Source organism: Lytechinus variegatus, chromosome 2 (assembly GCF_018143015.1).
Source record: "Lytechinus variegatus isolate NC3 chromosome 2, Lvar_3.0, whole genome shotgun sequence".
NCBI lineage: Eukaryota > Metazoa > Echinodermata > Echinoidea > Temnopleuroida > Toxopneustidae > Lytechinus > Lytechinus variegatus.
This window is the reverse complement of record NC_054741.1, coordinates 38,834,094-38,906,182: the sequence shown is the minus strand read 5'-3', so window position 1 is coordinate 38,906,182 and position 72,089 is coordinate 38,834,094. Positions and strand designations below refer to the sequence as shown.

General features: G+C 34.3%; 2 protein-coding genes across 6 annotated transcripts; one reads left to right on the top strand and one right to left on the bottom strand.

Moving 5' to 3' along the window:
- Positions 1 to 13,752: 13,752 nt before the first annotated feature.
- On the top strand, positions 13,753 to 40,465 carry LOC121408061 (junctophilin-1-like). Of its 5 annotated transcripts, none has more exons than XR_005968982.1 (6): positions 13,753 to 14,561; positions 20,495 to 20,613; positions 23,004 to 23,027; positions 34,950 to 35,941; positions 37,091 to 37,608; positions 39,059 to 40,465. XR_005968982.1 is itself a non-coding variant. In XM_041599383.1 (6 exons), exons 1-5 carry the CDS (start codon positions 13,792 to 13,794, stop codon positions 37,211 to 37,213), a joined length of 2,031 nt encoding a protein of 676 aa, XP_041455317.1. In that variant the 5' UTR covers positions 13,753 to 13,791; the 3' UTR covers positions 37,214 to 37,243; positions 39,059 to 40,465. The 5 variants fall into 5 exon arrangements, 1 of the variants encoding a protein (XP_041455317.1); XR_005968981.1 differs by having other exon boundaries at positions 34,947 to 35,941; XM_041599383.1 differs by having other exon boundaries at positions 34,947 to 35,941; positions 37,091 to 37,243.
- A 14,440-nt stretch (positions 40,466 to 54,905) lies between these two features.
- LOC121409458 (low-density lipoprotein receptor-related protein 12-like) lies at positions 54,906 to 59,176 on the bottom strand. The gene is made up of 4 exons (XM_041601389.1): positions 58,939 to 59,176; positions 57,040 to 57,251; positions 55,935 to 56,060; positions 54,906 to 55,471 (listed from the first exon to the last, which is right to left on the bottom strand). The coding sequence occupies exons 1-4, from the start codon at positions 59,166 to 59,168 to the stop codon at positions 55,338 to 55,340; spliced, it is 702 nt and encodes a 233-aa protein (XP_041457323.1). The 5' UTR covers positions 59,169 to 59,176; the 3' UTR covers positions 54,906 to 55,337.
- Positions 59,177 to 72,089: the final 12,913 nt, after the last annotated feature.

Below are 72,089 nucleotides of genomic sequence, written 5' to 3'. Positions count from 1 at the left end.
AGAGCTAGCCAGCAGCTATGCCTATGTGATGTCTAATACAGATGTAGACATGTTGGCTACTGTAGCCAATGGATACATACTCATACTCATTCACACCATGGCTTTTGTATAAACCTCTGCCTGGGAAGTCTCCTTTCTCTCCAGCTTCCTCATACACTTCACTTAAACAGAGTAAAATACCGTAAATCAAATGATCATGGAAATCTTTAGGATGTAATACTCTTATTATTAAACAATAGTAGATTGTGTAGAAAGAGAATAATTGAAATGATCCATGATGCCTTGTATATCAAGTTTTTATTACTCCTGTGACAACATGGGATGATGGTAGTGATAGTGATGATTTTAATGAGATGGAGTAGGATGGTTAAAACAGGATAATAAAACAGTTATGTCTGTACATGTATATAGGACATGGGCAAGATGTCACCCTATTTTTAACTTCATAAGATAGGTGTTTACTAAAAGGGAATGTCAGAAGAGCCACAGATTAAAAAACACCCACCAATAAAATTATGGCATGTATCAACTGGTCAGATAATTTGAATAGTAAATAACTTGGGTATCTCTATCAATGGTTAATACTGTATATGAATCTATTAGTAATAAGCATATCTTTATTTTTATGCAGAAACAAAATTGTGGATGCAATCTATTAATCGTAGGCAAATGCATATCAGCAATAGCAAATGTCAGTGAAATTGAAATTGCAATGTAAATAATTCATAAAATAATCTACATTAATTCAGATTTATCAGTATATTGAGACAAGGATATATTTGTTTGTTTCTTACCAGAATATCAGCCGTAGCATAAAGATCTTAATGAATACAGAATCTGATATAATACAACCTTAATAGATACATATGGCGGTCATGTTGAATTGTCAATATTTGCATTATAGTACATTGTCTTGTACCAAGGCTATCTTGAGTTGATTTCTGAACCTGAAATGAACTTTTATCTGCAGTCGATTTGCATTGCTCAATCTTTATATCTATAGGGTCTGGTAAAGGTGACAAGCACAGAGTTATTTAGATAGGCAGTCATACATAACTAGTACAAGATTTACATCTTTTGTGAAGGATATTATTAGAACAAGCCTAACTTAGATGAAATGTTCATTCAAATGTCTTAACAGTACTTTAAAAAGTTATTCTTGAAATTGCTTTTTTTTAAATCATATGCTATCTTGCATCCTATCAGGTACTCGTTTAACACCTGGTGGGTGTTCCATAAAGCTGTTTGTATGTTAAGAACAACTTTAAGAACGACTGGTGATCCTTTCTTGTGGTAAATGGTATATTCATTGGAGATGGTTCAGCATGTAAGAAAGGTTCACCAGTTGTTCTTCAAGTCACTTTTAACTTATGAGCAGCTTTCTGAAAAGCCCCCCTGGGTGGAGATTGGCAAAGTGTGGAATGATGCCTTCCCAAAGGACGCTAGGCCACAACCCTCTGATTACAAGGCAAGAGTCAAAACTGCTAGACCTCGTTCTCATTACCACCCTAAAACTAGTTTACTGGAAACTAGTTTAGTGGAAACTAGTCTAACATGTAATGAGAACGGTTGAAGCGGTCTTGGAAGCGATCTTCCAAACCAGTTCGGAAAACCGCTTCATAGTTTTCAAGATTGCTTTGCCTCGTTAAACTGGTTTTAGCTTAAGTGAGGACAGCACCGTTCTTCGGGAAGCGATCATTGCACATTTTTAGTGCTCTACTCCACACACTGTGTAGAATGTCTACGCTGGGGTTTCAAATTTCGCGCAAAACATGTCACCCCCACTAAAAGCATTCCCATAGCAACAAAGCCACTTTACGTGGAGTGGTTTTGATATCCACTTTTGGCTGATAAAATGGGAATGCTAGCAAAGTGATCTTTGAAACTTGTTTCCTGAACCGATTTCCAGTAAACTAGTTTTAGAAAGTATAATGAGAACGGTTCCCTATACCAAAAGGATTCCAAATGATGATGGTGATGATCATTATTCTAACAAATTTATGATATTTACCATTTTCTTTGCCGTGCATACACAGGAGAGTTATATCATGATATGTTTGATTTGATACTAAGTACAGTGCAAGAGACACAAGATCATACCATTGAAAAAAAAACTCTGTCACATTTGATATGAAAATACATTGAAAGGACTGTGAAGGCATTACATTATCTACCCTACATTGTTCCTCTTCATGTCCATCAAAACAACACTGTCCGATTCATTCTCAGTCAACCGAAATTCACATTTTGATTTTGTTGGACGATTATTGGGTAGAGGGTAGAAAAATCAATGGCAACTACAAGGAAATGAAATGTCATCTGCACCTGTTGATGGTAGGTTTCCATGACAACGGCATTTTCCACTTAGTAACCATCTTCTGGTGGTTGATTTGGAGATGGGAAAGTGTTCATATGAGGAGGATTTACTCTCAGATGATGTGAAAAATGAATGGCAAACAAGGTCGGATGCTGGGATGCATGTGGTTGTGTAACTTGATCCTTGCTTTCTTCTTTATTTTTCCAACATCTTACAATGTAGCTATATTTTAGTCCTAATTCCTTTCGTTTATTTACATGTGTAATGGATTAATCAGTAGACATGATTATCATCAGTCTTGTTGAATGGGCGAGTTGGTACAGAGAGCATCCATGATTAATCACTGATTTTGTTTGACAAATGTTATTGCATTTCATTGGCTCTGAACTGATTTATTATCAAAATTCACTGACAATTAACATATGAAATGCTCCTATTAATTTTTGCTTGATATTTCCAAAATTTCTTGATATTTTGAATCAAATTTTGGTGTACATACATTGTATGTGTTCTAATGTGGCAAGTGCCTGTAGCTATAGGTTCAGAAGTTACCATTTGTAAAAGTCTTAAGGCCTGGTCACACCGCCCGAGCGTTGTTGGAGCTGTTGTCGAGCGGTATAGGGAAAGAGGGTCTAATTTTGATCTCAAAATTTGGGAAAATATCTAAAACAAAAAAGCAACAATCGAAATCGAAAATGGTAAACGGTAGCGAGCGGTGATGATTTTTTTCTCTCCGCTCCACGACTGCTCCAACAATGCTCGGGCGCCGTGACCATGCCTTTATGTATGTATGAAATAGGAGGGATTGAACCCACAACCTGCTATTCATGATGATAGTTGCTCTACCACAGAGCCATTAATAACATTTTTTTTTCAATTCAATTCATTTATTTCCATATTCAAATTCAAATTGTACAATATAAAATCATGATAAGATACAAACAAGAATACAAATAAGAATTAATTCGAAATGACAAAATACAAAAAATAACAGTACCAAAAGCTACAAAAATACAAAAAAAAACAATCAAAGAAGCAGAACATAATATGTAATCTGAATACAGAGGAATTGCTAAAAAGCCAAAGACGCTTACTGGCAAGCCCAGAATAAAAGTACCGGTAGAAAAAAAAATAGATTTATATCATGAGATACAGGGAGTAAGAGATAGACAGGCAGATATTTAAGAGAGGGGGATTGGAAAGAAAAGGGAGAGAGGTAGGAAAAAGGTTAGAATATAGAATTGATATGAAAAAAGTAGCTTACGAAGAAGAAAAAAAAGGTATATTAAAAACATGCTAAGTATATTTTTGGTTTTAGCATCATCATGATTATTATTTCCAGTCCTTATTAGGCTTACATACATACATACAAACATTCTGGTTGAAATATTTTATAATTTGAGGCATCCAACTGCTCAGTTCCATGAGTGACACCTTAAGCATTGAACCCCCTCCCCTCCCCTCTAGGGATACAATGTTTCAGAAATCATCATGATTTGGAAGACGAACCATTAAGAAATCAATACATGCATTCACAAGAGACATAGACAATGTTACCTCAACTTATAATGGTGGTTTCTGAAATGTGACGAGCAAGCTGCTTCAATAAGACTTCTGAAAGAGGGCATTGCCCCACCAGGGGCCTGTTGTGGACTAAGTTTCATTACACAGAGCTAAGAAAAAAGGAATTAAAAGAAATCAAACGCAGATCCCAAATGCATACTTCAAATTGGTTAAAAATAGGGCTGGGACTAAAACCCGGGTACCCGGGTCCCGCCCGGAGGCGTCGGGTACCCGGGTAGAAAAATCAATACCCGATACCCGAAAATTGCTCACCAGTATAACGTACATTTGATTTGTATTGCGTAGTGTAAGACATGATTGTAAACTCATCACAAAAGTACACAAGTCTCATTCTGAATCTCACCAATTACCCTCGAAATATCCTTAAATATACTAGTTTTTCAAGTGATGACGATGTGACTGAGATCGTTCAATCGCCGCCATGTTTCTTTTTCAGCGCAGTGACGTCATCGAGCCACTGCGACGCAAGCCAATTTATGAATGAAAATATAGTAAGCATGCGCATTGCAAGCCTCAGCCCCACGCAGTATTCCGTCAAAAAAAGTCTGCAATACTGTGTCACCTCGTACCAAAATCGACCTAGAATTCCACTTTCCTTTATTTCATATGAATTATGAAAGGCATTCTCAGAGGTTCTGTTTTCCCACCGATACCGCACTGGTAAGCAAATTTTATCACTTCTTGCTTTTCCGTCAAAATCTTACGAAGTAGCGTCGATGTTGCATCGTGTTTGTGAGTTTGTAGAATCTACCGCTACATGAACAAAGTCAATTGATTTCCAGGGGCCCGTTTCTCAACACCTGGACAAGTTAGTCATATCTTTATCCACAAACCACGGAGTTAGTTCCAATCTTACTAAACCTGTTTCACGAAAGGCTTCCTAACTAAAATACCTTGATATCGATACTATCGGTAAAAAGAGCAGACGAGACGTAGCCTTAGTCACAAAATAGCATAATTTTCAAAAAGAAAGATTATGACGAAATTGCAAATATTGTGATGAATTGGGAATTACATCTTTTAAAAATAATAGCACAGGTAAATTATGCATCATACATACTTATACCATGAAGACTGGGGCATTCAATTGCTGAAAAATGGAATTATGAATAATTTATTTCATGACTAAAAAATCACATGTTTACGTTGAGATGGGTACCCCCGGGATATCCAATTTTGATAGTTTACGAAAGTAAACCAAAACGGTTTTATTTGTAAAATTATGATAATTATACAATGTTTTACGATTCCAAACATCATCGAAATATAGTTTAACATTCTTTTTTTTATAAATCCTTGATACCGATCTTACGATTTGACAAATTCTATGCATAAATTAGAGATTAGAATTTATCCAAATGTCAATGGGTCTGAAAACGACAAATACAAGTCCAGTTATGGATGGCCTGACGTAGTAGAATTTTTATCGATTAGATTATTTTACTATTTCAAAATGAATGGTTTTGTGGCGTTTTACCAACAGTTTTCATAGTTACTTTGTATTACAATGATATCCCACTTATTTTGGGATGTAATTTCAACCTCTATGATTGATTACGTAAGATTATAATTTTCAAATTTCTCGGCACTTTTGCATGTCATAGTCTACCCACGTGATGCCACTACGTCATTAAGAAAGAAGTTATGACAGGTTCGGAGGTGTCATAAATATTTAGTGAGGTTGTTGTACCCGATCTTGGTAAAGAGGGCTTCGTGAAACGGTTAGCGGACAAGTAGCTCACTATCTCCGATTTAGTCAAGAAGTTAGACTTATGACGGTGTTGAGAAACGGGCCCCAGGTTTCGGAGCATACGAGGCGCCAGCCAATCACGTTCTTGATACCATTTTCAGTTTATCATAAACCAAAAATGGTAACACGATCGTGATTGGCTGGTGCATTCGACGCTCCGAAACCCGGAAATCAATTGACTTTGTTCACGTAGCGATAGATTCTAGAAATTCACGAACACGATGTAATATCGACGCTACTTCGTAAGATTTTGACGGAAAAGCAAGAAGTAATAAAAATTTGCTTACCAGTGCCGTATCGGTGGGAAAACAGATCCTCTGAGAATACCTTTCATAATTCATATGAAATAAAGGAAAGTGGAATTCTAGGTCGAGTTTGGTACGAGGTGACACAGTATTGCAGACTTTTTTTGACGGAATACTGCGTGGGGCTGAGGCTTGCAATGCGCATGCTTACTATATTTTCATTCATAAATTGGCTTGCGTCGCAGTGGCTGGATGACGTCACCTATGGGTTTTTTCCACCAGTCATATTTCGAGCGACATGATTTTCGGGTACCCGGGTACCCGCCCGAAAATTACCACGGGTACCCGAAAAGAAAAAAACCCGAAAGTCCCAGGCCTAGTTAAAAAGCAAGTTGCATTTGATTTCCGGAATTTCATTTTATTTAGTTACTTGTCTTTTTTACATATAAATGGGACCCAGAAACGGGTTCTATTTCTTCACAAAATTCTCCATGAAAGGAGTTTGTAGAATACTCTATAGTTGATCTTAGGATCAATGTTTTTCATTTTGTACAGAGAAAATAGATGTGAATTGCAATATTAAAAGTGCTCCTTGCTATAATTACACAAGGGGTAAAATAATAATAATAATAATGGTGGCTACTTATATAGCGCACAGGTCCACCTTTCGGTGCTCATGGCGCTTTAAAAAGGCACTGCTATTATTATCACTTATCACAAATAACACTCGATTATTATGAATGGTAGTATGGTTCAGTTTTAAATATGTTTTAGAAAACTAGTTTTGCTTTGAAAACTGTCTCTAAAATCTAAGTAGACTGAATTAATCTGATTTTTTTGTCACTAAAATGATTTTGGAGTAATTTTTAACACTAGGAAATTCAAAGTAAATAAGCTTTTAGACTGTATTTTTTTTCACGATAATACAGAGACCTTTATCCCAATAGTCCATAAGTTTATTAAGAGACCCAAGAGAAGGATGGATGCATGTCTAACCTGCTAGTCTATGATCCTCCATCTCGAGACAAGAAGTAAATGCCAAGCTCCAAGTCTTCTGAGAATTCGCCATTTCTTGACATTCAAAGAAAATGCTCCTGAAGATTACAGTATGACAAATAACCTTATCATTCTATTCCTTTGAATTAATTGTCCGTGATGAATTAGATTTGTTGTTGGATTACTGAATATAACAAGATAAAGTTCAGTTGAGTGTAATAGGACCATCATTCATTGCGTAATTGGCATGTCTGTTCTTGGAAAGTTGTCTATAAATTTCCTCTATAACAGAGAAGATCATTATGTAACCCAATTTGTAATACAGTAGAAAACATTTGCTACACACATACGAGCTACTATATTCCTTAAAATAAAGGAGACAATATTTATATGTAATTATTAACATGTACAATTCCCTTATATTTTCTGGCAAAGTTGGGATGAGTACTTTATTACATGATTTTTTTACCTTAGCAAAACTAACTCTGTATGTATACAGTGCCCCATGCTATGATAATTGTACATCATGGGTAGATGATCTCACAGCTAATGAAGGAATTAATTATCTGGTTTGTAGGAGGACATCCTTACTGTAATAATGAATGCCTAGGCACAAAAGATCTTCCTCTGAGAAACTGATTGAATCAAACAAACCATTATTATGATTTTCTACTTTAATTTGAATGATAATAATCAGTGATGACTGACATTCTGCTCTTCTGCAAATTGTCATATGACAGAGAGATTTTGATAAGAAATCTATAATATCTGGACAATTCCTCTTTTGATTGAAAATTTATTTGCTCCTATTGATCTGTATGTCTGGTCACCAAGGTGATCTCCTTCTGCAAGCTTGATGAAAAAAAATAATAGACCAGTAGAACATATAGAGTTATGAAGAAATGATGGTAAAGAGGAAGAGAGGTTGGAAGAGGGAAAGAGAAGATGGGAGAGGAGAGGAGAAGAGAGAAAGAGTGGAAGATATATATAACTCAGCAATTAAGTTTGGATTTTGTGTTTTAATTCAAATAACATTGTTTTAGCTTTATAATGTAAAGAATACTTCATATTTGGGTTCATGTTTGATTTTTCTTTCCACCTCTTTCTTTATCTTCTATTGATGAATTTCAGACTTGACAACTTTTACAAAATACTATTATCAATAACAAATATCAATGAGAATATAATATGAAAGTTTCTTTTAAAAATATGACTTGTGATTGTGTTGTTATCCATACAAATAACAACATGTGGAAAGCATCTCTACATTGTATCTGTAAGGGTTTAAACAAAAATAACTGCTCTAAACAACAGTCAAACCACCTAAGCTTATAGGGTAAAGTTATGTCTAAAAAGGAGTTGGAAGTGTGATTTCTGTAGCTTCATTTTGTAGTTGCACTATCAAGCATGTGCGCCAGGAGAAGACCTTCATGAATTCTGACCATGTTTGCCTTCCATACATGCGTAAAGCCTGGTCATATCCATAACATCTAAGCTGGGAGAATAAGAGTAAAAAAATTTGATGGAAAAATACTTAGTTTGGAGATACAGAATAGTAATTTGCTCATTTAAAGGTTGGCTGCTCTGGAATTTGCTTTGTAAAAGAAGTTGATGCAAATGAAGGTCCATTGGGATACCTGAGGTGTTTACACTACTATATATACATCTCCTAATGTGATGAGCTATTCATCATGCTGTGCTACATTAGTCCTGGCTATATACATATCCATCTATTAAAACAACAGTGCTAAAAAACCTGATCATTTCATCACCTCTTTGGGAGTAATTACAGACTTACAAGGAGGTGCTTAAATGGTATCACGTGTAATCATCAGATATTTTTCATTACAATATAATAATCTAATCCAATTCAGTATAATTGGATATTTAGAAAACTACATTGATACAGCACTAAGTATATACATGATTGTTCTAGGAATACTACTTCTTATATCTCCAGTGGTTCTTGAATTTGGTAGATGATGATTGTCAAGAAAAATTAAGAAATAACTTAGTTTAATGATATAGATTTAGTTTTCTTCCTGAAAATCTGAATTTAAAAAATGAACAATAAACATGAAAAAATATTGTCTTAAATTTGACAGAATTTTGTACAACCAACAGGGTTAGTGACATACAGAGGGGGGGGGGGGAACCTTCACAACCAAGAAAAAAAGGAAAAAGCAAAGAGACAAGGGTGAAACATATAATTTTCTGAATTCTATGTCAAATGTATTACAAAATTTGATTTTTGTAATATAAATGTCAAAATTTATGTTCGCTCACTTGCAACATTTCACAAATTTTGCCCAATATGCCATATCTAATCCCCACAACTGTTTTTGGCTCATTACGCCACTGAATAGGGTGACATTTAAAGATTCAAAAGTTAAAAAAGATGAAATGCATCTCCTTTGCCAGTTAAAGTGTTGTAATTAAACCCCTTGTTTCAACACACAGTATGATCTCAGTTTTTTTCTGTAGGTGTTGCTAAGGAAAACAATTCTTTGTATTCTTCAATCATTTCCTCACCACTTTTCTCCCATTTGGTTAATTCATTTTGTCTTTCTAAATCTCAATTGCAAATCTTCTGCTCTTGTCCTTTTCAGTATTTCCTGTGGTAAACATCTACAATGCTGATATCTACACCTTCTAAAGAAAATTTTCACAAAGTTATGAGATGAATAAATTATTGTTAGGGTGGTTAGCCAGTTTGCCAAGTTTCCAATATGAGATGGAATCCATTACCCTTGTGGAAGAAATTCATTTACAATATAATGCACAATTTTGTCCCTTATGGATTAAATTTGTACCTGATGTAGGATTTATTCGTGAATGCCAATATGGTGGCTAGTATAGAGTAGCAACGCCACATATTAATCATAGCATACAAATAATGCATGTGTGTGTTATTGTGATGCAGTGCACTCTAGGGTAATTGTAACATGCGAATATCCAACATGCCTTTATTAGCATTAGCAGTATGAATTTTAAAATGTGCATTATTTGTTTTATAAAATAGGTCAGCAGTATGCATTTGTAGTGGAAAAATTGTTTGAACCCTTCAAAATTTGCCAGGATTGCACAGATGAAGAGGTCAAACCTGCTTTCTATAATGACATCACAGGCATACCTAGTCTGCGCACCTAAGCATGGGCAGAGTGCCTTTCCTTTGAAAGAACACACATTTCAAATGGCGTCTCAGTTTTTTACGTATTATGGGGAAAACAGTGCATCCAAAATGCACAGCTCATGCGCAAAAATGCAGAGATAGGAGGTTGCGTAGAATCTAGGCATAAACATGCGACTTGCATACACGCTTACTCCTGGCTACATCCTTGAACTTGTTTTATAATAGAATGTGTATATAACTGAGCCCTAGAAATGAATCTTAAAACGTATCTACATGTATTTATGTTGTCTGATGAAAAGTAGAAATTCAACATTAGTTTTTACAGATTTATGATATTTTTGATAATTAAGATGCAGGATGAATATTTTTTTCATTAATAGAGTTTATTTTGGAATTAATAAAGCAGATGATTAATATGATTATTTACATAAAATAATGATAGCCTATGCAATTATTCTATAACTAGAACTGCTGCATTAATCCTTTAAGACTCTTAATGGTTATTAGAGAATGAATAAACAATCTCTCGCATATGCATCGATCTTTTAATACAATTTTAATTTCAACACAATATTAGATATTAAGAGAAGTCGTATCTCTCTCCACAATGCAATTCTAGAATTTTCAGCATCAAACACCCACATGGTAATTTTTTATATCGTTTGATTCTTATCATGACTGGTAAAACAAGAACCTTAATATGTTAACGCCTGACTCATAATCATATATTTTGCATTAATTCTAGATGGTTGCATTAATGAGGAGGGCTCTGCATGTGCCGACACCACTGTAATGGACGTGGGAGATAAGAATAATGTCCAGGACAATTCCTAGATGCGATCATAAAAAACTACCCTCCAAGACTGATAATGGGTCATAGTTGACTAATTAATTTGATGAATTACGTTGATTAGGGAAACACGCTTTATACAGAATGAGTTGATATACAGTGCACAGACGTAGATTGCAAACTATCCATTGCTCTGTGTGTAATATAGATATGTGATATTAGAGGCATGCACATGGTGCTGCTTATTGTGTGTTATAACAGGTGCTCAGGTGGCATCAACCAACCACAGACCCTTAGAATTGGATTAAATGAGGTGGGTAATGACAAGAATTACCTTAGGGTGTAAGAAGGCAAGGAGTTATAGGACGTCAGACGGCCTCAGGGGGCTTCTCTAAAGAGTGGGAACTCTTGTTTGAAAGTGTCTCCCAAATCGGTTGCGCTCATCCAACCTTCTTCTATTCTTCTGAATATAATTTGTTGGGATTTCTTTTTTTAATTTGTACAGCTTCCCTTTGGTTCCTTTAGGGTGTGACATGTTTTGCAAGTAGAATGTTGTGGTTTTGCCTGTTACTCCGATTTAAACCTAATCCTTGGATCCTGTATTTCCGTCATTATTTAGTAAAAAGATGTTTCAGTTTTGGTATTCTGTTCTAAATCATTTGTATTTAGGACATTTACCCTCCCCCAATAAGATAGCATTTGTGTAGACTTATCAAAATCTATTCATAGGAAATTTGTCATAAAACGAGATAGTAGCCTAAAAATATATTTTGGTCACACCTCCAACCAAAATGTTTTTTTTCAGGAGAAGGTGCAGTGTTCATTTAAAATTTCAGGTAATTATAACCATTGAACCTGACTTATGATCGTTAACAAATGATTATCTTATTTTATGAAATGATAGCTACAAAAATATTCTCCTAATAAAGGCACATTACTCTACTTTTGGGAGATAATTTCATATTCATGAATCAGGACCTTCATATTTTTTAACCCCCCTCTTTCTTTTAATAGTATGGAAATGACCCTACTAACAAAAAACGCATATTATAAAACAAAATCCTCCCATGAAGAGTAATATCGGAAACTTGTTTTGTCCTGTCATGAAATTTGTATGTCACGTTTTATTTCCATTGGATGACGATGATAATGTAGATGTTGTCATGTTTGTAATGATAGTGGATCCTGCGTAAAGACTGTTCAGGGACTAATAAAACTTCCAATATGAGACGTGACTTACTAATCATTGATGAAATCTAGCATGTGTTGTATAGGTTATCTTATCACATGGAGTTCCCTCTCAGTGCATGATGAAACTTGATACGATACTTATATAGTGTTATGTATTTTCAAGCACATTCAAGGAAAAGAAAAAGGATATATGACTCAGAAATTGTAGGTGTTGTGTGTTTTTCCAAGAGGAAGCTCTTTCCTGTTCTAATTATTATACGTCTATATAATTATGCACAGTGCAAAATATTAAATTGATAGATAAGTAAAATCTGTGTCACAAAATAAACATATCTGCAGTGGAAAATGGCGAGCCAAATTATGAACCTGTCAGCATGAATTTGGCTAGTAGTTGAAGGGGATTCAAACAGATTAAGATTTTTATACCACTCAGAAGGCCAGCCTCATTGGCTGAAGGTACCCTATTAAGCCCATGTCTGTAGAATTGTAAATAGATAATATTGAAATGAATATTATTTCATTAGAATGAGATATGGTTTCCAATCAACTTATTTTTTGAATGCAAACAAAGCTGAAGATGAATAATAGGTATAGAAATTTTTGTTTCTAAAGTGGATGTTGAGTAGTAGTATTCGTATTTGATATTTATTGAGGTCAAGAAATAAACAGAAAAACAGTCTGAAAAAAATCCAGTGTACATGAATAACTAGAATACAATTATCATGAAAAATAATTACAAACAACATATGACATTGAATCAAATAACTTATAAAAATTTAAAAAATGTACCAAGAAAAATTAATTTTAAAAAGTATTATGTTGATCAATGGAACATGTGCAAAGGTCTGTAAAAGTATTACTAAAATTTTAGTGAAAGATAAAGTGGGCACCAGATATGCAAGTATTGTCTCTAATGTAAGATTGGTCTGCAAAATGAAGCTTTCATAAGTTGGCCATATACTGTAGATTATAAACTAAATAATATTTGATAATGACGGAATTGTTGTATGGATCAAATTGGTCACCATTACATACAATACAATTGTAGGGCTGAGACCTATTGTTTGTGCATAGTTGGCCATCAAACCTATAACCCGGCAGGATTTATACCTGGTCACAGCCCATGAGCAAGAGTAGGTCCATGACCTAGACATAGGTCACCCAATTAAACTTTTTTTTTACTTGTCTTGCTTATCAACATTCCATGTAGTCTTGATGGGTTGTCAATTGGTAAGTATATGGTCATTAGTTGAGTAGCATTTTGTCTTGTTGACTAATTGATAACGAGCTCATTGGTTTACCCAATCTAGTTGATTAAAACTGGACAGATAGGTACAAGTAGTATTTTAATCAGGATTACGTTTTAAAAATTCAGGTCAATTGTGATTGTGAAATACAAGATTTCCCATTCTGATAATTTTTCTCTTACTATTTTATCAAACGAAAAGCCAGTAGCAGGGGGGGGGGAGGGGGTGGGGGGTTGGGGGCTTCAGCCCAACACTTAAAAAAAAACATGTGCCATATGATTGTAATTTTTTGCATGGTCAGCCCCCACCCCCACTTTGAAAACCATTCCGGGGCCCCTGAGTAGAGAAGTATTTTTAGTGGATGGACCTGATTGAATGGATTGAATTCATTCTTTTTGATATACAGAAACACACACTTGACTGGTTAAAAAAAATTGTAAATTTATTCTATGCAAGATTCTTTAACATTGAACATTTTTATGAAGACTTTTACAAATTTTGCATTGCAGGTATATATCAAGGACAATGGACAGGAGGCATGCGACATGGCTACGGGATCAGAAACAGTGTTCCATATGGCATGGCTTCTATCGTTAGACCATCACTACGGACATCCCTCACATCGTTACGCAGCGAACATGAAAATGGTTCCATCGCGAGCTCGCCAGAAAACTTTGGACAGCGGGGAGGGTTTGCAATGGACGTTTCCGACGACTGTACCTCCGACTTGGAAAGCACCAAGAGTGCCACACTTAAGCGGAATGAGACCTCGCGGAGGAGTAGGACACTCATGGGTGGGTTTAGGAGCAAACGTAGGAAAGACAGGAACAGAGATTCTTTGGTAGAAAGCGGGGGCAGTGTCGCTTCTCTGAGACACAACCTTAAACATCAAGACTCACTAAAGAGTAACGAAAGTACTATGAGCACAAGTTCAGTGCAATCATCATGTTTTGAGAGTGATATGGGACACATGCACGAAGAAGAGGCTTCTCACGATGTGACTGAGGTCTACATGGGTGAATGGAAGCAGGACAAAAGGGCGGGGTATGGTACAAGCCAAAGATCAGATGGCTACCATTATGCCGGGGAGTGGCATAACAATAAGAGACATGGCTACGGGTCATTGACATACCCTAATGGCCAGAAGGAGGAAGGCAAATGGAAACAGAATATGTTAGTTGCATCAGGAAAAAAGAAACTCTTTGTTATTGGATCAAAAAAGATAAGTGACCGGGTAGAGCATGCTGTGGATTTGGCAGGACAGGCTGCTAATCTTGCACGAGCTAAGGCTGACCTGGCAATATCTAGGTAAGATATGAACTCCTTACTCAGTTTCATTATCAACTCCTTTTTTTCTAAGTAAAGTCACAATTTACTTTTTTTGTCTCCTCTAAGAAAATCATATCTCTTTCTGATATGTATACACTTCTCCCTATCAACCTAAGAAGGAAACTTAACCTGAGGGTTTTGTAGGCTGGTACGTTCAAATTTAGAATGAAATCAACCAATTTAACAACAAATTCATTTCTGCATATGGTGTATGTGTTTGGTTTCTTTAGTTATTACAGACATGTATAAATTGAAAATGAATGTTTATGACAGTGAACAACTATTGTCACCATCCAAAAGACATGGACGAGCAATAAAGGTGAAGTGCCATGTCAAGGTTTTGAACCCCAGACTTTCTGTGTCTAATTAGGCAAAGCACTCAACCATGCATTTCCAGTGTGGTTAAAGAATCAAGTTTACATTCACACAACAATTTGTCCTGTTCATTCAATGCCCTTAGCAACAATAGGCAAGGTCAAGGTGGTTCTTAACAAAGTAGAAAATTGAGAGAAATGTTAAATCAAGGTTTGATAAAATCACCAGAGAATAACACAATTATGGATATTTTCAATTTTTGGTGGTGTGACACTCAAGCTGCTCCCCAATTATATGTTGTGTAATATGAATTTCATTAAAATTTCTCATTTGCAGGAATTTGATTTAACATGTGCATTACGTATATCATATTTTCATTCAGGCTTCTTAGAGAAAAAGGTGTTCTGAACCATTAGAAATCAGAATTTACATGAATATTGGCGGTAATTGCTTACACTATAACTCTGATTCTTGGATTGATTTGATTTTTTGGAAACCTTTGCATTTCTCTCATTTTTCTTTTATTTTCTTATATTTCACTTGTTGATGCAAGAATGCCTCTTTTTTTTGTTCACAGACATCAGTGCTATGCATATTTTTTAATGATCATGACAATGAAAATGAAGTGTCAACTTTACGTTTACAATCACTTAAAAAACTATGGGAAATTACACTTCATTTCTCTTGCAGTTTATTGGAAGAAATCAGATACAATATTCTAAATTCAGATTGTAAGTGTATCATCAGCGCAATATTCCAGGTTGTATTTGGATTTTGGACAGTGTTGGAATTGGGAGTATTTTTCTTTGAGGCAGGTTGGAAAGATTTTCCTAATATCATGCATGCATTGTAAAGATGTTATTCCGGGGGAAGAGGAAATTGAGAAAGCTAGAGACCTTGGAAGATAGCTAGGAAACTAGAGAGTGAAAATGGATTTGTTCTGGATAACAGACAAACCCTGGGAACAATACTCCTGGGACAATGCTTTATGAAGATTACTCTATTCTTGAATAGCTTTCAAACATGAAGCTATTAAAGGTATTGTATGACTTCCTTTCATACTGAAAATCATATGTGATATAAGAGGTATGTGAGTTTTCAAATCTGAAATGTGGTAAGTGAGGGAAAAGTTGAATGTCCTTTGTGCTGTATAATCAGCCAGTGAACTAATATGTAGGCCAAGTAGCGTACGCAGGATTTTTGAAAGGGGGGGGTTCAAACTGAACGAAAAGTTGAACCCCCTCCAAAAAAAGGGTCTTCACCACAAATTTTAGGTCGTTTCCTACCCCCTTCCCCCCCAAAAAAAATGGTCTTCACCGTAAATTTGACATTGTACCTCATAAAAATTTGATAAGCACAAAACAATGGGTCTTCAAAAAATAAAACTACGGGGGGGGGGGGGGGGGTGAATTCCTGTAACCACCTCTTGCGTATGCTACTGTGTAGGCCAGCATGATGTTTTCAGATGGGCACTGCTTAGCTTTTATAATACCCCCAAAATATATGTGATCTAAATTACCATATATTTTATGGTTCTATGAAATATAAATCAGGAGGTCCTATTGTGAGTAATGGGTAAATTTGACATTATCATAATAAACTTCAATTCATTTTGTGGCTGCATCTGTTTCACTCAACATTTTCATCAAACTTAATTATTGGATGAATGGTTAAATCAACAAAATATTTATTTCTGGAATATCACATTTGGCCTTTAAGGTCAGTATGAATCTAGTGCATACTCTGGCTGTAGTGTTGTTTACATATTAGCATCAAAGTAAAGTATTGTATATTGACTTATCGAGAATGCTTTGTAAGAACCAACATTGGCTTGAGAAAAAGCTTGGTCTTATGAATAACTGCTATATTTATACCCTGTAATTTAATTTTGTAATTTAAATTCTTTTGATGATACAAAAAGAGTTTTGAACAAATTATTAGCAGCTTGCCCTTTTGACATTTTGGCCTCCGTGATGAGGGTATTTGATGAAACTGAATTTTCTGTCTGGTCACATAAATATGTCAAGATTTGGTCAGCAGTTGAAACTATTGAATTTTCAATTCTTTTATTTGTTTTGAATTATATCATACTTGTTTGGCCTAAAGTAAAATAAGATTAGAGAGAAATTATGAACATGTCCACCTAGAAGTTTATTGGAAATAAAGGCAATGTCACGTTTGGCAGTTGTTGAGAGTTGAGTAGTAGTAACTATGTTTACACTGTCATCCCTTATTCTGGGTAGTTGAAAAAGGTCATCATTCTATAGTTTGACCTTTCATTGTAACTCCCACTGACTGTATCTATTAAAGGGTAGACAGTCATCAACCTGTATGACATGCATGCTTGGGTACTACACATCAAGAATTCAAAGAACCCTTCAAGATGATTTTAATTTACAAATATATATTCTCTGAAAATAGATATGCCAGGATTTTTGTTTGGGGGAAATGTATCTTGTACAGTTGGTCAGGTTCTAATTTAAAGATCGAATTCAACTACACCGACTTTCAATCGATCTACAGATTATAACCATCCTAGGATGCAGCTCCTTATCTTATAGTGAAAGACTTGCTAAACTGAGTCTCCACTCCTTACATTATCGCAGAGAATGAGGGGACAATCCAAGTATTCAAAATATTGCATGGTATAGACAGAGTCAATCCAGAATCCCTCTTCATGAGATCCCAGTACCAGGGAACAAGAGATCCGCATCCCTTCAAACTTTTCAGTACTCACTGTCGGCTAGGGTTGCAAAGGGCTGGAAACTTTCCGGAAATTTTGGAAAATTTCCATGGAAAGTTTCGGGAATTTTCGGCTGCCGGGAATTTTGGGAATTTTTGGGAATTTTCATTTTTCACAAAAAGTGATAAATTCTGTTTTTAAATACAAAATTATAAATTGATATCCTCAAATAATTATACTTTCCATTTGTATTTAAACTATTCTTCATTCTTTAAATTGCCCAGGGTATAAAATATTCATCAAACTGTACATAAATACATTATACAGTGTAGTACGTGTATATGTATCTAGTAACATGATGTAGCATTATGTACACAATGAAGCTTTTCAATTCAACATAAAAAAACACTTAATTGCATTACACTATTTTTCATTTTTCTTTAAATGTCAACGTTTTTTCATGTGAGAACCCGCCATTATATAATAACATGTTAAGAAAACATTGCCCCCTACATGTAGTCTGCATGCACAGACCCTTATTGAAACTTTGATCCACAAGTGGGTCTTCACACAAGACTAGCACGAATACAACTTTCTGTTCAACACAAGAAACTTCTGTACACAAGTCATTGGCAGAATTCTTAGGCTGCATATTCAGACCACTTTCCTTGAGTGAAGGGTTCGCACTAGTCTGCTGTGCAAAGCCTTCACTCGGGTTAAAGGTCTGAATGTGCAGCCTACTCAAGCTTTGTGTACTGAAGGCCCTCTCACTCAGGAAACAGCAAGATTTTATGTGATAGTCTTTGGATGGGGACCCACTTGTTGACCAAAGTTTTAATCAGGGTCTGTGCCTGCAGACTAGGTTTGCACAGCAGACTAATCCCACCAGCAGCCATGGCACTGGCTTGAGTCTTTAAATGGGAAAAATCAGGTCCAGGAATGAAAAAAAGTTCTCACTTCTGCTACATGTATGCAGATATAAAGTAATGATAATAAAATAATAATAATGCTATTAATGTCAGTAATGTTATAATTATTATTAACAAAGATCTCATCATCTGCAAAACCCCTACAGAAATTTCCAAGCTTGCGGGAAGCGTGCGACTAGCTTGCGCAAGCTTGCGGCATGCTAGTAACTAGCATGCGGTTAGCTTAATAAGCGTGTGATATGCGTGCAGAGTAATAGTTAAGCGATCTTTTAGCGAGCAGGGACTGTTCGCTAGCATGCACTCGCTTATTAAGCGAGTGCCCTGCTAGTCGCATGCTAGTTACTAGCAAGCGGCACGCTTAAATTTCGGTAGGGGTAAGATCAGAATATCCAATAGGCATCATTCCATGAACAATATCCCTTGTGTAAAGCATTTGCAGTGTACATGTACTGCCATCACACGTATCATTCAGTCACTAATACAGTAAATCAAATTTTACTTGAAATTCATTGAAATTCTGCCTTGTCTGACTGTCTTAGCATAATATTTGGCTTTAGACTTGCTGACAAAGCACAATTAAGCATTAACTGCCAGGGTAATCCTTTCGATTCCTGTATATATATATATATATATCAGGAAAACTGCTTCTTTTTGAAAATTCCCAATATTTTTTTAAAATTCCTGAAAGTTGCCGAAAATTTTCAAAATTCCCGTTTATTCCCATGGAAAGTTTCCACCACGAAAATTCCCAGGAATTTTGCAACCCTACTGTCGGCTGAACATCCGCAGCAACTTTTTCAGCAAAACGTTGTTCCAGTCTTGGAGTAGTTTCCCTGCAATAGTAATGTCCTCTAGCATCAGCTCAATTAGACACGGGTTAGATTCTTTTTGGTCAAAGAAACATTTTGAATTTGTCTGACATCCATGCCCGCATTGTACTTGTTAGACTTTTAATTATGCATCAAGTGTTTACGACCAGGAGATTTACAGGACTACCTACACTCCCGTACAGATGATGATGATGATATAATATAATGATAAAAGAGAAATGATTTTGTTCCCTTTGTCAAAAATTTTGTAAAATGGCACTTTGGATACTCTGACACTATAATACATTTGGCAAATCACTGATCTAACTATGTACATCTAATTTTGAAAGTTGAAAATAGAACGTGAGGTATGCAAGTCATATTAAAGTGATTAATGTCTACAAGTAACATGTATGTACATACATTTTGTTAAAGATAATCAGTTAAGTAATGCTTCATTGGTATAAGAGATAAAATAGTTTAATTTCTAGAGATACCAACATTTTTCTAGGCAAGAATTTGGTAAATTGCAAGAAAATTCTTGGTCAATTATCACTCCTAAAAACTTGGTAATAATGACATGTTTCCTTTTTCAAGCCCAGTAATGTGAACAAACAAATTATTCTCATTATATTTGTTACTTTTAAAGTTGTTTCAATTGCTTTTGTAAATGGCAAATTTTAATCAAATCATTTAGATACATTTTGCACTTGAAAGATAACAACTATTATGTAATACTGTGATGACTAATCAAATATTGATATCATTAGTATCATCTCCATTATGGTTTTATGTTGGATATGTAGATCATAAATCATATATGGTTGTTTGATTTCTTGTTTTTAGATAAAGCCATTTAAGAAAAACTGTAGAGGACTTCACTTTTAAAGTCCAATGATATATTGTCATAATTTTAATAATAATAATAATACTTCTCTTATATAGCGCATAATAAATTGAAAGTTTCTGTATGCGCTTTAACATAAATCTGCATACACTGTAGCATTCATTATACGCAGCATAATTATGTAGAAAAAAAGATGGTCAAAGCACCTGTTCTGAGCCTTGGCAAGCCACTCATATACTGAAAATGAAAGGTTTTCCTACCAATGAAAGCTTTGTATGTTTAGTGTAGGTGTTATTTGAGTTTCCTACATTAATCTTCTGTGATCATAGGGCTGCGTATGCAAAGGAGAAAGCTGAGATGTCTGATGTGGAAGCCTCAGAAGCCAGAGAAGAATCAATCAAGGCTAGAGCTAGAGCTAAAGATCTTGCTTCAACATTACCACCAAGAGGTACGTCTTTCATTCAAATCATTCCCCAATCACGATCATATCCAATCAAATCAAGTCCGGTCATTGGAAATTGAATGTATGCCATAAAATAGGCTGGGTCAGTGAAATAGACATGTTGATATGATGTAGACTGTATTGTAAGCTCATTAGTAGGCGTTGTTTATTGGTTGACCCAATTACAGGAAGGCAATCGGGAAAGATCAGGTGCTGTATTAGATCACCCAAAACTATCACATCAATATGTCATTTAGAAATGGACTGAAGAGGGATAGAAAACACTTGTAGGTATACCAGACCTGATATAAAAGAATCTACATTCTTAGAAATAAATCAGTGTCATGTTTCCTATAGAAAAGAATGTTGGACTGCTGATTAAGTAATAAACTTCGAATGATCTTCAAATAAAAGGCTATTTGCTTATTGGAAGTTTCGATATGATGACAAATAAAGTATGTGAAATTAATTGAGTTAGACATTTGTCCACATGCATTTGTAAGCTCTCATCAAGAAGGGGTGTATATCATTCAAAATTTAACTTACAAGTTTGACCTTTATAAGAGCTTTGTAGACAAATTTGAAGGTCATCACCATTTGATTTCATGCATTTAAAATGTCACATTGTAATAACCTAATCTTAAAAAATTGATAGTCTCTACTCAGCATTAAAATCTGGTGTATTTCTGTCCTGATGTTTTTATCATAACATATAAAACAGGTTCAATACTTTCACCTATAAAGGAGACAACTATCATCCTTCATATCAGGATTCTACCTCCTTAATTCCAGAAGCTTGACTTTAAACGATGTCAGGAGGGGGATACATGCCCTTATACTTAAATCTATGTGCACCATGATTAAATGTTAAATACCAAACCATTACAAATATTTTCCTCATCATCAAGTGACATTTTATTGAAGGGATGTTCTGCTTTATTAACTTGTTTTTGTGTAAAGCTATTTATCGATGGAAGGCTCAGTAGATTTAGCTCCAATTTTAAAATCATTTCCTTAATTTACATGACATTTTGTGAGCCTAATGAGAAAATGGTTTTCAATTTCTTTAATTTAAGGTTTGATAGAGTCCCGTGCATTTGATTTCATGTAGGCTGTTACCTTCAGTGATTTTTTGATCCCTTGCTTTATGAATTCAAATCTTTAATCTATCAAAACTGTTCTTTTACTCTCATATGTTATGTGAATTTCCTTTTATTTATTGATGAACCTTTGACAGAAAACTAGTTCTGCCCCATTGTGCTGTTTCTGCTGTTGTGTTTTGCAGTTTCAAATAATCAGATGAGAATAGAGTGTTTTCCATTTAATGAGCAATAATCAACTCTTTTCATACATCATGAGTTTTTTAATACTTTTTCATCACAGTTTGTGTTAGAGGAGTACTTTTGTCACCTTAGAATTGCAATTTTCTTTACTAATATGAATATTTTATTCATATCAAAATTAATCAGTGTCTAATAAACATAAATTTTTGGTGAAGTTGATATATTCTTATTGGGTAGATCATTAAAAGAAAGTGTTTTTGCAGGGGTTTAGATGGAATTAACACATGTCAATTGCAAATCAGATGTACACTATGAAAAAATTATACTGATATGATCATTTAATTTTTATTTCTCAAACTCTTACAGATGAATAAATTTTGTCACTTTTCATATCAACTGTTTACTTGTTAGTCACTCAATATTTATGATATCCTTGAATTAAAACTTTGGGTTTGACACTAATGAGAAATTTGAGCAAAATAACAGGCTTATAAGGTATTACTGTATAGTCTAAGCTCAGACAAAATATAATACATGTATATGTTTTCAATTTCCTTTAATATCTGAGTAATTCTCTCTAATTTTGATATCTTGATTTCATTTTGTTTTAATATGAATTTATTGCTTGATGAATAAAAGTAGACATGTAATATTTAATTGTGAAGATATTCTATCAAATTTTACAAAACCGTAATAATAACAGAAGGCATTTGTATAGCGCCAGCTATCTAGAAACATGTAACTGTTGACATAAAATTGCAAAGAAGTATATTTCATCGTACATGAAAAAACGCAATGAAACTAGAAACAATGAAGAGCTTGAAAAAACAGCTTGACTGAACTTTACATGAAGGAACTCTTTAATATTTTTCTAAGAATATTAATTTAAATTTACTGATTGATATTCTGTCAAGCATGCAGGGATATAGACAGTTGTTTTTTTTATTCAATGCAAGTTTTGCAGTGTTCCTTGCCAGGGAAATCTATGCCTTTTAATGACATGAAAATATAAATTCTTGGTGGACTGTGCATGTGTAATGAGTCAGTGACGTGCTTCTAATGCTGGGTGTGTTGTTAACCAAGGAATACTAACAACATTTTGTATTTTTTCAGGCATGTCCATGATGAATGATTATGGTAAGATGATCCATTATCCAACTCTACTGCACAGCTCACGATAATTCTCCTTTTAACTTGAGATTTTCCATTATCTCAATCGCTTTCTCCATTTCTCTGTCTTTATCTTTGTCTATTGCCTCTTTTCCTTCTCTTTGTCTATTCATCTCTCTATAAACTCTTCTTTCCACATTCTCTCCTCCCACTTCTTCCCTCACTTCTCTCTCTCTTTCTCTCTCTCTTCTCTTTATCTTTCCCTGTGCCTTTCAGCTGTGCATAATTCTTGATCTGTCTCATTTTTTCACTGTTATTCTGCTCTTTCTCTTCTCTTGCACAATCTCTCTTTCTGTCTCTTTATTTTTCTTTGTCTCTTTATGTCTCTCTTGCCCTCTCTCCATCTTTTAATATTTCTTTTCTCTGAGGCTGAATCACACAGAATACTTGTTGCATGCCCTGAAGCATAACAATTCGCTAGTCACGTAGGTGATGCATCTCTTGGCTCTGCATACATAAGTAAGCAAGGGGCCTTGCCAAAGTAGAAGCTTCTCTTTCTTCTGATTGTGTAATCCTTTTTAACTTCTTGATGAATACCACAGGATATACACTATCTTTCCTGCCAGGAGTCATAAACGCTCTCTTAGTAATTGTTGTTTATGATCTTATGAAAAGCATAATGTCTTGGACTTTTAATGCATTATTATTCTCTCCAGCTCTCTTTCACTCAATCACTCTTTCACTGGTGTATTATAGTTTTATTGTGGGACTGTGTATGATTACTGTAGAGCACTTGATAAACCATGCACAGTACTAACATTTAGAAGGATTTCCTCTGGCACACAATTTAATCTTGTTTTAATGTCATGTGTCTGCATCAAAACACAATGAAAGGAAAAAAATAGGAAAACACATTTTATGATATAGAAGTAAGAATTGAGGCATAAAGATGATATACCTAGAAATGAGCAATGGTTACACAATGTAAATATGGAAAAACTTATGTTATAAAAGAAATTATATAAGGATAATGATTTTTTTTTCTGACCTTCCTGAATGTTTCAGGAAGACAGAGTTTTGTACCTCAATGGATTAATAATAGCTACCCGTGTTGGGAAGAATATTTGTTTTACGTACTATAGGCCTATATCCAGTACTTGAGTGCCTCTAACACACTTTGCATGATTGATACATTAATTGATGTATGTTCATCCTTAACATTATTAGTGTTTTTATTGCAATCATTATATTTTATTATGTTTATCACTATTGTTGTTATGGTTATTTTCACCTTTGTTATTATATACTTCTGTTAAATGAAGTTTTAAGAGGGGGTATAGAAATGATCATAGTTCAAAGAGAATCTTGAAAACACCTTAAGAAAGTTTAACATTTTTGTTTAAGTAACTGTTTATATGTTTCTTAAAATAGACTTTATTTCCAGAAGAAACTTTAACCTTATCCTACTTGTCCAAATTACTCTCAGAATAACAAGAACATAAGGTTCATGTAAATATGTCAGAGCTTGATGTATTTCTCTCAAAGTTCACTCTAATCAACCTGCTTTTTACGATATTTTTAGAATGAACTTATCTATTCCAGCTTAGGCAAGGGGGATCATTATAATACCAGGACATTTAGTGCATACTGTATGTTTGTGATTAAATGCCCCCTTTCTCTTTTGTAAGTTCTGATGTCAAAATAATGTATATAAATGTCAGGGTCTTTTTAATCTTGAAGGAAGATCAGAAAAACAACACAAAATGTGACAAATTTAGCTTTATGTGTTTCCAGCTTGACATGCTTGGGGCACTTGTGACCATAAATAGACATCATGAGAGTGAGTGAAAGAGAGAGAGAGAGAACAAGAATATAATTTTTCTTCCTCATGTAGGACTAATGTTTGAATGTGTGTTGAATAAAAAAAAGTGAAAATATGATATACATCAAGTAATTGAATTTTGATTCTATCAATGCTCGATTGGGTATATAATAGGAATACATAAAAACTCTAAGAAAATATATTGATTTTAGGCTAAGATTTTTAAATTCTTTAAAATCTAGGCAAGATTTAACAAATTCAGCTGTATTACCTAAAAAAGAGCATCATACCATTTTACTTTAAACTATTAGTTGTATAGAGATTGAGTTTAATTGACTAAGAATAGAATATATTATAAAGGTATAGGGGTTGAGCCTTAATTTAATTAGAAAATGGATTTTAAAAGTAATAATTAAATTTGTGAATTTCATTGGGATGAGAACTTAAAGATAAAATTACTTCTAGTAAAACTAAAAGATGTGATTATGTATCAATGGAAAGGGGGCAATGGAAGGGGAAAAGAACACGATGCAACAAAAACAGAATGAAAGGTTGAGAGGGAAGGGGTAGATAGTTCTTCAGTCAACTGTGACAAGCAATTACCTGCGGCTTGACGTTGAAAAACAAGATTCACGCAAATATAACCTGATCGTGGTTACATGAGGGATGTCCTTTCGGCTCATGTTAATAACGATGCTGCACATGGCTGAAACAAGTTCAGGTCCTAAGTAAGTCGGTGTTAGAGGCACAGATTTGTTATCGTCTATTGTAGAACAAACATGAGAAGTAAACTAGGAATAATGGACCATAGATGTAGTTTTACTTACGTCTAGAATGCTCATATTTTTGTTTGCATCACTGAAGCAAGAAGATTTGGAGTTAATATTATCATTTCTCATATACATGTTAAATAGAAATTGAATATCACTTCATGAAATTGACATCTAATATTGTGATTTAGTATTAGTATATATAGTAACTTGCAAATTTTGGAAATCGGTCACCTTCTAGTATGTACAGTACTTGTATGTTTTTGTCTCGAACAATGAGAGAATTTAGCCTCCAGTACACTTCTTCGTTTCCTAGTTTAGAATTACCCCTGTCCGACTATCCCAATATAATGTCTTGGTTTCCATGACAACTTCTTTTGTAAGATGTGAAGTTGATACTGTGCATTAGCATCCTGTATGTAAGTCTAAACTTCCTGAGAAGGTTGTGTTGGATGCGATGCTATTTCAATCCAATAGCTCAATCCCTCTGAATATAGTTTCATTTTATATTTCATTATAGAACTTGTTTTAAGAAACCTGCCACAGTAAATTTTAACATCCAAACTTCATTATATTATTGAGCTTATCCAGATGATTTGCCCCTTTAGGTGAAATAAGCCAAAGCATTACATTAATTGTTCTGTCAATATGATATTAGTGTCTGCATTCACAAGTATTATCATTTAGTTATACATACCTTATTAGCTGAATCCCATTTCTTACACATCAGAATATCCTGAAAACTTCCTACCAAAAAATTATTCTCATTTGTTGTGAATGCTCTATAATAAAAATGGGAAACAGCAACGTCAAAGTATCAGTCTTTGTGATAGTATCATCTCTGCATATTTGTCTCAACCCATGCTCAACGAAACCATGGGTCTATAACACAAAACAAGGCGATTGAATATAGTTGATTTGTACACTGTAATCAATTGTAAAAATCAGCCCTACAATGAAGTGCTAAGATTTGCATTAAGGATCTCAGGGGACTGTTGCATAAAACCTGTGCCATAAAAAAACTTTTGCGAAGAAAATTACTCCATTGACAACAAAGCTTTGAAAACTCATGCAATAAATGGCCAGGTTATTTGTATTATTGCAACAGGCTCCATATGTCACATGAAATAAGTATCCATGTATATTAGTGTTCTTCTTTAATTTGATATAGAGATACTTGATTGTTCTCAGATACAATTTCCTTTTCTCTTGCACATGTAACAAAACAGAGGGTTAACTTACAGATAATTTGAATAGTAAAGAGTTGCTATTCAATGTGCATGAATTAACTGGATTAGTATTGTTGGAGGCACTTACCAGTTATAGCAGGATTTTGAAACGCACCTGTACTCTTGTTGTTGTGAGTTTTCAAGCACATTTTTGTGCATGGATCGGTTAGATGATCATAGTGTGTTGTGAATATTCTCTTTAAAGTTAGAGTGATCTTAAACACCTTTGCCAGTCAGAGGTAGAATAGTTTTCTATTCACTTTGCTGTCTGTTCCTTGGTATAACCTAACAGCTATATTGGTGTGATGTGCATGTAGTTTGTTGAGTTCTAGATTCCAAGATTTAGTCGTAAGTATCAATCCTAGTGGAATCAAGTATTACACAAAGTCAAACTGCATGGTCATGTATTTTCATCATTGAATAATTAAAACTCAGCCATGTTTCCCCTATGGATTCCTTTTCATTTTCTTCAAACATTTAAGAAACTGTATATCCACTTTTAATTGATTAATGATAGATGTGTGTGCAGATAAAACTATCTTGTGAACATTGACTGAACTCCCTGACAAGACTCTATTCCAGCGATAGTTGGATGTGAAATAAATAATTGAAAATTAAAATTGAAGGTATGCGTGATGCAGAGCCAAGTACTGACTCCATGCAGTTTGTTTTCACTGTGTTCAATACTAGAGTTGCAGTTGTATTGTTTTTCCTGGTTGCAAAGGTCTTTTGAATAGGGCACCTTCACTTGCATGGTGTGCAATGGTTTAGCTGATTTGAAGTGATATTTGATAAAGAAGGTACTCCCCTTATATCTTGTAGCATCAGACGGAATGGCTACCAGGAAGATGGGCGTAAGGATACAGGTTCCCGGTGGTGGTGTTGGTGTTGGTGTTAGTGGTGGTGGTGGTGGTGGTGGTGGAGGTAGGTTCTTCCACCCTTCTCTTCAATCTTTCTCCCATCATCCCTGCACTCTCGTAGGTAGCTTCCCACATAATATCAGCTCTAGAATTTGTGGCAGCTTAGAAAAAGCCTTTATTACTTGACATGGCATATGGCATCTATTGGAGCATGAAGGTGGTAACTCCTTAAATACTTGAGAAGGAGTCTCCATGACTTAGCTTCAAAACATGCGATTGTTGTATATCACAAATACATGCCTATTCTATCACAGTCCTTGCATAATTTTATGCTCTGACTATCCCCTCCCTGCATCTCCTGCCTCTAACTTTCTTTCTGTCCCTTAGTATTCTGCATCCTTTTCCAGGGGCCACGGAATGGTTTTCAAAGGTGGGGGGGGGGGGGGGCTGATCATGCAAAAAAACAATCATATTGGAAAAAAAGTGGGGGCTGAAGCCCCCAGCCCCTGCTTCAATGGCCCCTGTTTTCTTTTATTTGTATTATACAGAACATTCTAATTTGAGCTCATTCCATTGGATTAAAGAGCATGCAAATAAACCCATTGAATCAGCCTGTATTAGCTTGAATTATCTTTACGTATACATATATGAAAAAGAAAAATCACGTTCTGGCAGGCTTAATCAAGAGGGTTCCATATAGCACACACTCATTCCCTTCCTCTTATTAACTTTCTCACCTTCATTTATCGGAATCTCATATCCTTATTGGTAAGTTTAAGGTCACTTCCCATTCTCTTGCATTATTATTTGTGATCATATACCTTTAGATAGGGGGGGTGCTATGTATGCTTCACTCCTAAAAGTGTCATTGAACTAGAATTTTGGTACAATATTGTTCATTTCAATGGAATTTATCTGACATAAAATAGTTATATCCTTTTCAAAAAGATAATATTTGATTCCATTTTATGAACAAAACTTATCTCAAAATAGCACTGAGGTCTTGTACCAAACATATGTTAGGATGATTCGATAAATGTTATTAAAGAGAAGTGAGAGAACACTTCCTTCTATATATTTTCACACTGTATTTAATGAAGAACCACCTTTTGCTTGAACCTTCTGCTGTGATGATAATTTTTATGCTTAAATCTAACTAGTTCTTATTTGTTTTTATATGTCAGATGAATCCCTTGCATAAAATCCCAACGTTGATACACATGTTGCTGCATTAAAATGAGCTAAATCAGAATCAAATTAATATGAGCTAGTCTATGCTCTGACATTTCAATATGCCATTTGAGCCTAGATTAGATTATTCCCATCACTCCTAGCATTTATTGCAAGCACCTGGGCCATGTCATTGCCCTCGTTTTTCCGGGGTAGAGAACGCAAATGAGGAAGGCAGGAAGGAAGAGATCAGAGGAGTTACTATAGCAACCAAATATTATGTACTTCGGATACAGTACAATATCAGGACAATATGATTAGGCAATAGAAGAAGTATCTACATGTATATGTCTGGCCTTTGTATGTAATATTGAGATGTGTAAATGTGAGCTAACTCAAGGTGGCAGAGATTTCTTCTATGATGTAAAAATTCTTATTAATTCCCATCTAATCGGTAAATGTTTATTCTATTTTCAATCACGGTTATTTTAGTATCCCAGGGGAGAAAGTCACTCCTGTGACAAACCACAGAGATATTGTCCATGTTAAAAAATAGCAGAAAAAACACACTACAGTGCGTCCCATTAAAAAGGAAACCCATTTTCAGAAACAGATTTCACAATAATTAAATATGTTTTTACTATAATTTTGATATTTATGGTATGAGTGGATGTCATCTTTTATATGAGACCAACATTTTCAGACAATAATTAAATATGTTTTTACTATAATTTTGATATGTATGGTAAGAGTGGAATCTAATCTTTTAAATGAGACCAACATTCTAGCAAATTGAAAACAATAAATGTTGAAGCATGTCAGAAGTGATTTGTGCAGAATATCACGTGTGAATCTACATCCACTCTCATTTCAGGGATCAGTGAGAGAAACCTAACAAAGAATACAAAAGATATGCTAATGAGCCAATCGTCGAATAAGCATGGTCGCCGTGTCACGAACCAATCTTGTTCAAGTTTTCTGTGCAACCTGGTTAATGACATTAAAAATTTTAAACTTGTCTTGCTCATCAATGCGTGAAATGTTTGTCTCATATAAGGTATCAAAATATAGAAGAATAATTGAATTGTATGATGATGTAAATGAAATATCATAATTCATTTTCCTTTGAAGGATAAAGAAATTAAAATCTTGGTTTTCATTTTTCTGGGATGCTATGTATAATGAACATTCAACTTTGCACACACCTACTCATTAATAAAAGATTTTCTACGTCAATATTGGAGAAAAACTCCTGCTATTGTATTTGTAGCAAACTTTTAAGACTTTCTTCAGTGCACCATATTTTGTTATCATGCAAGGTTGAAAAAAAAATCAGCCTTTTTTCCGGGGGAGGCGGTGGGAGCTGCCTCATTTTCAAGTGAACTGTATACTAGAATCGTTTGCTTGGGTTTGACTCACCATATCTAAACAAACCTTTATTTCAATTTAATTGCTTGTAATTTAAATTTCTTGCATTTGTCAGGTTTTAAAGCATATTGTAGGAAGTGGGACTGATTTAGTCATGGTTATTTTTCTATATAATTTTTAAGCCAGTTTTACCTTGGAAGAGGGTCTATGAAATGTAAATGAAATTTGTAATGTACTGACTTCAAACTACGTTCATTAGGACAATAACAAGAATCTTTCATCACTCTCTATTTAGCTGAAACAGGGATAAAGCATCATACACATTGAATTATCATTATGCCATTTCAACCTTCAGATGTATTACATATTTCATTGAGCTGAAATCTACTTGAGATAAAAATTATTTCTATTCTGTTTTACTCACCCCAGCACAAAACAAATTTAGATACATATGTATAATAACCTTTTACTTAGTACAATTACTCTGGTTCACTCTGTCCTTGATATATGAAATGATATACAGTAAAGTCATGTTCTGTAATATTCATGATCACTGTATCTGTCTTTGAGTTGAAATTAGAAAAGAGTAATTTTCATACTGTGGTGCTCTAATGCTTGGGTCTGTATTCATTACTGAATGTATCTCTACAATAAAGAGTCCACATCTACTCTAGATCTGTGCTAAAAAATAATGATTTACATTTTCAATTAATTTGAATTTCTTTGCAAAACACATCAAAATTATCATTATATCATTTGTTCAACCTTCAGGTTTCATACACATCTCCTTATCTTATCGAGCTGAAATCTATTTTTACAGTGATTTATTTTATAAACCATGTCTTCAAATTTCTAGCATGGTGAAATAGAACAGAGTATTCTAAAACCTTATTCCTAAATTTCAATCTTGATATTTTATATTATTTAAGTGACCAAGTCTACAAGGATATTGGTAGTTGAAACATTGTGCCCACGTAATACATGAACTGTTTTCAATGTGTGTTGGGACAACTGATCACTCTCATGGATAGAAATGTTTTCGTTTTAAAGACTCCCCCCTCTAGTGTTTATTACCATACATCCGCCATCAGCTAACACATGTCTGCCATGTAATCTTCCTACAAAAACAAACTTCAGTCTATAATTGCATTAACTTGCCAGCTAGCCTTCACTTATCAATTCATCTTTCTGGCATTTCTCTGTCTGGTTGCACTTCCAGACACTACTATATTTCTATCAAGATAACCACATAGCCATAGTAAATTTATTTATTTATTGGTAGCCTGTATACATATCAATATTGACCAGCAACACAGGCTGAATGGGTCTATTTAAGTATGTAGAATACATATTTATTTCTATTTTCATTTGACTTTTTGTGGGATGTTACCTTCCTTGTATTAAAGTTTATTGATGTATTATTAATAACAATAAGAATGATAATAAGAACATATTTTTACCCAGGATAGCCACTTTAGTTTTGAAAAAAATGTTCTCCCAGTGTGCCCTTCTATTATTATAACCTTGGCTTTAGTTTGGCTGCCTAGGCACTCAAGCATTTGAGGAATTTCTTCCTACCGGGTACCCATTCACCTCACCTGGGTTGAGTGCAGCATGGTGTGCATAAATTCTTGCTAAAGAAAAAACGACACAGCTAAGAACCAAACCCAAGTCCCTTGGATTGATGATGAGAATCATAACCACTAGACCACAATGTTCCCATGTCATTCATTATGAAATTGATTATTGAAATGTTTTTTTTAGAAATCCAATTTAACACATCATATAGATGAATTACCACATTTACATACATATCTGTTGGAATACATGCAAAACTGGTCACTGCTCATAATTAGGGCAATATATATATTGCATGCTATTAAGACAAAAAATCTGTATCATTCACCCAAGCACAAAATGAATTTTGATACAATAGGTAAAATCACCTTCTATCTTTATATTAGTAAACTCCTGAATGGTTCACTCTGTCCTTTTGAAATTATATAAAATCATGTTCTGTAATATATCATTCATGATCATTGTATGAGATAAAATTAAAACATAGTGATTTTCATTCTGCTGTATCTTGGATCTATATTCATTACTGAATGTATCTCTATGATAATGAGTCCACATCTACTCTAGATCTACTTTTATATAAATGATATATTTCTGTTATTAGTTTTCATTGTTTTGCTATCATAGATATTCTTGAACTTATAGAAATGATTATCATTCAAAGTTTAATACCTGCTTTCTTGATCACAGTTCCACACATTTGGACTTCACCATGTCTATATCTTCATAAGATGTGTGGCATATTTCACTAAATCTGCATTTTGGTTTCATGAGATCAAGCATTGCACAAACATTTCAATTGGATTTATATAATTAATATGAAAGTAATATGACCAATGAACCCACTTGCTTGATAAAGAATTTTTAAGTGTTTAACACGCATTCATGTAATATGCAATTAAGTATGCAGTAATTATAAATATAATACATTAAAAGTGGTTGATATTTACAGAGTGAATTCAGAGTGAACATGTAGTTAACTCACTTTTAAATGAATTTAGGATTACCCAATCAGATCAATTCTTCAAAGATTGTGTCTACAAAGTGAGCAATTTTCCCCCACTTTTTTCTTCCTCAATTAGATCACCTAAACTTCACTTCCTATAGATTGAAATTTCCAACCACGTATTTGTTTTAGTAGGTCTGACCATTTTTCATGTGTTTTGATAAATATTTTGGGAAAATGTAATTCAGGGCCCCAAGTCTTTAATATCTCACTATCATTAGATGGTAATTTATGTGCTTTTGAATATCAGTTTTGAAGCCTTTTTGGCTTAATTATTAGCACACAAGATCATCACAAACAGGAGAGGGCAGACATCCACTAAACAGCGGGTCTTATTTTACCATTTTCATGATTTGTGTACCAGTGACATCTCCTCCAGTAGAAAATCTCCTTGATACTTGGCCAATGCTCAAAACATTTTAACCCTCTCATTACTCTAAACTTGCATTATTCTCTATGAAATCTGTCAATGTGAGACCCAAAGCAAAATGTTTTTAAAAACTGAGAGAGAAAAATATTGTTGTAGGTAAATGTGTACTCATTAAGAAACTGAAGATACTGGGGTCTTGTTTATAATATTCACTTCATGACATCACTAGTAGGAGTAATCTTTTCACATAGACACACAACTTTTTTGTCAGTTACTTAGATATGATAGAACAGATTTCAAGCAATTTGATGAAAGAGACAAAATATAATGGACCAATCATGTTCTGATAAAAATTGTCTTGCCATATCTGGACACTTGAAACATCCCTAAAGTTTGTTTTATCTCATCTGAGAAGCCTCTATTTTATCAAATTAATTTGTCAGGCTTAGGATGCCATAATATTATAAGAATTTTCTTTTTTACAGCTTTCCTACCAAATGGGCTCTCTTGGTAAATGTACCAGCTCATTCTAATATGCTTGTCGCCTTAGGTAGCCGATTATAGTATCTTAGACTTCTTACAACTCTCACTGACCAGCTAACTCTCTCTCTTTGTCTTTCTGTGACTCTAACTTTAACTTTATGCAATATTTATGATTGTCTTTAATTTAGATGGTTGGCCAGTTATTTCTCTACTACTTAACATTCAGTGATGGTGTATAATATATCTATGCTCTTGTAAGATCGTGCAAATTCTCTATGCATTCCATGAATAATAGTTTATGGCATGTTGATGAGGATTTCTTACAATTATGTGTCATTTTCAATCTTATACATCTGATTCCATCCTAGAGGATAGTACCTAACCTTATCAGTACTAATAGTACTTATCATCAATAACATGTGTATAATCAAAGGCAGTGGGGGATGTCTTCTAGCAGATTACCATGACACAGTGCTATAACCTGGTACTATATAAGCCAGCCAGTTCATATCCATAAATATCACATGGATTATGATTGGCACGCAGGGCTTGTGGTAAGAAGCGCTTATAATTCTTGACTCTGCTCATGATTGAGGTCAGTACTCACCAAATCAAATGTCACATGCTACTGTCAAATCCTGTCCCACTTCAGCAAGGTCATTGTTAAATCTAGCAGGCATGGTGACATTTACTTGATTATTGCACCCAACCTATCCTCTCTTTAATGCACATGAATCAGCTTTGCTTCTATAATCACCCTTTATTTATCATAAGTGTGATCAATGATTAGAAGATGGCTTCACAGATTACCAAGGAGGCTCTGTTAATTCTAAACTAAAGTTAAGAATGATACCATAAAGGTATATACATGCATTGAGGTTTGTAGAAAAATCATGCCTTGGCTTATTTTTAGGTGGAAAAATATGAGATGTATGAAAGGTTATTGTATGGTTCTAAATAGGATAAGATTCATTGCAGTTTATTGTATTTAAAATGAAATATTCATTGAACTGTGGTGATGATATAAATGGTATTATTTTGTTATAAAGAACAAAAAAATATATACAATTTTAAACTTCAATTGTTTTTCATTTCTTGTTCAAGCTCATAATTTCTTTGGAATATTTTGGAATATATGGTAAACTGGATTTTTAATGACTGAATTATGAGACATTGTGTAGTATAAATGACAAACTTAAACTCATAACTTGGCAAGTCCTTGGGTTTGACAAAATAAAAAAATCTTTAAAAATGTCTTAACACAATCTTTCGGATTTTCTTATGTTTCAGCAGGAGAAGGTGGCGACATCAAGCTAGACAGGAAAAAGAGCTTCTTTGGTCGTCACTTAGGGGGCTTTGATCGTAAGAACAGAATGAGAGGAACCATCGTGAAATCCAGATCAGGAAGCAGGTCAGAACGTGGTGAGGGCTCCCATCCATCTTCTCAATCAAGTGACCGGTCTATTCCAAGTGGATTGTCCAATGAATGGGACGGCCGTGGAGCCAGTCCACAGAGTGACAGTCAAATGAGAGAGGCTCGGTCGACGGGAAACCTTTGTGATGGTAGTCCAGTTCCTAGGAGACATCTCAGAACCTTGGACAGGATGGGCAATTCTCAACAGAGCAACCCGTCGGACTCCAGTCCTCAAATGGATAGGAGGATGTTGACTATGAGAGAGTATCATCAGAGGGAGTATCATAGCATGGATGAGAGATACGGTCCTGATGGTAGAGAATACCACATGGATAGGAACAGGCATTATAGTGATAGGTCCTTGGCGGATCTTACTCCTGATTCAGGGATCAGTACAACATCAGATTCTGACCGCTTGAGGAGGGAAGCCATGAGATCGAATCAGAGGAAAGGACCACCTAGGAGACAACTCACCCGACAGGAGGGCCTGGATGATGCGTATCACAGTAGTCATGGTAACAATCGTGATCGATACGATGCCCATTATAACGACTATGGAGATGAATATTACGAAGATGAATCGATATATGACAAGGAGGAGGAGGACCCATACCTTGATGATCACATGGTTGATGATGATGATCAAGAGAAATTAAAGCAACAGCAGTTAAAACAGAAGAAGAAGATCAAGATCACTGAACTAGCTACCAAGGTAGATGCAGCCCCTCCTGGACATTACCGGACCTTCCAAGGAAGGTTTCCAGCAACATGTGGTATCAAGTATCAACCTAAGCCAGAGGGAGAAGAGGATGATGTTAGAGACCCAGAGCTAGATGGAGAGGGGGCACTTGTTGTACATTCTGCTAAAATGGTAATTTCCTTTCTTTCTTGTAGAAGATTTTAGTATCTTGTGTGATATTTTTTTCTTCTTGCTCCTTCAATAAGTTCAATGAATCTAACACTAGAACAAGTTTTAAACATGTGACTCTTCCTCAATAGATATAAACTTATACTAGGTAGATAGCATTATATAATTTGCATACATTATCATTGTTATCAATATTATTATTATTATTGTTTGTATTGCCATTATTATTATAATAATAATTATCATTTTTATTATTATTACCAGAGGATTATTTATTACTTTGGTGTATCAATTTCATTGGCTTACAGAATCATTACAAAGTAGTACATGCACAATTTATTAAACTTGTTTTAGTGACATTGTATGACAGACGGGTAGGGTTATCAATATAGTTCAGTTCCATGTATTATATTTCATATTTTGGGGGGATATTATATATTTAAGATTCATATTGATTATGTGCATCATCCATATATTTCAAAATGTGATGTCATTCAACCTCTTTCTCTCTATGTTTCTATCTGTATGCAGTCATTTTACCCTCAAAATGTAATATTCGTGCTCAACAGTCTAGTTGTACCTTTCAAATCCATTCTGAACTCGTATTTACATATCATTACGTTATCATTACCTATATTTAGTGTGTCATGTTTTTATTTCCCCTGGTGTGTGTCTCATTTTATTTGATCACACTCATATTACTCTACCTGTCTACTCATGTTCCAGCTTATTATGTATCATCAATGTGTCACTATATACCATTATGAAATTTTGTTTAATTCTCTATCTTCTTCCCTCTAGTCACAGTTTTGTTTTGCATCTCACTTCCTTTGTTGGTTTCCAGACCTTCTGTTTCTTCATCTCAGTCACCTCATAACACTGTCCAGTATTCTTCCTGTGTCACTTCTTTCTTTTTTTTTAAATCAAACTTGTTGTTTCAAGTGTCATCAATCACACATCACCAAATTCTGTCCAGTTAACACCGTGTGATATTTGTGAATGGATGGATGAGGATATGTAATAAACTTCTCAGAACTGGGCTTTCAGTGTATATTTTATTTACTAACATCCAAAATAAGATTTTTTTTAAATTAATAATGTTTATATTTTTCCTTCTTTTCCTGTCCTATGCATCTTATTCCTCCTTTACAGAACTGGGCTGCAAGCAAAGGTCTGACCGTTCTAGTCCTGGTGCTTAACGTGGGTTTTACAGTCCTATTCACAAGTCTCTTCTTACAGATGGAAGAAGAAGGGAACTGGGATAGCTGGCCCTAGTCCTGTCCCAACTACTGGTCCTCAAAACATGTACATACCGTTTCTTGCTTCAAGTTTGACTGTGACGTGACAGCAAGCATGGCCTTAATTTTGTTTATGAATTGGAAGCCGTGATTAAGTTGCAGCAAACGTCTTTGGCCTTGAGTTGTAGTCTCATTCACCTTGCATGACCTGTATATACACAAACTTTGTTTCTAAGGGAGCACCTGACTAGATGATAAAGGAGCTGGGCTCCTAGCTGGTTCCACAATGGAAACATTACTCTACTTGGAGATAGAATTATAGCCTACTCTACTAGAAAGTTGGAAATACATAGAAGCAGGAATCCTTATAACTACAAGAAAACAAGTATCAGAGGGGGTTGGTGTTGCATGCCGCAACTAATATTTATTTAAGTAAGTTAATGATCAAGGGCTCATTTCACAAAGGGCTAAGTATGACTAAAAGTCACCCTTAAGTGCCTATGGTCATGCAAATTTGTTGTGTATTGACCAATCAAATCAAGCTTTTAAATATCATTGTGCTCCAGCCCTGAAACAAGGCTTTACGTCGTACTTAACTCTTTGGAATAGTCCCTCGTACTTCAGTGAGATAATATTATGTAAATAACACCTGAGCAAGATGCTTTGAATACTTTTCATTGACATTGAATTCACCAGCAGCTAAACTTATCACAAAATGAAACATATTTTGAAGAAAATTTGTATACTTTTCCCAACATTGGATGATTATATAATGTGCTGTTATAGGCAAGAGTAGCTAGTTGACATGAATATAATACATAATTTAAATGCCATATTTATACTTTGTGAACTTTTAAAAAACATTTGTTAACCCCACATTCACTATAATTGTGCTATTATTATTCTCCTCCCTGGAGAACATATTGCATATTCATGCTGTGTGGTACATTTACAGTAATTTGTACTGTTTGCTCATTTAACAATTTACAACAGAAAACAATGTTAAGTATTTCTTGGAAGTGAAAACAAGAAAATGAAATGAAATTGTAGAATTTTTAGCACTCATGACATTTCAATATCTTATTAAGGTTGCAGCAGTATCTGAATTTATATGCACATTTCACTTAAGCTGATTTTTGTGGCATTTACAGTGTTAAACTGGCAAGCTAAAATATAAATGATCAGGTTCTTCACCTAACCCAATGAAAGTAATTTAATTTTTCATTTTGTTAATAGCATATTTCATTATTCAAAGTTCCTTACGTCACTGAAGAACATCTTTGCCTTGGACTTTTTCCAAATGTGCTGTGTATATTATTAACAAACTTTTTACTGATAGTATTGTATCATTATTATATCATAGATCAAATTTAAAAATGCAGTTTTACTTCTTTTTTATATTAATCATAAACCTTTTTTTATTTTGCTGTACTCTTAATTCACGTTTTTATTTCACCTTCCACCAACTTTCCACTTATTATTTTCATTATTTTCACCCACCTTTTTTCACTTTATTTTTTCAGTTTCACCGTAACTGTGCACCTGCTCACGAACACCCATCTTGTTAGATTTTAATGTGCATGAAAATTTATTGGACATTGTTTATTGATTTTTTATTTATTCTCTTGTCTGTAACATTTGCTATTGAATTGTAATATATTAAGAAATGCATATCAAGCACTTTTTAATTGGAAGGATGAATTCTTGTTTGAGATTCAGGTACTTTTTATCAGCAATGATCACTAGTAAAGATGATAAATCATTTGAATAAATATATACATATTATTTTAAATTTAAAAATTCTTTTATGTCGACAAAATTCTTTTTTTTCTCATATACCTCATTAAAAGCTTCTTTTTCTTTTTCCTTCCCCCTCATGTAGACCTGGTCTGCCAGCAAGGGCCTTATCTTCTTAGTCCTGGTCCTGAACGTAGGCTTTACAGTCCTCTTCACTAGCCTCTTCCTACAGATAGAAGAAGAAGGAGAATGGGAAAACTGGCCCTGACATTCACAAGACCATCTTCAACGATTGATTACCAAACTGGTCGCACCATCAGTCATCCTGATACCCATGATGTTGTAAGAGAGAGAGAGAGAGGATTGAAGGGTCTAGGCAAGAGAGAGGGAGAACTCTTCCTCATGATGATAAAAATAAGTGACAAAGCACAAGGGTGAAAATAATTGACGTTTGAAATTTAGCTTAGTAAACCGATGAAGTCAGGAATACGATATCAGATCAGGAGCTCTCTCTTCACAAAATACATCAGCCTTGATTTCACATTCATTTATTAATTTCAGCCTTTTTATTACTATCTATGAATCATATGAAACATGGAGTGCATTATAGAATTGCTTTTTGTAGTAGAGTATTCATGAATTTAACAAGTAGAAGGAGAAAATTAACATATAAAAAAGATATAAGACGTTTCAAGGCAGCTTGAAAGTTTGGGACAAATAATTGACCAGATATTTGACTCCGAAATAGTTTGTGTTAGGTAAGAAAACCTGAGACTACTGCTTGAAAATGAGAGACTCTCCTTGTTTCTGATTGGCTGGCTAAAGTAGAGAAGATAGCCATGACAACTTATATATTTCTTTCACTTTGATTGTGCTTTGTGGATAAGTGGAAAGATAATTCATTTGTTGCAAAGTACAAAGGGCAGGATCATTCCATTTTCTCAAAAGAAATTTGATAAAGAATTATTGGCCTGTCGAAAATAGGATTACCTAATAATAGTACTGAATGTTTTTTTTCCTATACATAAATGAATAATGTGCTATTCTAAATTTCTTGGCAAATCATTATTTTTTTTTTCAGAATGGTGAATAGTAACTTTTAAGGATGGGGGGAAAAAGCAGCACATAAATTCCCATTATGAGGCACCTTTAGCATTCTTTGAAATGGATATATGTGCATTAATACTGTTGCTATTATCATCATTCGTATCACTATTGTTGTCACTATTATTAAAAGTAGTCTCAAATTGAATCTTTATTACTGGATCATAAAAATTGCAGTTATTTGTTCCTTTTCAACAAGATACCAAGTATCCATTTTATTCCTGAAGGATGTGACCACCCTTAAGCTGCTACAGAAAAAAAAAGAGTAAGAACTTTTAGGTAAAACAGTTCTACTTCATCAGGGTCCTGTTGCTATTATAGTAACTTTGCCATGCAATTGTAACTATCATGCTTGTGGGCGTGTCGTGGTCTAGTTCTGACTCTCGCCTTTCAAACAGAGGGTCGTTGGTTTGAATCCTAATCATGGCGTGTTTTCCTTCAGCAAGAAATTTATCTGCAATGTGCTGCACTTGACCCAAGTGAGGTGAATGGGTACCCGGCAAGATTAATTCCTTGCATGCACTGAGCGCAGGTGATAGCAGTTCGAGCTAAAGCTGGGGTAATAATAGCAGCGCTTTGTATCTTCAGGCAAAAGGCGCTTTATAGATACTGCTATTATTATTATTAAACAGCCAATTAGAATCAATAATTTCAGGGAAGCTACCATCGGATAATAAAATTACTATAATAGTAACTTCTACGCAACAGGGCCCATAGGGAGATAGGTTTCCATACTTTGAAGAATTTCTAACCTCTCCCCTAAAATGCTGCCAAACAATATGTTAGTATCATATGCTGATACAGAAGAGCTAACATTGTGTGCGGGCATGTCAGGATCCAATGACCGGGGTAATGATATATCTGTAAATCGCTTAGAGACGTCATTTTGATGTATTAAGCGCGATATAAAATCTGAATATCATTATTTTTTATTGATAAGGGCATTAGCAATTGTTAGCATTGATATTGAGGCCTATGTATGGGTTTGCAGTGTGTGAAGTATCTAACAGACACAATACAATCTCATTTTATACTGCACTATTGAAATTACAATGTTAAAAGAATATTTCAAGTAAAATAAGTAGGGAATTAAAATATATGAATACAATTTCAAATGTTGTGGGTGTAAATATTTTACAGTGCAGGAAGATGGCAAAGTTATTCTAGAACTGATGTCTTATCTTTGAAGTGACTTTAAAAACTGTCATGTTTCTCTTTATTTGGAAGCTGGTTGATGTAAAATCAATCCTTACTACATAGTAAAAGTTTCCAAGCATTAATTGTCTAACAAATTTAGGAAAGTTTTCTCACACCATTGTGGTATATTTTACCCATTTCCATCAAACAATAAAAAGTAAATAAAAGGGAAAAATGTTTCCTTGAAGCTAACATAACGATATATTTCCAATATCTGTTGATGTGATTCCTCTTTGCCCAAAGATATATGAAGGTTGATAACAAAAGTAATAGAACGCAGTCATATTGCACAGTTTGAATTTGTTGTGTTCTTTAGCCAGTTTCTGTATTTCTCAAGCAGTAGTGAGTCTATATATTGGTGTTATTTCATTTGAATCCATAGTCCCTTACAAGAGATAACCTATAAACACTAAATGATATTATCAAGCAATGTGACGATACAAATGTTTGGGTAGAATATCAGTCAGAAGTCCAGTCGGTCTGAGATGGTCAGTTGTATCAATGTATGAAAAAAGATGCTTCTCTTGAGACTTGGATGGAGAGAGGTTATTCTTTGCAGCATCTCTCTCTTATGGATGCACATCTTATAACCATGGCTGTATGCAGCAGGGGGGGGGGGGCAGATGCTCCCCAGAAGATTTGAAAACTTATTTATTTTTAATGAAAATTTTCACAAAATTAACCATAATATGCACAAAATCCTTCAATTTCACTTTACAAATTGCAAAAGCGCCAAATTGACAAGCTCAGTTGTTTCGCTCCCTCACTTTCTCAATTTCTGCATATGATTACGGCCATGGTAACAAGAAAAGAACAGTTGCATTTTAGCTAGCTAAGACAATTGGTATGTTCTAAATTTTCAGCTCATGGTCTATATAATCTTTCTCCTCACCACCAATCCCTCTTTCTCCTTCTCACTCTCTCCCTTCCCCTCTCCCTGCCTCTGTTTTTTTTTCCTTTCTCTTTCCTTTCTTTCTTTCTTTCCTTTGAAATCTTTTCACTATATTTCCATCATTTTTTTTCTTCATTATTTCCCCTCATAGTAAACTACTCTTTACTTTATTGCCTTTCCAACTTCTTTCTTTTTGTAATATAATCTATGGGCAACCTTTAAAATAGAAACATAGCCATTTTAGAGTCAGACCGCTGCTTGAGGACTGGTATAAGTGTGTGGCTTGCAAAGAGAATAGCTCTGGACTTGTTGAAGTAGTGAAAACACAGTGTTGAGGTTAAGGATCTAATTTCAAAATTGTGTCTGTCCTATATGTTATGCATATTTATTCCTTTACAAAAATTTCAGTCACAATTCTATAAATTGTGAACTGGTAAAAATAAATGATTCACTGTAAACTCAATATTTCTTTTAAAGAGGGCTAATTAGAATTTCAATTAGAAGTTAATATTTTGTATTAAACTTGCATCACAAATAGAGGGATCCAATTTTAATAATCCAAAGTTATTTTTTTCTAGAGCTTCCATACATGATGGCAGGTAGAAAGCTATCTAGACCAAACTCAGATAATCGTCATCAAAATTACACGTTGCCAAGTTGTACGGGATATGTTCATCATATCTGTATTTAGATATATTAACACCCATTGTGATAGCAAATATGGACATTTACTTGAAGAAAAAATGTTTTTTGTTTCAAATGGACCTATAGAATGAAAAGCTTCTGGAACTCTCATTTTCATTTTCCATAGTATTTGACAGTACCATTATCAGTTTAAATTTTGATGTAATGTTATCATCCATTAATGAGAATGGCCATCAGTTTCTTTGTTTTTTGTGCAATAACTTTTACAGAGTTTAACTTTATTTTCATTTCATTCTGTTAGCATGGTAATGATGAACACATTGGTGATTAATATTCATGAGGACCTTTCAATGGATTGATGAATATTCAGAAATGATTATGAGAATCATGAATATTAATTCATCATGTTTGCCATCGTGATGTTTCCCAGAAATTGATATTACTATACTTTGTGTTGCCTTTGCTGCAGTTAAAGAAAATTCCCAATTGCATTTTATACTGACTTGATATTTACCACACACAATATAGTAATTCCTTTGTAAGCACAAAATAAGTAGAATGTACTATTCTATGCAACCATCTTAATGTAGAAGCAAAGCATAATTGACTTGTAAAGTAATTTAGGAACAAGGGACAGTTATTTTTCCAAAAAATAGTTAGTAATTTGGTCTTCACATCATCTAAAAATAATTTAAAGTCTTATCAAGATAATATTAGAACTCCCCAGTTCCAGTTGACTGAAGTAGATGTTTAGAATATTCCTTTAGATCAATTTATGCAAATTACAAGTTGAATTTAATCAAATTTGAATTTATAGAGGACCATTCAATATGTTTCAGGATATATGTAAATTATATATGTCATGATCACTGAAATTGCAAAATACATGTCATTTCTCATTCTAATTGTCTCTCTATTTCAAATTGTCTTAACTTATCTCTTTTCTTATTTTTCTTAAACTCATTGGTTCATATTTTTTAACTCTGGTTTTATTCAATCCTTGTCTTTTCAAGTATGTGACACAAACAATAATAAAGATTGAATTTATCAGCGTATTTGGTACCCAAACCAATTATTGCTGTCTGAGAATAATAAATTAAATAGTTTTCTTTACAGATTTCAGTATGTAGGCCTTCATCTTACATATTTCACATTATTTTCAAGATATTCTAATCTATCACCTTTCCTCCTTTGTATTGTAAGATCTGAAATGTAATCTAAAAATCTCTTTCTTTATATCCAATTTTGCATTCTTGCCATCTATTTCAATCTGTATATAAAGAAATGTCATTATGTTTCATGATGTCATGCCAAATAAGGGCATATATTGTACATTTGTCCTTTGTCTTGCATGCCACGTACCTGTATACTCGATTATTCAGCTGTACAATTCCTTAAATATTATATATATATCAAACTTCTTAGGAATGTAGAAATCATAATCATGACTTTGTTGTGTGTGTGCAATAGTTTAAAGATCTTTAACAGAAATTACAACTATATTGAAAAGGGTTAGCAAATTGTTGAAATGCCACCTCAATGGGGAAAAATATTGTTTTTTATTTGTTGTTTTAATGATATGACCTTACTTTTTCACCTTTTTTGTGGATTTATCAGAGTTATGAGGTGACTAATCTCTCTTTAATCTAAACATATAGGTGGTACATTTATATGTATTGAAGCCTTCAGAATTTGAGCATCTATAATGACACAAATTATTTATTTATTACTATGTACATAAAATACAGAAGTGCCAGTTTTTATGATTAAGCAACGAATTGTACATTACAAAGCATTCAAACAGTATTTTAATTTTGGTTACCATTTGTAGAAAATAAATCTTAATGTTTAAAGGATTAGTGGGAGGTTGTATTTATGCTGTGGATAATACTTTAAATGATGAAAAAAAAAATTATATAAATGTAAAAAAAAATGTATCTATATACGAGTGTAAAGCTGAGTGTATTATAGATAACTGATAATGCACCTGCACTATAGATTATTTGCTATAGAATCATGATAGTCTAATGTTACCATGACAATATTATTTTGAACCAAACATTGTCATACTTATTAAATTTTTCAAAAAGAATGTTTACCTTCTGAAACTCCATGATGGAGTCAACAAAGATGTCTGGCCAATCATTGATTACAATTTTATTATGCGATTGTCGTACGATTGTGTGATTGGTGTACAATTGTGTGATATTTCATTTAGTTGAAATATCGCACAAAATAGAAGCATTTTTTCACAATATTTCTAAGTGGCTGATGAAAGTTGTCTCCATCTGTAGAGTTGAATGATGCTGAGAATGGTACCATATGTGTTTATATTACAGAAGTAAAGTATGGGAAAAGTCATATATGATGGTTTCTGAAATGTCTAGGATATTTTACTAGTGACTTGCCAACTGAAACAAATCTTATCTGGGAGTTTTTAATATGTTTATTAGATCATTAAACTATTATTTAACATAAGGTTTGGTGCATTTGACTGGAATTAAGTAACCAACCAGTCATATTCATGTTCATTTAGTGTGATCATTTTGAGTTGTTAAAACCAATGGTGTTGAGTGACTTGTTGGCAGAGAAATGATTTGCAAGATCATTTAAATGACAATGAATATACCCTAGCATCATTTTCAACAAATATTCAGTAATTTGCTCTTATTTTATTTTTTTTACAGAATAAATGAATGTGTAATGTAACTGATTTACAATATTGGTAAAAACAAGGAAGAAATATTTAGATAGATCTACTTGGTTAATATTTAGCGCCTAACTCGATTGATCAATGTTTGAATGACTATGTTTGGCCAAACTTTGATGTTCATGTCGTTATCTGTGAACAGTGGTGTTATTAAATGTATGTCATTTAAATTGGTACATTTCATAGTCTTGTTTAAAAGATGATTGTAATATATAATATTGTAAGTATACATGTACTTCAATGTGTTACATCCTTGTCTTTATGTGCTGCGTATATCAGTATGGATGGGCAAGACTTTGAAAGACAATTATTTTGAGTCTAGTTAATTCATATTATTTAAGTTGATCATATGCAATTGTTAAATTTCTCAATTACATTGACATCAATCTGGACCTTTATATACACAACAAAAAAGTAAGTCCCCCCTAAATCAAATTGCTGTAACTTTTGAACCGAATTATTTTGAGATATGATATTTCATGGGTGGTTTTCTACAGTCATTAAGCAACTCCTGGGAAAAAATGAGATTGATCGGTTGAGTCATGCATGACTAATTAAAGATTGAACTAAAAATGACCATTTTTGAAAGTCACAAGAGTTGTTTTTCAGATTGTGCAAATACAAAGTTGGGCAAAAATTGTTTTTAGGTGAATGTTATGGTGTTATGCTTTTTTACTATCCATCATTTAACCACTTTAGACCAAATTTTGATATCGTATGTTCATGGTTGAGTGAGCACGATGTATTGCAGGCCGGGGGCCGCGGAAGCGTGGGGCGGGGGGGGGGGGCTTCAGCCCCCCACTTTTTACTTTTTTCCATTAGCAAGTACAAAAATGTAATAGGATTGTGATTTTTGGCATGGCCAGCCCCCCCCCCATTTTGAAAACTGCTCTGCGGTCCCTGTATTGTGACGTATCATCACAGGGTTTTTTGTAGTATCTTCTACAACTTGTTAGATCATGTTAAAATTTAAAAATGTTGATGGCTCCCCCGATTATAGGCCCCTCCCCCATTTAAAATTCTGGATCCACCACTGATCTGTCCATACATTCAACTGATCCTGAGAAATTGTTAGGAAAAGAATACATTTATGCAGTATAAAGAGTATTCATTCCTAAGTTTTCGAATGTGCTCGCTCAACCATGAAAATCGTTAAAGTTCGGAAAGTGTTTGGTGATAGAAATGATGGATGATAAAAACAACAGCAATTAAAGACACATTTGAAACCAAATTTGCCCCCAATATTCACTTTATTACCCTTTAAAATGAGTCTGTGACATTGAAAATACCAATTTTCCCAATTTGATGCGTGCTCACTCATCCATAAATAAACAAATCGATTTTATTTTTGCACAGAATTCTGCCCATAGGTTGATAAACATTACTGCCAAACGACATTGCTAAAGACAGCCTTGAAAAAAAGTTCCACCATATTGAATGAGGGGTTACATATGCTTAAACATATGCACCCATAATGTACACAAGTCTTTGAGAGAGGAAGTCAAAATTTTAACAAATATGAAATGAGGGTTTGTTTCATGGACGGTTTTTGTTACTTCTGCCAACGGTTATTTCATGAAACTTCGCACATGGCTTCAGAGTAACACTATCCAAAAGGTCCGCACACCAAAATAACCATTCGATACGGTACAGAGTCGGGCCAAGGCCTTGAACTTCTCATTTGCATAATTTTCGAATATTGTGTGCTCACTAATGCATTAAACATCAGGATTTTCATAAAAATCAAATCAAATGAACTGTGCAAGGAGTTTTGTGACAGATATCCATAGTTACAAATTGCATTTTTTCCAATGACGTAAAAAAGAGCTAATCACATTCCACATGTTTATTCAAGCGTAAATGTTTAATTTGACACCTTTGAATCATTGAAGCATGTTAATTGGTCATGAACATAATGACAAAGTTGAGAAAAGATCATTTTCAGTTACCAAAATGAAGCAATACTTGCCTACGATATTTGAAAATCGCATTTTTTGTTTCCAATAAATGTTCATTGAACCGTGAAACGGTGAATATTGTTGAAGATAATCTTCCCCCAAATAACTGTCATCATATTCTAGCATTTTTATTGATAGAAATGTGTAAAAATCCAATTATAGCAAATTTGGACTTGAGTTAATTCAACCGTGAAATTTAGCCAAAAAAGTTGTATCGTCTTTTAGAAAGTACCTTTTACAAGCCTTCTGACTATTTTTCATGATGAGAATGTGGAATTAGTTCCAACAATATGGAAACAAAGTTATGATATTCTGCTTGTGACTTTTGAAAAGTGACATTTTTGCCTTCTGATGGTGCTCACTGAAGCATTACGTAAGATACGTCCACGACATTTACTCAGAAGTTAGTTTATAAAATTACCTACACGTTCATGTAAAAATATATCAAAAACTTGCATTGGTTCGGAAAATATTGATGTTTGTTTAGGGGGACTTACTTTTTTTGTTGTGTATATAATATTTTCTTATTTCTTACATGGTTACAGTACTTTCCATTGATATGCAAGTTTTTCCCCATTCTATTTTGACTTTCTATCATACACAGCATATCCAAATACAGCATACAAATGCATCTTATTGTTATTCAGTAATAATTTGCCCCTAATTCAGTCACAAAGATTTTTTTTATAAATCCATTTTGACAGAAGTGAATTGTGTTTGTCCAATTCCACATTGAATATATGTGATTCCCTCTGGATGGAAAGGTTCTCATTTTCCTCAACAACCGTATGTGTATACCAAACTTTTATCTTATCAGGAGATTAACAGATACTCATTCTATATGTGCCTACAGAATTGTTATTTCGATGTCTGTATAGCTGCCATGTGTTGGTACAATGCTATGTATAAATGGTCAGTAATATTACAATTGTGTTGTATTTTCTTTTAAGTTAAATTGTATGTTATGTTCTTGTTGATTGATTGGACAGAAATGATAGTTGAACAAGTTTGGCGATTTATGTTTGTCAACATTAAAAAAGGAAAATGACAAAAATTGACAAAATTTGAGTGGCATCTATATCATTTATTTTTTTGTGTTTGAGTGATGATATTTTGCGATTAGTTTAGCTACAAATTCGCAGGTATATACCTGTAAATGTAAACTATGAAATAAGATTTTTAATTGTTAAAACTAATTCCAAAAATGTATATACATTTCAATTAAGTTGTATGTTCGTGAAGTTCTAGAGATGATGATGGATAATGATGATGAAGATGACGACGATGATGATGATAATGGATGATGGATGATGATGATGGATGATGGATGATGATGATGATGATGATGGATGATGATGATGGATGATGACGATGATGACGATGATGATGGATGATGGACGATGATGATGATGATGGATGATGATGATGGATGATGACGATGATGGATAATGATGATGATGGATGATGGATGATGACGATGATGGATGATGATGATGATGATGGATGATGACGATGATGATGACGATGATGATGGATGATGATGATGGATGATGACGGATGATGACGATGATGATGGATGATGATGATGGATGATGACGATGATGATGATGACGATGATGGATGATGATGATGATGATGGATGATGACGATGATGATGGATGATGATGATGGATGATGATGATGGATGATGATGATGGATGATGATGATGATGATGATGGATGATGATGATGATGATGGATGATGACGGATGATGATGGATGATGATGATGGATGATGACGATGATGATGACGATGATGATGGATGATGGATGATGATGATGATGGATGATGACGATGATGATGACGATGATGATGGATGATGATGATGATGGATGATGACGATGATGATGGATGATGACGATGATGATGATGGATAATGGATGATGATGATGGATGATGACGATGATGATGACGATGATGATGACGATGATGATGGATGATGGATGATGACGATGATGGATGATGATGATGGATGATGACGATGATGATGACGATGATGATGGATGATGATGATGGATGATGACGGATGATGACGATGATGACGGATGATGATGATGGATGATGACGATGATGATGATGGATGATGATGGATGATGACGATGATGATGACGATGATGATGTATGATGATGATGGATGATGACGGATGATGATGATGATGACGGATGATGATGGATGATGACGATGATGATGATGGATGATGATGATGGATGATGACGATGATGATGGATGACGATGATGATGGATGATGGATGATGATGATGGATGATGACGATGATGATGACAATGATGATGGATGATGGATAATGATGATGATGGATGATGACGATGATGGATGATGACGATGATGATGCTGGATGATGACGATGATAATGATGATGATGGATGATGATGATGATGGATGATGGATGATGATGATGATGGATGATGATGATGATGATGATGAGGATGATGATGATGATGGATGATGATGATGAGGATGATGATGATGATGATGATGGATGATGATGATGATGGATGATGATGATGATGGATGATGATGATGATGGATGATGATGATGATGAATGATGATGATGGATGATGATGATGAATGATGATGATGATGAATGATGATGATGATGGATGATGATGATGATGGATGATGATGATGGATGATGGTATTGATGATAGGTTTGGTGGTGGTTATTATTAAAAATGACTGAATGAATAGATAATGTTGGAAGTGGTGATGGTGGCGGCAATGACGGTGCAGATGCTAATGTATTCAAAAACATGACAATAAAACAAAGATAATATAGCGATGAAGATGTAACACCTCGTGAGAACTCGTTTGTATATAGGATTCAATCATGATGGTGAAATCACCCTAAAGTGTAATGATGTTTCTTTGAATCAATGCTATGAAGATGTTTGGACATTTTGCATCACTTATGGACTTACAATGATGAGTAATTATTGTTTTCATTTATCCACCAATCTAGTAGGTTATATTGCCCTTTTGATGTCCCTTGAGATATTTCGTTAAGCAGGGGCGGGGGGGGGGGGGGGGGTGGGCGACGAGGCAACCTTCCTAAATGAGTGGATTGTTACACAAAATTCAAATACACCCTCCCCCCCACGATCGCCGATAATGGTGATATTCTGAAGCATCCCTGATTGTCCATATTACAGAGAAACTTAATCAGACATGTCAACAGAGACAAATATTTTGCATTGAGATACCACTTTTATTTATTTATCAAACAAACAAGAGTACATTACACCCAAATACACCCTGATAATAAAGTACCTACTCAAATACGTAATGTACTAGTACATGACTGACATATACAATCGGTGCAAAATACTAGGCAAATGAATATATTTCCTATATGATCTACGAATTCTTTATACAACTTTTTGTACACATCAGTTACGGCTTTTTGCATTTTATTACATACCGTAGCCAAACAAAGGCATGAACACAGTTATAAATGCAGCAAAATCATAATTCAACTCAGTTTAATAGTTGCATACCAGCTTTGTGTATTCTTCTCTGTAATGCGAAACTGCTTTGGGTACAACTGTAAACTTTCCTGATAAAAAGTACACTACAAAAACTCCGGTGTTGATTTAACACCAGCCCGGAATCTATATATGTCCACACCAAATAAGTATTGAAACAACACCAGTTTGGAATCAAACCGATGCTGTTTTAATACTAATTGGTGTTGTATAAACACCTTTCTGGTGTTAGACCAAAACGAAACTTGTGTTGTTTAACACTTCTCTGGTGTGGACATATAGATTCCGGGCTGGTGTTAAATCAACACCGGATTTTTTGCAGTGTATTTGCTGCCGTCTGCACAAACTTCTCACGTCAAAATACAAAACAACTACAGATTGAAAATAGAAACATGAATCATTCGTATATGTTTTAGACAAAAGCTTTACGAGATTAATCAAATCATGCATTCTACAATGTCAAATAATTCATGATAATAATTTATCTTATGTCAAAGTATAAAAATAACGAAAAATTATATTTCACGGACTTCTAAAATTTTCATTCAATTCTCATCACTGCATAATAGTAAAACATAATTAAAAGCGCACTGACGACAACTACTCAATAGGGGCCCCTAGGGGTAACAACATAGTAAAGAAAAAAATAACACTTTGTTTAAGCCTGCCACTCTAACAAAAAGTTGTTTAAATTTTTCTTTAATTATTGTTTAAACTTTATTGTTGAAACGGTTGTTAGAGTGACGGGCTTTAAAAAAAACGTGCTTAAGGTTTTAAACAGCGCTTTTTACAGTGTAAAGTAGCTTATTTACAATCATTTTGCAAATTGCAATCGATTGATAAATATGCTAAAGTAATACATTATACTGTCTGTTACACGAAGTACATCAGCAGTCAGTTGTAAAATTGAAAGTAGTTTCCAGGTGAATAATTTCTTTTCTATATACAATTGTCTTGGAACAATTTATTTGAAACATCCAACCCCTAATATAACAGCAACCACATAGTAAAACAACCCCGAACAGCTGAATATCGTTACCTTCAAGTTGATCAAATACTGAGGTGTACAAGCAAGTTAAGAAACACTGATTTACATCCCCATCAAGGGGTATATCACAAAATAATAATGACGTATTTCAATATTAAATATTCTGTTAACGTTGCAGCTTGCAAAATAAATATTGCAAGCCTATGTTGTGATCATACCATATAACTAACTAGAAAATGCGATCACAATTGTTGATGCTGTCGCAGCGCTGTCACGAAATTGAGAACATAAATCATATTCCTTCCACATTTGTTTTTACTAATTGGTAATTCTTGTGGCCTATATTGGTGAATTCTTAAAAAGATCATCCAATTTTGGTAAATATATATAGTTTTTTACCTGAGGTTTGTGAATTTACATTCTATATAATTTCTTTCCTCCCAGTCTTACTTTTTTCGTTTTGGTAGAGCTTTAAAAAAGATAATCAAGTTATTACCCATAATCAAAAGGTTCCATACAAATGTTTTACTTCCATTCATCGGATTTCATCAAATAAATTAATCTTGAGTTGATTAAATATTTTTTTAAGCAACATCATATTTCCTTCAATCGAATGTAAAATCAGCATATGGCATCAAAGAACAAAGTGGCATGAAACTGTTGACTAACAACAATTGACTAACTAATTTACCTTTCTTCCAAGATTAGTATGAAAACGCTTCTTTAAAATGTATGTACAATCTTATATTTTGTTTAGCAGCCAGTGCGTTAATATATTCATAATAATTATTTACACCTACTCCTCCCAGTAATATACATTTAAGTCAACATCTAAAATGACTAATGCTACAAAATATTTTGTATCCTAATCATTGACAATATAATGTTGTCCTTCATTTTTTAACGAAATGCAAGCATTATATAAACTAGTGAAATAGAACTCCAAGTCCAAGATGATATTAACAGCAAGGAAGAGAGTGGGGGAAATATAGTAGAGAGTGAGACAGGGAAGATATCATTAATATTTTAATGAACTTTCTTATGAAGGATGGAATCCATGGTAAATATGATCATCCCTTCATCAATAACAGAGAATATCCTCACTACCCCTACCCTATATCTGATGTTATTATTATACCATTGCTTACTACATTAATCTAGAGTCTCAGCGTTTCTACGGAGCCTTTAAAGTGCCATCGACTTGGCGAGATAAGTTAACGCGATATAGATCGAACACTAACATTAACTTAAAGTATATGAAACGATATACGTATACGGAGCCTTTAGAGTGCCATCGACTTGACGACTTGGCGAGATACTTTATTGTGCCATGTCGACGTAATAACCTTATTATGTCGACATGGCGAGATACGTTTTCTAGCCAAGTCGACTTACTATAACAATTTTTATGTGGACATGGCGAAATACGTTATCTTGCCAAGTTGACTTCTAAAACGTTATATGTCAACATAGCGAGATATTTTATCGTGCCAAGTCGACTTAAAAAACCTAATATGTCGACATGGCGAGATATGAAGTGTCCAAGGCCGACGAGAGTCCAAATATCTCGCCAAGTTGACCTATAACTTTTTATCAGTCGTCTTGGCAAGATAACGTACCTCGCCATGTCGACATAATAATGTTATTATGTCGACATGGCACGATAAAGTATCTCGCCAAGTCGTCAAGTCGATGGCACTTTAAAGGCTCCGTATATATCGTTTCATATACTTTAAGTTAATGTTAATTGAGTGTTCGATCTATATCGTGTTAACTTACTCATCTAACTTAGACTAGATTATAGTGTATCCAACACAAGCGGGTACACCCTTCACAGTATCACAAATTTTTCAGTTCAGCTCTCTACTGAAAAAGAAGGTTTGACGGGATACGTCATTTTATTGTTACTACAAAGCGTTTATTCCTATGGAAACTGTATCTGTGATGGATTTACTCATTTCTGTTGGTTAACGTATTTTATATTATGTCACTGAATTCAAGTAAATAATAAAAATCGACATCTCTTCAGATGCCGAATAAGGTATTTAAGATGATTCTACTGCCTTTTTGAAAGGATAAGAGACGAAGGAAATATCAGCATTTTTTATATGACCGAGGTTAATTGGATTCTCAAGAGAAAACTTTTGATATGATCTCAGTCTAGTTGTGAATGTGCAGAAATAATCTTGGAAATCTTTGAAATAAATGAAAAGATTTAAAGAAAAACAATGACCTTTTAAATGAAAAGAACCTTTAATTCGACACTATTCCCCCCCCCAAAAAAATAATAATTATACAAATGAATAATAATAAATGTCAATCTGTTCATAACTGAAGGAAATCTTCACATTCACAGAAGGGGAACTCTAAAACTTAACATTTATCCTTTGAAATCCATTTTCATTTATATATACCATATTTTTTTATTCAAAAACTAATGTCTTATTCAAACTCAGCATCATTCCGTAGTGTTCTGTATCCTTTTAAAATGCTCGTAGATTTAAGGCTATCTATATAAAGCTTAGCTTTCATGATTATGCTTTGTCTAAAATCTCTTATTAATCCACAGTTTATAGATATTAAAAAGGTGCTGTTTTTTTATTTTAAGTCATTCATGAACTTTCCTTCAATCACATTTTCAAAGAAACGTACACGGATATGTTCTTTATTAATTATCATGGGTAAACTCGAGGAGGGTTCTTTAAAGGGATACTACGGGTTGAAAATAATTATATCTGAATTAATAGAGTAAAACTCAGAGCAAAATGCTGAAAATGTCATCAAAATCTGATAACAAATAACGAAGTTATTGAATTGTAAAGTTTAACAATATTTTGTAAAAACAATTACATCGTCATGAATATTCATTACATGGGTTGATGATGTCACATCCCGACTTTTCTTTTTCTTATGTCACTACATGAAATCATAAGTATGTTTTATTTTCATACAAAATTGTGTGTTTGATATGTCTCCCTCATAATGAAATAAGTTTCAGCAATGAATATCTAATGCATTAAATCATTTGTCAACCCAATTTTTGTTAGTTATTCGAAGACATAATATTAATAACCATAATTTCATGAAATAAAATACCAAAGAACAAGTGAGGATTTGACATCATCTGTTTGCTCAATTAATATTCACGAAGACATGCATAGAACTTGTTTCGCCGATATAATGCAAAGTTTTAAAATGTCACAACTTGTTATTCCTTGTCCGATATGATGAAACTTTCATAGTTTCGTTGGTCTGATTGTTCTTTTTCTGTTCAAATCGTATTATTTTCAACCAGGTGTACCCCTCTAACAGACCCTAGGGCACTTAACAAAGATGATTTTACGGTTGTCTTGATGGAGGTTCATAATTTGTGACGTGTGAAGAAAGCTAGATTGTATGGTCCACAGTGGAACGGTGACGAGGTCGGTTGGTCACGTGAGTAGTAGCACTGAAGATGTATGTGATGAATAAGGCTAGCATGAATCCTATTATTTTACTTCCACACAAACGAGATGCGCTACCTGAAAGCAAACGACAATTAAAAATAATGAAAAAATGTACATATACAGTCATCACAGATCCAATAATCAGTAAACTTCAAGAAAATATTTTGGGCAGGGTGTTTTATTTAAACTTATTTTCCTAACGTTTTTTGTTAACTGGAATGATCTAAATTCATTTACATTTGATTTCAAGATTAGGTACTCTTTAAACTATTCTTATGTTGTCTATAATAATTATTCATCATGTGAAAGCTCATGATAGTCAAACTCATTGTGGCTACTGTGCTGTGTCATATCAGGAAATGCATTCCCTGTGGACTCCTCGTGGGAAGAGTGCAAATTTGATTACGAAGATAGATCAATAAATTACTGGAAATAAAAAAAATGTAACTAAAGGCTCATTCAACTACATGTCTTCCGATTTATATGGTATAACAGAACCAAGCCCCAGCCCCCTTAAAATAAGAGATATCATTCTTACTGCATACAGTCAGTCCCGGTTCATCTGATGAGTCCTCACATTGATTTAAATTGTTGCAATAAGCATCTTTAGTAAAGCATTTCCCGGACAGTTTACACGCTATCTCATCCTCGGTGCAATTTTCTCCTGCAGTGAAATAAATTGATATCATCATGATAAAACGAAAAACATTACAGATGATGAAGCTGGGTGTGTTTATTAGCATATAACGGCATGTGTGTCAGCCTGTGCTTCTGATGTGGATGGTTGATGCCAAGATTCATGTCTGTAAAGAAAATAATCGACCAAGTAAGAATTTTTTGTAATGAAACTAACTTTCAGAGGTAGAATTATTTTGGAATTGTGTTCCTTCAAGCAGATACGAACCAATAGCGCCATATCGAGTCCTCAACTACTCATACCTGGCCAGTTTCCTGACCCATAGTGCTAGTGTAGTCTAGTAATATAGACCCACTTGGATGATAACGTGCTCATTAACTACTTAATACATTTATACCGCAATAATTATGTTACAAAGTAGCAAAACAATCACTTTTCCTCTCAAAACATTTTAGTTTCTCTATACAAATATAGGTCAATTTATTCTCTGTAGTATTAGTAGCTATCTGAAAACGTATATTTTAAGACTATGTATTTATAACACACAGTCAATGAGAGACCACACACAGTTCACTCCCCCTTTAAATCTATTAGTTGTATAATATGCCCAGTTATATTTATACTATGTTGTGTTTTTTATCATATATGTACAAAAGTGCATGTAACGAAAATCAGTCAAATCAAACCAAATCAAATCAAAACGGTGTAGAACTTGAGTAACGAGGTAAATACTTTAACTTTTCCATAAAATGCACTATCGCTTCTAATTTTGAGAACGGAGAAAGAGAGCGATCCAAAAACAAATTTCTTTTAAGAAATCAGTTCTATCCTTATAATGCTGGACAAGTAGTTTCACGCAGCAAGTTTTAATAACAGAATTTTGTATACAATGCACCGACTCTACAAATTTGGAGAGCAACCGAAGCGAATGAGTTATTTTGTCCAGATATCAGTTCCGTCGTATGTTGGATATAAAATCTCATGTGCAACTGATTTCTCTACTTACCTTCACCTGGTAGCCAATATGGAGTGATGAGCATCACAAAACCAGTAAAACTGTTATTTAGGTTGTTGGTTTTAAACCTGACTGTGAGATCTGGTCCTCTTGAATAGAAGTAGTTTGGTAGCGATAAGGTTTCTCCACACTTCTTAGCCAGCTCCAAGTCGTCAGAACTGCTGGCACCATCGTACATTACAAGAGCGTCATTCTCACATTGACTGTAAAACATAAATATGGTTGTCAAATATTAATGTGAGCAAGAAGATTAAAATTTTGATTGATAATATACATGTATCATCTACAGGTCGCTCCAAACTTATGGAAACTCCTCGATTCTAAATTAAAGGTGAAAGAGTATTTTTGATTTGATATATTTTCTCTTCTGCATTCATATAACATTGGTATACAATACAATTTTCATTATACGTAACAAACATAATATATCGGTAATTGATTTAGGTATGAATCATAATGAAAAAAAAATACAAAATAGAACAGTCATTTATATGATCTACAACCAACAAAGAAAATTTAACATTTACAGCTTGCAGGAGAAGGATTGTCATTATAAGCAGATTGCTTGAAAAACTGGCAACTCCGGAATAAAACTCATTAAATTATTCAATACATTTATAAAGCAAAATGGGTATGTTATTTTGTTTATAAATTTATAATGATGAAGATGGAGATGAATGAGGATGATGTTGATAATGGTGATATGAAGGCCATGATGGAGATGGAGATGAATGAGGATGATGTTGATAATGGTGATATGAAGGCCATGATGGAGATGGAGATGATGATGGTGGTCATGGGAGAGTATTTGGTGATGATAAAATCGCTTCATCATCTTTGTTCATGCATGTTGTTGTCTCTTTTCTTATTTCCCTGCCTTTATTTTTTTGTTGAATGTTTATAAACGTACATTTCTGTTGTAAAAATATTTCCTACACAGTATCATCACGATTACTTTGATAAATTCATATTAAAGGTGAAAATATGAATTTATTCGGAAAGGCACAAATCTATCATTATTCTATCTGCTTAAAACCATGGTAAAAACCTCTATTAGAATGCTTGTGAGTGAGTAGAGTCATATCAATATATACGATGTCTATTTATGTACCAATACCAAAAATGTAAAAAAAAAGTATATATATTCAATTCTGTAATGTAAATTTTTAAACCAACTTCAACGCGCATGTTTCCGGGCATCCAAAAGCGGTTTTCCTTTCATTACAATGATTGGTACCCCTTTCTTTCTCTCTCTCTCTTTATCTTGTATATCATTTTCAGTTATGTTATGACTGTATTATATTGTTTCCTGCAAACTGTCTTTATGTATTGATATTTTTTTAATCAATACTAGCTGGGCCAACATTTGATACAAGCAATTATGGTTCCGTAAATTGTTATGTAAATTATCTTTATGTCAATGATTTTGTATTTACACATTTTTAATTGTAAGAAATAAATTTGAATTTAAAGGAATTGAATATAAGAATTCACAAGAAATGAATATAGTCGTATACACCCGGATATCGCGAAAGTCTTACATCATTGTCGATTCATCAGCACATTTTTGGTGCGGAGATTAAAAAAACTACATTGTTCTCCACTGTTGAAAATGAGAAATATATCTGTAAAAATACAATGTAAACTAAACTTTTTGGCTGCAAATATTAAAGCACAGACTTTCATCCAAGGTGTAAGTTTGAATAGGTCTCTGTAACATAAAAAAACTAAAAGTAGAACTGTAAAATTAATGTCACTGATGTGGACTTCCATAAAATCAAGGAATTATTTGAAGAAAATAACATTTAGATTGGCAGCTGCTAGTTGTAACTTGTTACCATGGCAGTTACCGCCTCATGGTATTTGTTCAAAATTTAATCGCTTACTCACTTTGATAGCTCGAGATTGAAATGAGTGATTCTGATAAAGAATGTCTTGTTTCCTGAGGTTCTAAAATGAATTTGACAGTCGACGTTATCATCGTACGAAGGTACGTAGGTGACAGCGCCATCATCGCTGGATGTTATTTCTGGTGGTGGTTGACCTTGACCGGTACCTCTTGAAGTTACTTTGTATTGATCTCCTAGATCTACTGTATAGCCACATGTCTCACTCGGCATTAGATCTGCAATAAAACAAATATCACATTGTTATCTTATACCCACACGTCATGTGGCCAATGCACATTGTACCAGACAATCCTCTAAATATGTACACATTTGAATAATTAGAATTCTTGATATCAAGAAATGAATTCTTGATATCAAAAAATCGAATTCTTGATATCAGAAAATGTGGATAAGTGATAAAAGGGCTTGCCATACGTCCGTTCGCCGCGGCGCCGCCCTGCGACGCAACGTACGTGATTGGATTTTTACCTGCAAGTATGCATGAAGGTTAGTCATGAAATTTCTGAAAGTGATGAACTTGATATTTGATCCCATCTTCATAGAATCAAATCAAATACAAAGTTAAGATGTCCTCATCACTCCATGAGTTGTTTGTTAATTTGCTTCTCTTATGTAATTGTAATTTATATATGAATACACATAATAATAATGATAATAAAAAACAAACTCTGGGCTGTTAAACTAATACTGTACTTGTTTAGGGGGGTCAAATTAAGGGAATACTTGTCAAGCGTAACGTTCTGTTTCCAATACTCGTTGAGGCTAGAGTTTCACAAGCAAATACTTGTAAAGGGGTGCATTTCCAGAACATGGAAAATTCCTTTTTACGGTGCTTTCCGAAACCCCATGAACGCGCAGGGTATCCACTCGCCAATGGAAGTGACCCCCCCGGGAGAAAATGTCTAAAGACAAAACGAGGAAACTGGTGCTAAGTATAACTGGGCTTGATGTTTAGTGATCATAGTAACCAATATCTCTACGAATATCTATAAATGAATTTAATTGAATTTATTTGAACATCATTGGCATCCGCCAATATTCTGTTCGAAACAAATATAGAGAGTAGTAAATATATTGTCTCCTAGACAGGGCGGACATGATTGAGGTGATTATTAAAATTTGGTATATACATACATATATATATATATATATATATATATATATTCTCTTCATCCATTTCTTTATATATATATATATATATATATATAAAGAAATGGATGAAGAGAACAATGGTAGGCATAGCTTAAATCAAGGTTCCCCAGAGCTATCTACCCTTTGGAAAAATTGGTGATGCCGAAAAAATGTCCCTACCGGGAATCGAACCGGGCCCCCAGCTTTGAACGCCAGTGCCTTGACCACTAGACCACAGAGACGGTTAGTAGCTAGGGCGAGCCCGATCCGATTGACCGTCAGATAGACAGATTTTCGACACTATACCAATTATATATTCCTTTGTCGGGTGAAGGTGAGTTTTATATATATATATATATATATATATATATATATATATATATATATATATATATATATATATATATATATATATATATATATATATATATATATATCGTCTAATAATGGGTAGAAACAGCATATTGATGCGTTTAATTAATCGAGCACATTCACGTATTCATTATTGTGCCCCCTAAAACAAACACGGTGAAACCCAAACGGTGAATTCTATCTCCTAGAAACATAATTGTTGATGCGAAACAAGTCAGTTGTAATCAGTGGCGTAAATCCGGTCCGAGCCGGGGGGGGGGGGCGATACTGATAACAATATATTGAGCTGAAAACAAAGAGACAACCCCCCTCATACACACATACACACACACACACGCATCAAGGGTTATGTTTACTGTGGTATATAACCGTGCATACAAAAATATTTTTTTTTGGATAGACACTGTTATTGTTTTGTTGAGATGAATTACAGTTAATATCAATATGCGAGCGAGTAAAGCGAGCGAGTAAATTTTCTGTAGGTTGAAAGACAGAAATAGTGTCCAAAACCTCTTTCAAGTGGTATGTAATTATCACATCAGGGGTTATGTATACGGGGTGTACAACCGTTTGTATAGTACTACCATCTTTCACTTTTGGTGAGGACAGTTAACGAAGGGTAAATTATCAACAACGAAAACTTCGGGGAAAAATGGAAAAGAAATGTAAAGTTGCTATATCAAAATGGGCAGATAATGATTATTGGGAATTAATTTGCTCGCTGGCTTGAAGTAAGATGAGAATGAAAGTAATGGGATCATGATTATCGGGAATGAGGGAACCTCATGAAATGATTATAGGCCATCACAGGCCCCAGTATAAACTGAATATAGAAACATGGAAATATGCAGGTGTATATGAATATAAAAAGATTGAAGTAAGGCAAGATTTGAATAATCTTTAAAATTGTATTCAGAAATGATGTAACATTCAAATTTTCGAGAATCATTCTATTTTTCAAGATACATATCATAATGTTGTGCTAATTAATGTAAAGCTCCCTATAAAAATAAATAAAATTGTAAAGATTATGAACAAAGTGTTGAAATCCTAACATGCCTAAGTGTTTGTCAGGTTTACCCCCCCCCCCACACACACACACATATTTACATCAGAATCTTTAAAGAATGTTTGGATTGGCATAGCTATAACCTTATCTAAAAGTCAAAGTAATCATGCAAATCATAAATCAACATATCAACATGTTGTAATCACATTCTCATGATGCGTCGGATATAAACTTATAATAAAGCCAAACTAGGGACTTGTCATGGTAATTTCTTGTAAGACTGAGACTGCGGGAGCGGAGCGTCTGCGCGAGAAGGGCCTTATGAATGCAAGATTAGGCTAATTCAAGCACTTTGACAATGTTGACTGCATTTAAAGATGAATCCACGCATTAACAGTAGGATTAATCACTTGATGGTTGAAAAAATCTTTTCTGTCTTCAAAACTGGGGGGGGGGGGGATGATTGTAAATGCTACCCCCTCTCCGTAGAGTGGGGGATAATCCCCCATACCCCCGGGATTTACGCCCCTGGTTTAAATTGATCATGATCGAGTTTTGGTTTGCACCTTACTTGATATTACAGTTTTGACTTTCGAAGCACGACTGGTAAATATTGAATCATGCAATGGTAAATGTAGGTTCGAAAATAATTAGACGAATAGATAATATAATATTTTTCGAGACAAAACACAGCTTCACAGATATTTTTTGAGTTCAGAATGTTATGATGCTTCTAATGTATTTCCTATATTCTTTCTTTTGTAATCTTTACTTTTTAAAGTATACGAGTTATATCAAAAAACAAAATTATATAATGTACAATAATTAATTTGACCATTATGAGGATTAAGACAACGAGGAGAGCGAAAGTGAGTCAACTGAAAAAAAACATATACAAACAAAGAAAAGAAGAGAAAAACCGTATTTTCTGAAATCACTATATTGCATTCTTCAACATCATATTTTTTGTAAAGAATATGCTGGTCAATTTGACATTTACACATTCCAAACATTGCTGAGAAACGAAGTACATCGAAAATGATTATAACAATTGCTTATAGAGATGGTGGGGATAGTGGACATGACTCCCGCCTTTAGATCACAAGGTTCGAAATTAAAACAGCCGCACCACTAAGTCACTTGGCAAGACTTTGATCTACATATACCTCTCTCATTCCAGGTGAAGTAAATTGATACCCGACATGAATTTATTCCTTGAAGTGGTAAAGTGTCTGTTTATCATAATCGCAATTGGTTTATTTTCCAAGGGGGAGGGGTACTTCATATAAAGTGCGCTGTATTAAACACTCAAATCACCCCTATATACACTACTTTAAGGTAGAAATTATAATAGAAAATAATTGAAATTTACAATATAGAAATATGCAGAATATTGTTATTGTATGCAATAATATTATAGTATTATAATATTCAGCTTCACTGTATTCATAAAAAAAATATTCATATTCCAAAACAAAGGATATAAATGTACGAGTACAGGTCGACTTGTTCGTAACCATGTTTATATGGGAAGGGTCTGCGTTTTAAACTACCTTTTGAAAATTAGGACACAGAATGATGAGAGACGAGAGAAACGATAATTCAAGACACGCAACGCTTCAAACCCATCTCTGGGCTTATTTAAAATGGCGCTACTAATAAACTTAATTTGATACCTCGTCAGGAAATTAGAAACACGTGAATAAACATTGCATGATAATGCCATGTACTTTCCCCCTATTTTATAAACATAACATTTTGTATTGTCACTGTCGTTCAATCAGCTTCACTTATCTCATATCCGTGTCAAGACCTGCTTTAGTCATTGATTTTTGTTTACAAATTTTGTCTTGATAATGTTATTGACATCGAAGAAAACATATAAAGATATGGATAAATTACAAAGATATGGATACGTACACTGGCGTATCCAGGGGGGGGGGCAAACCGGCCCGTGCCCACCCCCCTCCCCTGAGAGGCAAAATTAAAATTTGTAATGTAAAAAAATGTTGTTAAAACAGACGTTTGCCCCACCCCCTTTGAAAGTGAAAACCTTTTGGAAAATTTGAAAATCATGAATCCGCCCCTAGATACGTACAAGTTTCATCTCATTTCGCATATTAAGAAGGAGTTTTCAAATTTTCAACTATAAAAAGATATATTTTTTAGGGGGGACCCAATTTTGTTGATTTATACACTCCTCTGAGAACCCTACGTTCATTAAACTATGGTTCCCTATAGTTGTTCGCGAATCTGTAAAGAGATGTGAGGTATAATATATATATATTTATTTATTTTGACAACGAAAAGCGGGTACGAACTTTTACTCGAGTTAGTTCTGTTCTCTGGAATGATCTTCCCCCGGTTATCCGTGAATGCACTCAATCCACACATTTAAACGTTACCTAAAGGCACGTCTTTTCAATACTTCCTACACTGTAAAAACTGCGGTGTTAAAACTGACACTAATTGATGTTTGATTTGATTTGATTTATTTATTGTTTTCTTCTGCATCCATAACATTCGTTTAATACATTTTTCATAACATATAAACATAATATGTTAGCATTTTTGGCATGAATTATAAATAAAGAGTACTAAAAAAGATAATTCCAGACGAAAATGATTAACTATATGATATTCACAATTTGCAGGAGAAGGATTGTCATCATAAGCAGATTGCTTGAAAAAATGACAATCCCAAACTTATACTAATTGAATTAATTAATACATTCATAAAGCAGAATGGGCATATATTTTCAAATAGCTGAGGGTGACGGTGATATGATGATGATGTTGATGATGATGTTAATAGAGGACCACACCCTGAGGTGTTAAAATTACACCCTAGAGATTAAACATAACACCAAAGAGTGTAAATGTAACAACAAAAGGTGTTGTAATAACATATAGGTGTAAAACTAACACCACCAATTTAACACCGGTGTAAAATAACTGGTGTGGTCCTCTATGTACACCGGTTAACACCACAGTTTTTGCTGTGTACTCTTAATTGTCAACTGACAGTTCCTTAATTTAACATTGTATATGTACTCTTCTCTCTCTCTTTTTTTTCATTCTTTCTTGTGTTCTGGGCAAAGTGGATTTGGCGCATTACAAAACACATATATTATTTTTATTATTTATCTATGCTAATCTTACATCTTAACCGCGAATATTAAATTCTGGATTGTACCTTTCTCATAATTTGGGTTTTAATATATATACTTTATCATTTTGTCTGACACTGGAATCATATTTTGAAAATGAATAAACCGTAGATGTGCCATAAAAGCTTCATCCAAGCTTGAACCATCTCATCCCTAGGCACTCATCGTTCCCAAATCTTACCCGTCCCCTTTAGATTTCAAACATGCTAGTATGCTAGAGACCCTTTCATCAAATTGTCCCGTCACAGAGGCAGTCAATTTCACGGAAAAATAAAAGAGAGTCACGGTAGGTAGGCAGAGGTCATCCCAGAATGTGTATTATAATCAAAGCTTTTCAGAACGTACATGACGATATAAAGAAGAGTACAGTGGAGATAGAGCATATTGCATAAACAATAATCAAAATTGAGATATTTGTTGTTTTCATCATGAATGCAAAGAATAACCAGTTAAACATTCTCCGTTCATTTGACTTTAAAATGTTTCTCTAAGTTTTTTTTTTCCGATATTGAATTTGTCAATTTCACTACCATTTCAGACTGCCAATCGACAAAACATGTTTTGAAACGTGAATACTCAACCAAATAAATCTTGATTGCTATATACCTAGAACAATACCCAGCCAGCTAATGCAGTCTCATGTTATGCACACTCGTTTCGCCTATGGATAAATTCGATTTTAGTCTTGGTGATATAGAAAACGATTTAAAGCTATTATCTTCGTGCATGTGACACCTGAGGGAAGTTTATAATCTGAAAAAGCTGTGCTTAGAATCAAAGTAGACTTTAGGAGCAAATACAATAATTATGGAAAGCGAAATGGAAGTCTCCATCTCCATCATTTTAGTTATGAAAGGATTAAAATGATGGATGATCATGAAGAATACTTTTTTGTTACTGTCATTCAAACATTTAATGAGAATTTTTCACCATTAACTTTAATTAACTGGGATATTTCAGACCAGGTTTCGCGCGGCGGCATATTCACAAAATTCGTCGAGGGGAGGGGGCGCAATTTGACCCTGATGGGCGAATTAGACCCCCTGGTTAACTAAGGGCTAAGGCATTCCTGGATTTTCATATTCGAGTTGTTTGTAATACCAAATGTATACATATGAGTGTGTTTATGAAATTGCATCGATCAGCAAAGTTATATTTTTCAGTTCTATAGAGGCTACACGCATTCGGAAATCTTACTTGCCTAACCTATACCTTTTAGCTTCTACCAAATCCAGATTATGTTTTTTTATTTCCATAATGGAAATCGATATTCTTCATATAGTCATAATGAAAAACAATCCGATTATTATAAAGAAAAAATGTGAAATGAGAGAATCACTTTTGGTTAATTAGTTTATTTTGACAGCTATTATTCATTTTATCAATCCGCTATTATCAAAGGTCATAATAACTACGCCAACAGAGTGTAAATACAAAATAAAGAATTCGTAAGCGAACAGTGTGTTTCCCGAAGGAGCCTTGCGTGAAAATATTAAATCTGTACTTTTGTTAACATAATTTTTGTTTTATTATTTTTTGGATAAAACATTCGTGTTTCTATTTTTTCGGCCTGGTTACTGCGGGTGTAAGTAATCAAGATTTTTTTTCCAGGGACGATGCCAAGATATTTTGATGGGGGGGGGGGGCTGGGGAGTAAGACATCCTAAAGTTTATGTCATATTTTCCCTAAACTGAATTCTATAATTACATCTGATATCAATACAAACGATGAAAAAAAATAAGATAGATATACAGAGTAGGCCCTAAATGGTCAACCGTTTGATTGAGCATTACAAATACAGCTTCTAAAGTACAGAAATCTGACCTGAAGAAGGGGATGACAATTATAATTAATTCGGCTTCGGCCAAGCTAAGTCTGTTTCTTATTGGTTTTTCCTCTGGACTATGGTGGAGTTGAAGAGAAGGCTAATCAATTCGACTCGTCTCTTCTTGTTGAAAGGTCGAATTTTAGACGACGATAAAGCTATGGCATCTTATTAGGATCGGTGACGAACAACAGGGGTGGTATCATAATAGCTGGAGACGGACTGAATACAGTTTAATTATGATAATTCTCAACATAATCATATTAGTTTTTAAGGAACACTATAAAAAAAAAAGAAAATTGTAAAATAATTCATGTCCTCATTATAGTCAAGGTCTCATGCATGGAAGCTCAAATTGCGAGTCTCAATTTAATAAACTAAATTATAATATATACACACACACGATCAAGAATTGATAAAATCGCTTTCAATTTACAATGTGTCTAAATAGTAACGAAGGATTCGATATCCTGAATTGGGTATACTAAAAAAATATTGGTAAACTATTAAACTCCCCATGGAAGGGTAATAACTGAAACTCACTTATCAGTCAACTGCGTATGGGAGAAGAAGATACACACTCGTCATTATCACCTCAGGGGGCACTAAGTGCCCAAAGTAAACTTAACAACAGGAAAAGAAAATATATCAGATAAACAACCAAAGAAAGATTAAAAACTACCGATTTGAAATATTTCGATCGATTCGTCAGCGACATTATAATAAATAATCCAAATCATGTATATTAGACGCAGACGATTAGAGTCGCTTGAAAAGACTATGAAAGCGCCATTATTAAGTGGCGTGATGAGGGATTAGGGTAATAGCAAAACATGACTTAAGGTGAGAATAAATTTGTAAATAGTGATGAGCGCACGAAGCGAGACAGCCAAACGATTGGAAATTTGAAAATGCTTTTAGTTTTGTCAGGAAACATAATAACCATAATATAAAATATTTTACCATTTTCCCTTTAATTTCCTTTCTTTTGCTATTTTTTAGTAGGAGGGGACGTGTACCAACCAAATTTCAATTATGTGAGTGGCCGTGTACAATGTAAAATGGCGACTCAGACTCAATCATGTAAGCTGTGACCTGATGGGAATCTTATGTGTATACAGATCCATCAGTCAGGGAAAGAGAGAGAGAGAGGGGGGGGGGAGAGATAGATAGATAGATAGATAGGGATAGATACAGAGAGAGAAAGAGAGAGAGAGAGATAGAGGGGGGGGCGGAGCACTTTGAGAGTCTTACATGCATATTGAATATCGTGCTATGAATCTTTAATAATTGAGTTCAAGCGGCTCTCGTCAAGGTCTCGGGGGTATAATAGTTGCTTCATCAACAAATATTTCGTGTTAGAGTTACTAGGATGAATATTATTATAATAATACAATAATTTTGATCCATATCACCATTGTTACTGCTACTATTGTTATTATCCTAATTACCATTAATATCACTATAATCATTTACATTATTATTACCATTATTATCATCATTTATGACGATACGGTCTTAATCTATACTACTATATTTGTAATTAATATTTTAACATTGTTTTGTTATCATTATTATCAACACTCGTTGCAACAGCAGCAGCAGCAGCAGCAGCAGCAGTAGTAGTAGTAGTAGTAGTAGTAGTAGTAGTAGTAGTAATAGTAGTAGTAGATCATTATTGGTAGATTAAGTTATTATAAAGAAAATAGTTATAGAAGTGTAAAGTAAATTGAAAAGAAAAACAAATTATTGCCAGGAAACAAATTTACGACGAAAGCAATGTTACAATGAAAATATCAGGAACATGAAATAGACATACTCCTTATTGTTATTTTAACTATTATCATTATCTTGATTACCATTATTATTATAGTTGTTTTTCGAATGTTTTTTTCATTACTATTAATTTGTCATTTTTAATAACAGCTTCTACTGGTAATAAAAATAATACTATATCAATACAAGTGGTAGAATATTATGATTAGTAGAAGTCACATAAAAGGAATTGTGAGTATAGTATGAAGTGAATTGAAAGAATGATTATTGCTTGGAAACAAAATGACGACAAATCATTACCCCCCCCATAATCTGAAATATGTGTTAATAAAAGGACAAGTAATTGTAATGGCATGATATAAAAAATGTACATGTCAAGGTTCTTGATCGTTTCCATTACTGCTAAAATGTTTCTATACAGCATTCAAAATAGCATGTCCATATCTACATAAGATTACATCAATAGAGTAACATTCGTGTTGTCTTTTATGATGTGCATATAATCATTTCTTTTGCACGCATGGAAGAAGACATTGTCTACCATGTTTTCTTTTTTGTTGTTGCATTTTTCACTGCTCCGAGCTTTTGATCTGATTGTTGTGATCATAATGAATGTGTGTGGATCACGTGATCACATCACATGACCTGGGGCGATTACGCTAGCTGACCTCGGCACAACACTTCCTGTTTTTGTATTGGTGTCACCTGGCTAGGCTGTATGCGATCAATAATTGAGAGTCTTGCTTGGTTGGTGGTTCATCCACTCATAGACTGATTGTAGTAATGGATATTGGTTTGGTATCTTCTCACTTTCATACCTCATTGCTAGATGGGAGCATGCTTTTTTTTCCCTAACACCTTCATACCGACAAGTCTGCCCCATTGCTTGTTATATCGGCTTGGCGTTTTTTGCGCACTGAAGAAGCCTAGGTTTGTGGCTGTTCAGGAGAGGATTGAAAGATACTCGGATATATTTCATCATCCTTAAGCATTGTTCCTCGTTTACCATCACTCCATGTCCTTTTGATGTTTTCTCAGCTGATTGTATTGCACTTGAATACATGGCTACCATCAACTCACTATATTTCGAGTGAGTGCGTGCGTGCGTTGAAGTGTGGGTGTGTGTATAGTAAAGAATGGAATGGATGTATGGAAAGACTTTTATGTTCAACCCTATTATCCTTTTTTTTGTATGTGTGTAGCAAGGCCAGCAGTACGTGTTCCCTTCTTTATCTACTCCCCCTCTCTATCTCACCACTTTTTAATGCATGCTCTCCAATTCTCTTCTTCTTTTTTTCTTCTCATCCTGTCTTTCCCAAATTTTCTCATTCACTCTCATTTTGTCCCAGTAACTTGACTCAATATAGGCTTCAATCACCTCTCTGAACTTCTTTATTTCGTCATTAACCCCGCAATAACCATCTCTTTCATAAACTACCCATCACCATGACAGGTTATTGGTGGATGTTAAAGTGCTCTTCTCGTTTATCAGGCCATGTATCGTACTGGTCGATTTATGAAGTACACGGTATGTGGTTTCAAGTCAGAAGTTCAATCAATATCTAGAAAATGAAGACAAATTCATTGTTTTTATCCCAGCTGGCCTCGCACCCTCATGGTATGAAATCCAGTTTTCATCAACATTTATAGTTGGAGAAAACTAAAGAAAGAAATCGATTTCATTTTCCAATTTGAGTTCAATGCCACGAATAAAAGGTATATATTTTGCTGTAGTTCAGATGGTGCAGTAAACTACCTTGCTAGACTCAGTCATGATTTTCACAGCTTGGTTCTTTTTGGTCGCCGCAAACTTTAACGGAAGTCGAGCTATCGCTTACAAAGAATCTCTTGTAAATGCATGATGTACCAAAGTGTGAAACAAGACCAAACATATCTTGGTGATCGTTGAGGAAAGAATAAACCCATTTCTATCACATTTTTCGATCGTTATTTTGTCATGTATTCGAATATAGGCATATAAGCTTTTCCGAGTGATTCCGCTAGCTCACGCAACATTATCGGTATCAATCGTTTGCTATGTTCCTCATTTCTACCATTCAATTCTAAATTTTCTAATCATTATTTTGACAACCCGCAGCTGTCATACCAGTTGTCTCATATGATTACTATCATAGGATTGTATGATTTCACGTGTTATATCGACTAGAAATTGATCAATAGAGATTTTTCTCGGCCAGCAAAATACACAATGCATAGCAGGAAATCAGTTGTACGCCATACATTCAGCTTGGGTTTTAACTTGGCTACCGCACACACTGAATCCGTCACAAGATCATAAATGGGACATAATCATATACACGGTAAACAAGCACTTGATGATGCCCATACATAGTATTTCCATAATACAAGCAAGAGAACATCTATGCATACAAGCTGCATATTCGCATAGCAACGGTGCGTTGCCCAGTCGCGTGCACTTTTTGGGACATAATGTTGAAATCGAAGAAGCCGCGTGAGTGAGATGGTGAATAGGAAAGGGGTTTGAACGAGGGATGGAAGAAAAGCAATAAATGCAACACAAGGCCACTTGAATGCCTTGACTTTCATAAGATCACAATCTGAAGTCATCGAAGGAAATCAAATATTGGGAAGATAACAAGAAGAGCCGCACTGATGATGAATGAATAAAAACCTCAAATATTGGATATTGGATTCCTTTCACCAACAAACAACGCAATCAAATTTACATTCATGAGTAAAAAACACAAATATTTTGATACAATGTTATGTTTCTTACATTCAGGCATTATGAGTGACAGTAAAAAAGAGAACCCCCTTGTTTGCCAACAAAATGATGTCACCGGTAGTGGTGTACATTTGCTGGAGAGAGGCAAGTCCTACGTTCGAAACTGATAGGAGCAGAAGAGAGATAGAGAGTTGCCTTTCCTAATGAAAACCAATCTTTGCTTATTTGTCAAGGATTTCATTAATGTTACCTTTAATGTTTAAACTAAGGAAACAGAAAACTGTATATTAATATCAAGTTTTTGATAATCCCTACTGTTCCATTTCACTGCATTCCTATTAGTTTCAATGGCAAAATGCACCAGAAAATGTCGAAAATGAAATGAAAATGGCATATAGAAGACTATAATCACATTAATAGGCATCTGTTGGGATACGTATCTTCATACCCTGTTCTTAGATAGTTAACGGGCAAATTGAATTCTGATGGTAATAGATCTGGCGTCTTAATGAATGCAACTGAATTGGATGTAATTAAAAGATTATCATGCTCACATGTGTGGAATACATTGAGGTTTATTATACATACATACTATAAATTAATCACTGATGGGAGAAAATGAAGTTTCCTAATAGTCCTCGATTCCCAGGTCAGTTCAACTCCTGGTTTAAATTTAATAGAAATTGCCGTGCATTTTCAAGGGCGTTAACATTTCCGAAAAACTAGTGTGTGTGTGTGTGTGAGGGGGGGGGGGGGTGACTGAGCGAACGAGCGGTAGGGACCATTTGAATGGTTGCTATCGAAAACTAGGCTTTTCACTGAGCTGTGTAGAAATGACACGAAATGCCAAAGACGGTTGAACATTTTTATATGAGTATTTCTCAAACTTGGAAGGTCTTTCCATGCAGTAATGGGTTTGATCCTGAATTTTTATGATTTTTTTTTGTGGGAGGGGGTGGGTTAGGGCGAAATTATAAGATACCCCCGCGTCATTCGCCCTTTGAATTCCTTGATGCACTTCTACCGTGTTGAGGTACCAAATGTGTTGTATGCAAAGTGAAAATACATTATCAGAGAAAAGAAAAATCATCAAAAGTTTAAAGCGTATTGAATATAGGCTACGCACATGACACTTCTCAT

Coding starts and splice junctions, on each gene's coding strand:
- LOC121408061 (XM_041599383.1), top strand. CDS start 13,792: ATGCGACATGGCTACGGGATCAGAAACAGTGTTCCATATGGCATGGCT. Junction 23,028..34,946: donor GTCCATGATGAATGATTATG/GTAAGATGATCC, acceptor CTTATGTTTCAG/CAGGAGAAGGTGGCGACATC. Junction 35,942..37,090: donor TTGTACATTCTGCTAAAATG/GTAATTTCCTTT, acceptor CCTCCTTTACAG/AACTGGGCTGCAAGCAAAGG.
- LOC121409458 (XM_041601389.1), bottom strand. CDS start 59,168: ATGCCGAGTGAGACATGTGGCTATACAGTAGATCTAGGAGATCAATAC. Junction 57,252..58,938: donor TTCAATCTCGAGCTATCAAA/GTGAGTAAGCGA, acceptor TATGTTTTACAG/TCAATGTGAGAATGACGCTC. Junction 55,472..55,934: donor ACCGGGACTGACTGTATGCA/GTAAGAATGATA, acceptor GTTTGCTTTCAG/GTAGCGCATCTCGTTTGTGT.